Consider the following 72089-nt stretch of genomic DNA (forward strand, 5'->3'; position numbering starts at 1 on the left):
CCCTCGCATGATGAGTTGGACTACGGGATGGTATCCCGGGATATTTACTGGATATTTATATTTGGGGACTATGGGACGGTATCTTGGGAGATCCCCGGTTGTTATCCTTGTGTTGAGCTGTATTTCTTTCTGTGTTTACTTAGTCTCTGTGGTAGATGTTGCTGTCCTTATATCCTGTGTTACTTTCACTGTTGTACTTATTTATATTGTTTTGTTCTACACTATTAAACCTTATCTTTTATTTAACTTCAGTATGGCCCTCATCTTTCTCATCACTACCCGGCCGAGGTTAGGCTTGGCACTTACTGAGTACCGTTGTGGTGTACTCATGCCCTTTCTGCGCATGTTTTTCATATGCAGATCCAGGTACTTCTACTCAGACTTATCACGCTTGAGACGAGGTGCTCATAGAGACTCCGAGGTATATCTGCTGCGTCCGCAGATCGAAGAGTCCCTTTCTACTCTTTTATTTTGTATTAGCCCTTCTGTACTTTCGTTTATTTATTAGATATTCTGGAGTTAGATGTTGGTAGACATTCAAAGGCTTGTGATAATGAGATTCCGGGTTTTAGGAAAAGTTAGTAGTTTCGAGAGTTGATATTGTGTATGCCAAGCGACACTTTTCAACACTATTTTTTTCACTGTTTCAGTTTTTAATTATTTCTTCCGCAAATTTTGTTATTTTTCGCATTGTTAGGCTTACCTAGTTGTAGCGACTAGGTGTCGTCACGATGGTTCATGGAAGGTGAACCGGGGTCGTGACACAGTCAATGATCCTTTTGAGATTCATGTCGTTGATGGGTTGCCAACGCAAGATAACACGTAAATTATTATTGAATATTTCTGATTCTTATTCATTTTTTGTACATGAATTCCTATTTGGATATTATCCTAACTTATTCAACGTTTTTGTTCCACCTTGTATGTAGTGATTGTGGTTTTTATGTTGTTGCATTTGCTGAGTAAATCATTCAAGACAGCAGTATTCCTAAGCTATTGATATTGATGGGATACGGAATCGATATGATATATTGCTATGAGATTATGGAGTAAAGAAACAAAGAGGACATGCAGCTAGTGATGATGAGTCTACTGGTAGATTGAAGGATCAGACAAAAAAGGATAACAAGAAAAAGAGCAAGTCACATTCCATTGTTGATGACAAGTATTTGAAGGATACCAAGAAAAAGGGCAAGACGCATGCCGTTTGTGATGACAAGACTTTGAAGGATATCAAGAAAAAGAGCAAGTTGCATGATGTTGGTGATGACGAGACTTTGAAGGATATTAAGAAAAAGGATAAGTTGAAGGGCAACATGAAGTAGTTTGGGATAGTTTAATAGAAAATTCACATGTAGTTTTAAGATAGAAGTAGTTTGGTTATGATATTGTCTATGATTAGATACAGTTGCATACTTATATCACGTTTTATGCTTTTTGTTTGGGATGTTTTTGAACAATATGTTTGAAATGCTAATGTTGAATATTGCATTTAATTGCGACTTGTTGTGTTGTTTTCAGTTAATAGTGAAATTATGAAAATTTCAGATTTTATGTAGTTTTGACTTTTCTACAGTTTTAGTTTTGTAATTTATATAGTTTAATCTGTTTCGACAGGTTTTGCATTTTCGACAGATTTTGCAAATTTAGCTGGTGTTGCTAAGTTGCTATAGGAAGTTTTGTGAATGAAGTTTTGGGGGCAGCTAACTGTATATAAACTGTATAGCGACAGTCTATTTTGTATAATTTTTATATAGTAACAGTCCTTTGTATATGTTTTGTATAGTGACATCTGTTTTGTATATTTTTTGTATAGCATCAGTTTATTTTGTATATATTTTGTATTGTGATATCTATCTGTATTTTTTTTTGTATAGTCACAGTCTATTGTATGTAAATTGCATATACAATAGTGACGGTCTTTTTTTTGTGTATAAATATACATTTCTATTTTGTATATTTTTGTATAGTGACAGTCCTTTTTGTATATATTTTGTATAGTGATAGTCTATTTTGTATATATTTTGTATAGATATAGTTTATTTTGTATTTTTTTTGTATACGAAAAAAATATTACATATAAATTATATAGTGATAGTCTATTTTGTATATTTTTTATATAGTGACAGTCTTTTTTGTATATATTTTATATATTGTCATCTATTTTGTATATTTTTTTGTATAATAACATCCGTAATAGTATTTGGAATAAAATAATTTCATTATGACAAAAAGTAGCATCTTAATTCATACATCAGAGAGAATCTGATTGCAAATCTCATTATTTTTCGAATATTCTAATTGTAACATTCAGAAGCAAAAATATTACAAAATACTAAATTACTGTAGCAACATCTACTAGTTGTCTTGAGCATTCCTGCATGTTCTTTTGTTGTGTCTTTGTTTTCCACACAGTCCACATGTAACAGTTTCAGTATACAGATATTCATAAAGTCCCTTTGCGTCGTGACTTCGTTGGTCTTCCTGGTTTTCCCTTCACTATCGGTGGTAGGACCACATTATCTAATACCTCCATTGGAAGGTCCCATGTAGTTTCATCTGGAAGTGAATTAACTAGAACTTCATATGTCTTCTTGAAGTATTCCTTGGTATAATAGGCAGAACAATATTTGGGTGCTTCCATGTATATGTAGTCCAGTACTGCCATAGCATGTGGACAAGGAATCTCATCCACTTGAAATCGTTTGCACGAGCATTCTCTTTTTTTGCATGCAGACTATGTTCCACCTTTGTTCAGCATCCATTACTACATATACATAATCAGTTGAAAGCCTCACCTAAATTTAAATAGATATCATTAGTAAAACTAAAACAAGGATATGACAAGTATTAATGCATTTTTGTCGAAGTATGTTACTCAGGCATATGAAGTAAGACATGATAAAAGAATATTTACCGTTATCTTCTGCGATAAATAGCTATTTTCCTTCAGTGCTTCATGATATTTTTTCCTAGGCCAGTAAATGTACTCATTGCAGTCATTCTATTTGTATTATTTCATTCCATAACCAAATTCATCATGTAATCTAGCAAACTCATGATTGGTAGCTCTCTTGTCTCTCTATTTCTTGCATTGAGTGACTCGGCAATATTTGAAGTCATTACCATGGATCTATTAACAGTGAAATGTACTATGGACCACTTTTCATAACCAACTTGGAACAGGTAACCCCTTACCCTCTTATCAATGTTGTCCATATCTTGTATGAGGCAATTAAAATTTTCAATTTTGTATGCTCTGGCCATTGCAAAAAATACTTCTCTCAGCCGGTCATGGTTCTTCTTGAACTGCTTCTTTATGTTATTCCAAAGATGAAAGATGCATACACAGTGAGATACCTCCGGATACACAATCGAAGAACCCCCCAATATTCTTGCCTGACGATCTGATACGATGCACATCCTTTCCCTTTCCCCAAAAGTCTGTCTAAACATTTCAATAAAACATTCCCAGGAAGCATCATTTTCAGAATCTACAACAGTGTATGCCAGTGGAAAAATTTTACCTGGTTAAGCAAATAAGAAAGCATCCACATGTTATTTTTGTTATACACAGATAAGAACTATCTATACCATACATAATTATTATACCAGTCTGCAACATATTTACCTACCGCATCATGTGCGCTAGCTGTTAATATTATTCCTCTGTGTGATGATTTGAGGAATGTCCCATCAACCACTACAATATGGTAAAAGTATTTCCATCCTATGATTGATGCATTTAGTGCGACAAAAACATACATGAAGCGCCCTTCCTCTGATTTATGTAACATTGTGACAGAACCAGGATTTGTCATATTTATCATATACGAGTGACCCGACAGTTTTCTATAAGATTCGCATGGTATCCCTCTTAGTAGTTCAAGAGCCTTTTCTTTTGTTCTATAAGCTTTTACGTAACTCATATTAATCCCATACTGTTGTTTCATGTCGCTCATGATGTCTGCCAGAGTGTATATCTTTTTTTGGGTTGGCATATTTGTTGCAAATTATTTTTGCAATGGTTGACGAAGTAACATGACGTTGTGAAAACAGTCTACTCATCTCTGGGCAAGTGTGAACATCATTGAACCGTCTAACCTTGAAGACATTTGATTTGTGTAGACTTGAAGATCTAAGACTCCATTTGCAACTTTCATCCACGCATGTAAGACAATACCTATTTAAAATATAGTGTTATGATAATGCATTTCTTCAGATTTTAACTCTTGTGTCTCAAATAAACAAGCAGTATACATATGCAACTCACTATACAATAATTATACATTATTTATACATATCTGTATACATAAAATTACAGAGAAGTGCAATCTCACTATACAATAATTATACATTTTTTTATACAGATTTGCATACATAAAATTACGAGAAGTACAATCTCACTATAGAATAATTATACATTTTTTATACAGATCTGTATGCATAAAATTGCAGAGAAGTGCGATCTCATAAGTAGAAACCATACCTTGTTGTAGATGATCTATCCACTATAAATTGATATTTTTCTCGTATTGCGTAGTGCTTTATTACACTAATGAGTGTATCTTTATCCCAATACAACTGACCTTTTGCAATTTCTTCATGTTGTGGATTGTCTATTATACAATTTCCCTTAAATATCTCAACTTTGTCTTCTTTTACATGATTATCCATCATCTCAACAATATTAGTTCCATGTACTTCTTCTACGTTCTGACATTGTAAACCAGCTGAAGTTATTGCGAGTAAGTTGCCACCCAAGTATAAACTTGAATATGAGCATTCAGCACTTGAATACATAGTTTTCAATGTTATGTATAATGGATATTCAGTGATATCTAGGTTTTTCTTTTTCATCTCCATATACAAGCGCACACTTATATCATTGTATATTGGAATTGCTATATAGCCATCCTTCACTGTATATTTTATCTTCATCGCACTTGTAATTGAATCTCTACCCAATTGCTTGTATATCTCATCAATAAAATAATCATAGCTACAGTCCGAATTGATCAACACGTCATTAATAAGGAAATTAACAAAGTTACTCTCACTTACTCATTCACCACTGTGTTAAAGTAAAATCAGAATCAAAATTGAAACAGTAGGTCCAACATTCATAGTATCCATAGACGTTAGTTGAGTTTGTCGATTTTATATCAATTTCACAATTTAAGAATGGAATTTCAACTCTATTAAGCTAATTGTAGGCAACAATTGTGCAAAAACTTTGAATTTCAACGTGAATTTTTTGGAGCTCTTCTTTGGGTTTAATCTCCAGAAATCCTAGAATTATTTTCACAATGTGAATAACTGGGCGACATTTATAATCATTGGGGGGAGTGGATGTCCCCCAAGGGGCAAATGATAAAACGCACCAAAGTTTCTTCACAAGGGAAAAAAGCACCCGGACTATGTCCCCGAAGGGCCCATCTCGCTCAGCGACGAAGACGATGAGGGCATCATCCATCCTCACAATGATGCACTAGTAATATTCGTACTTATTAATAAATCTCGAGTTAAAAGTGTATTAATTGATCCAAGTTGCTTAGCAAACATCATCTGATGGAGGGTCGTAGAACAACTGGGATTATTGGACCAAATCATACCAGCGGTCCGAGTGTTGAACGGGTACAACATGGATTACAAGACAATGAAGGATGAGATAACTTTACCGGTAAACACAGTCGGGACAACCTAGGAAATAAATTTCTACGTGATCGAGGGGTATATGAGGTACAATGCCTTGTTCGGAAGGCCATTGGTTCACAGCATGAGAGCGGTGCCTTCAACCTTACATCAGACATTGAAAATTTCCACTCCGGGATGAGTCAAAATAGTCTACGAGGAGCAGTCGGCCGCAAAGAAAATGTTTGTTGTCGATAAAGTATTCCCAGTACCCGTTGTGAGCACGTAATTTTTGTCCAAATGCATATTACTCCAATAAATCTTTTAGGAATGGCTTCTAATCAATTTATAGAATTTTAAGAGTTTTTTTTTGTATTTTATTTGATTAGATCATACAATGAAAAAAATATTTTATATATAATCCTCACATTTCTAGATCTTAATCACATTTTAAATGCATTACCAAAATACAAAATCACACAAATGCATTTAGTCACTTTGCATTTTAGGTTTAATTGATTAGTTTCTTTTTCTTTTAATTTGTAAAACTAATTAATTAGGTAGTTAGTTATTAAAAAAAATAGGCCATCGGGTTAGATTTGCAAAATAGACTATAATTAGGATTTTTAAACTAAGTAGCTAATTTTGAAGATCAAACAAAGGAAGAAGAAAGTAAAAGAGGTTGCCCACTCTATGTCAACTGGGCTAAACAATTAGAACAACCCAGTTGTTTTCAATACCTGTCCAAGCCCAATAACTAACCTGACCCAGCCCCTTCCTTAACATCAAACGGCGACGTCTCTCTCTCTCTCTTCCCTCATTGAAACAACCCCACCTCATTTCACTCCAAAAGAAAGAGAAGGAAGCTCCCCTCACACGGATTGACCCACACTTCCACGAATAGACCTTCACTCTCATCTTCATTCACAGATACCTCTAGAAATACACACCCACTCACGAACACATACAAAAAAGCTAGGAAATTTTTCTTGAATTAACAAGTTTTCACACAGATCTGTGGTTCTTAAAACATCAAGTTGCATTAGTTTATCACATGATTTCTGGAATTTTGAAGGCAGATTGAGCTTCTGAAATTGTTGTTGCTTTGCATTCCTTCGCTGAAAATTAGTGGTCTAAACTCCATTCTCACATCCCAGCTTTTATTTGGTTGTTTGCTCTTGTATCTCCTGCTGAGAGGTAAATACATCAATTACTCTGTAATTCTATCTCATCTATGTTAATGAACTATCTGCTCTTGTTTGAGTTTTGATTTTCATGTGCTTATTAAATATTCAAGTGTTTAAATGTAAAAAAAATTCTGATTTTCGTAGATTCATACAAGTTATTAAAAGCTTGTTTGAATTCATGGAGACATTCGTGCTCAGAATTGTGAAGATCTAGATTTATTTCAAATTGAATCATTTGTTCAGTTAATTTTCACCCACACGCGCTTATGGAATTCATCGAAAATCATTATAATAGCTAAATCGGAGGACATAAGGATAATTGGGAGAAAAAAGAGAAAAAACGGGGAAAACGGGAAAGGAAAATGTGATTGCTTCTCCTTACTCATAGCAGTAGCGAAAATGCACTGCTTCACCAAAAATAGTGAAATCCTCTACAAATCTCAGCTTGAAACTAACTTAAAACACTCCCTAAATTCACCCCAAACCCAGCTCTATTTCCCCCGTAACACAGTCCTAAAACCAGTCCAAAAACATAGCAAAACCTCCATTAAAATAGTCCGAAAACCAACTTCTTACATCACTAAAAGAGCTGCAGTTTAAGCTCCATTTCAGCCGTGTAAAGTCATTGGATTTTAGTGAGTTTCCTGAGTCAGCTTTGAGTTTTCGGCGATTTGGTCGATTTTCTGTTGAGGTCTTGTACACGATTTTGTTGGTGTTTAAGCTTCAATAGTTGTCAAAGAATTGAAGCTCAGATGCATCTATGAAAGGTCCTTTTTGTTCTTATCTCATCTTATTACAATAGCTTGATGAATTTTGTTGATGGATCCTCTCTTCTCTCTTAGCATGCTTTCACATGTGATTTCATTTTGTTTATCAATTGTTATGGTGTTATTGGATCATTGACGCTGAGTTGTTAAGAGGGATTGATCAGATTTTCTATGGCTGGCCACTAAGGTGGATCTTGTGTAAATATTCTAATTGTTTCTCTCGTTCTTGAAGTCAGCTAGAGATTTGGTTCCCTATTCTGTTTCTTAAATTCTTTGAAAATTAAGTGTCTTCTTGGTAGTTCAGAATTCTTAGGAACGCACGTATGGATTCTTATTTTGCTCTTTGAGTGATTTAAACATTTTGCTTGCTCTGTTCGAGATAGGTGAGGACGTTTCATGAGTTTTATTTATTTGCTAACAGGTAGGTTTGTTCATTTAAATTTGCTTGCTTGCTTTGTTTTAGATTAGTTTTGCCGTTTACCATGTTAGCTGTCCATCTTAGTGTTTGGTATTTCTCAATCTTATTCATCTTTATTTTGGATTAATTTAATGAGTACTTATAATGTTGGTTTCTTAAGTTAGGATACTATATTGTTCATAGAATCTAAGAATGAGTTTTGATAAAGTAGATAAATATAATAGCAAAAGGATTTGTGTGTAAGGGAATTTTTTAGTATCTCCAAATTGGTTTACATTGAGGTCATCACGTAGTTGTGCCCAATAGGGAAGTCTGCCAAGGCTAACCCACATTTTCATAACCAATTTACTTCTCTTCTTTCACAAATAATTTCCATAAACTCTTGACCTCAAAATAATCCCAAGCTAGTTTTAGGGAAATTAATTCATGAACATCGCTAGTTGCTTTAGGCGTGCATTGAATAATTTAATTGTCATGGTTATGGGTACAACTCTCATGGCATAACTACAATACGTAATCCCAAATTTAAATGCAAGTACCCTACGACTTCAAATAATTAATAATTAATATATTATAAATCATGGGTGCATTTCACGTAGTGTGGCTTGCAGTGTGTACAAACAACAATTGTGCGATATTGTAGCTTGTTTTAAATAAAATCCATAACTACTTAAAATATACAATAAAGCAGTAAAAGGTACGAATGCACATAGGTTAAAAACATGTAATGATCAGATAATTAAGTCGAGTTTAATTGTAAGCGACCATACTAAAATCACGGAATTTGGAAGTGCCTCACATCTTCTCCCAGGTTAATAAAATTCCTTACTCGGTCTTCTATGTTTCACAGACTTTAACAGAGTCAAAATTTCCTTCAATTGGGATTTTAAAATAAATCGGTGACTTGGGACACCTCAATAATTATTCCAAGCGGCGACTCTATAATTAAAATAAGTAATCACATTTCAAATATGTCACTTAAAGTGACAAAACTCATTTTCCTGTAAAAAGACGGTGTGACAGCTTTAGCGACTCTGCTGGGGAAACGAACCTAGAGCTTCTGGTTCAGGGTTCATAATTCGAGCTTAGAATACTGTTATGCTTGGATTTCTTGTGATTGTTTGATGTTTCATTTTTGGGTCTAATGTGCTAAATGTCGCTGTATGCGGCGAAATCAGAGGGCCTAATTTCTTGCTATCAAGTCACTTCGGAAGAATATCCCGAGACCCCGAGGACATGGAGTTGCGACCGAGTCTCCTCCCTCGGGGCTCGTCGAGGCCTGACTCAAAGAAGACGAAGATCGAGGCTAGAGGAAAGGGGAATTCCCGAGGCACGCGGCTAAGCCTGATAGAGCCGGCCTACCCAGAGCCCATGTCTAGGCGTCACGTCTAGCCGTCCCATATCCATACTTTTATAATTAATATATGTTGTACTATAACCAGATTTCACTCCTATATAAAGGGAATCCGCACCACTTTGTAAAGGGTCGCTGTTGCTCTATCCCCTCTACACAAGATCAATAATATCTCTCTCTCCCTTTTCTCTCTAACTCACTTGCTCGAGGCTACTCTTTCCATTTATTGCTTTCATACTTGTTCTTCATTTATCGATTGGTATTGGCCATAAAGAGTCTTCTTTAATCATTTAACTATTATCCCTTTCCCGATTACTCCCGATAGCTTGAGCTCGAGCCGGATATCGACCCCGAGGTCTTTCATCGACCAAACCGAAGCTCGGGTAGCAAGCCCCTCGGTTCGATCACTGCCTCGTTTTAACTCGTATTTCATAATTAAACTTCATATGCCTAACATCAACTGCTCTAACAACTAACATAAAAATAGATCACGTATTTTTAGAGTCCCATTTACAAATTTAATTGTTGTTACCATTTTCACAGTAAACAGTTTGGCGCCTACCGTGAGGCTAAAAATAATAGTGATTATTTTCTTACTGGTTTCATTACACAAATGCAAGTTATCTTTCACGTTTTTTGTTGTTCGAGATATTTTGATTACAGGTCAAAATGTCTGGCTCGGTAAACAGAGTTGAGAACGACAACCTCGAAATCCACAGGGAAAACGACGTGGCTGTTCCGGCTGTCGGCGCACCACCACAGAATCTTGATAGCGCGCTCAGACCGATTTTAGCGGACGCTAATTCACAGGACGCACAACAGGTCAACAAAACCTTACACACCGACAATAGCATACGGCATGACGGCCAACATGAAGCCCAAAAAATCCCAGCCCAGGAAGAACAAGAAGTTAGTCTTCATGTTATTTTTGAAATGTTGCACGCACAACAGTTGGCCATTGCTCAATTACAAAGCCAGCCAAAGACTCCCAGCACAGCAACGCCAGAAACAGCTCCCCCAGCCGAACAGGTACCCGAGAGATCGAGCAATAACGGGTCGATAGCCAACCCTGCCATAGTAAAAATGCTTGAGGATCTCACCAAAAGGATCGAATTGGGCGAGAAAATGATAGCAGCCAACGATAAGAAGGTCAAGACCTACAACTCTAGGGTCGAAGAAGCAGCGTGGATTCGAAGAGGTTCATACAAAGGCCGTTCCCCGAGGAAGCGGCCCCGAAACCCATCCCAAAGAAGTTCGGAATGCCGGAACTCCCTAAGTACAACGGAACCACCGACCCTAATGAACACATTACTGCCTGCACATATGCGGTAAAAGGCAACAATATAAAGAATGATAAGATCGAGTCTGTATTGCTGAAAAAATTCGGGAAACGCTCTCGAAGGAGGCCATGATGTGGTATCATAACTTGGATCCTAATTCCATATATTCATTTGCCATGCTAGCAGACTCATTCGTAAAGGCACATGCCGGTGCCATCAAGGTACCGACGAGAAAGTCCGACGTTTTCAAAATCAAGCAAAGAGAACGAGATGCTGTGGGAATTTGTGTCTCGCTTTCAGATGGAATGGATGGAGCTACCGCCATTCTCCGATGACTGGGCAGTGCAGGCCTTCACCCAAGGTCTGAACGAACGAAGCTCGGTGGCTTCAAAATAGCTGAAACAAAACCTGATCGAGTATCCAACCGTGACCTGGTCGGACGTCCACAACTGGTACCAGTTGAAGATCAGGGTCGAGGATGACCAGTTGGGAGCCCCTTCAGGCTCAGTATACCCAAGCAGGCTCCTGGCAAAGGAACCGAAACCAAACAAAGAAAGGTATCAGCCATACCTTAAAGATAGGAGGAACACCCCCGAGGCGCAACTTACCTCGCAATGATCGGAGAGTGGAACAAGGACAGGACCCTCGAGGGCTCATCAACAGAACCAGGTTTGATCGAAATGTAGTGACAATGGGTGCGCCCCACTTGTTAGAATACAACTTCAACGTCGATGTGTCAGACATCGTGTTCGCCATAAGTAAAATCAGAGACGCCAAGTGGCCCAAACCTATACAGTCAGATCCTTCACAAAGGAATTACAACTTAGTATGCGAGTTTCACAACATGTACGGCCACAGGACCGAGGATTGTCATCAGCTACGAGATGAGGTAGCTCGACTGCTTAACAAAGGACATCTCCGGGAACTCCTTAGCGATCGAGCCAAAAATCAGTTCAGAGAAAGGGAGACAACCAAGAAGAGGCAAATGAGCTACAACATGTCATCCACATGATCATGGGAGGCGCCGATGCCCCGCAGGAACCCGTAATGAGAAGAACAAAAATATCCATCACCAGAGAAAAGCGGATCCGGGATATATCCCCGAGGACACCCTCACATTCAGTGAAGAGGATACCGAGACCCTATCTTAACCCCACAATGACGCACTGATAATCTCCTTCCTTGTAAATTCTTTTCAAATAAAATGTGTACTCGTGGATCCAGGTAGCTCGGCTAATATTGTCAGGTCGAGGGTGATAGAGCAGCTTGGATTGCTCAACCAAATCGTGCCCGCCACTAGGGTCCTTAACGGATTCAACATGGCAAGTGAAACAATGAGGGTGAGCAGCGGTGTATAATCCGAGCCCCCTCTTGAGCAGCGGTGCATAACCCAAGTACCTTCTCGGGTCAGAGAAAATCGGTCCCCTGCTTCATCACCTTGAGCTAACGGAGACAACAACAACAACAACAATAACAACAACAACAATAACAATAGCATCACAACAGCACAACATCGGCCGATCGGAGAAGGTCCAAGAGTCGAGCCGTAGCATGCATGATGTCGACATAAGATCTTGAGGCCATGGGCCACAACATGGTGAGACAACAAAGAACAAAAATAGCAAGGAAGGAGGAAATGATAGATATTGAAGGATGCTTGGATGAAAGACTGATCATAAGAATCCCCATTTATAGGGCAGGAGGGCAAAGTAGTCGACGATGCCATTATCGCACTCAAAAGGTTGACCGGCGGGCGCAATTACTGCGTTCTTGAAGAACCGAATCGACGGCGGTACTTTCACCTTGGAGAACGGGAAGCGACAATGCATTGAATGATGACGAAAACACAAGTCTATGTGATGTACCGGTTATCACAAAAACTTGCCCCATAGGTTGAGTCATCAGTATGATGTCGCCATAAGAAGCTCGAGGAACCGGGTGTCAGAGTCGTTTCCCATCGCTTCGTTCTGAGAAACGCGGAGACTATCTGTATTCGGCGAAATCAGAGGGCCTAATTTCTCCTATCAAGTCACTTCGGAAGAATATCCCGAGACCCCGAGGGCGTGGAGTTGCGACCGAGTCCCCTCCCTCGGGGCTCGTCGAGGCCCGACTCAAAGAAGACAAAGATCGAGGCTAGAGCAAAAAGGGGAATTCCCAAGGCACGTGGCTAAGCCTGACAGAGCCGACCTACCTAGAGCTTGTGTCTAGGCGTCACGTCTAGCCGTCCCATATCCATGCTTTTATAATTAATATATGTTGTACTATAACCGGATTCCCCTCCTATATGAAGGGAATCCACACCACTTTGTAAAGGGCCGCTGTTGCTCTATCCCCTCTACACAAGATCAATAATATCTCTCTTTTTTTTTTCTCTCTAACTCACTTGCTCGAGGCTACTCTTTCCATTTATTGCTTTCATACTTGTTCTTCATTTATCGCTTGGTATTGGCCATAAAGAGCCTTCTTTAATCATATCTTAACTGTTACCCTTTCCCGATTACTCCCGATAGCTTGAACTCGAGCCGAATATCGACCCCGAGGTCTTTCATCGACCAGTCCAGATTGAAGCCTGGGTAGCAATGGAATAGTGAGATTTTGATATCGGGGTCGGAATGGAATTCCGAAAGTTGGAGTAGGTCCGTCGTGTCATTTGGGACGTTTGTGCAAAATTTTAGGTAATTCGGACGAGGTTTGATAGACTTTTTGATCGAATGCGGAATTTGGAGGTTTTGGAATCCTTAGGCTTGAACCTGAGGATGATTTGGTGTTTCGGCGTTGTTTTGAGTGTTCCAAGGGTTGGTAAAAGTTTAAATAGTGTTAGGTGACTTGTTGGCATGTTTGGTTGAGATCCTGGGGGTCTCGACAAGTTTCGGGTGCTTACCGGAAGTAGAATTGAACTTAGGAGAAATTTGAAGGTTGCTGAAGTTCTGTCATAACCGCACCTGCGGTTAGGGGACCACAAGTGCGTGATCGCAGAAGCTATTGAGGAGACGCAGATGCGGTAGTTCGAGCGCACCTGCGAGACCGCATGTGCGGTAGAAGAAGCATAGGTGCAGCCCAGGGCAATTAATGAAATCTCGCAGATGCGCACCTGGGACCGCATGTGCGGGTTCGCAGGTGCGAGGAAATGTCCGCAGGTGCAGAAATCCTGGGCCAGAACCTATATAAAGGTTCAGTTGCGATTTTACCCATTTTCTTCACCATTTTCATCCGAATTTTTGAGCTTTTGGGAGGTTTATGAGAAAGGATTCAAGAGAGTTTCGAGGAGGTAAGATTTTTGGAACCCAAACTCATTATTATTATTATTATTATATTTTATACTTATTTGGGCAAGGAATATAGGGGAAATAAGGGTTAAATTTGGGGGTTTAGGGTTTGAAATTGGAGACTTGGAATTGGGGATTTGAGGGGTTTTTTGTGGTCCGATTCTCGTATTTTTGGTGTGTATGAACTCGTGAGAGTGTTAGAATTCTGAATTTGTAAATTTTACCAGATTGACGTGGGCCCGAGGGACTTTTTGGGCGATTTTCCTAATTTCACGTATTAGCTTCGAATTAACTAGTTGAATTAGTTGGTTGAAGTTATATTTACATTATGCAATTGCTTTGAATTGATTTGGGCCATTTGGAGTTGGGTACTCGTGGCAAAAAACGTGATATCGAGTTGATTGAGCTGGTTCGAGGTAAGTGACTTGCCTAACTTGTGTGGGGGAACTCCCCTTAGGATTTGGTATTGTTGATATATGAAATGCCTTGTACGTGTGGTGACGAGTACGTACATGTGCTAATTGTTGAAAATCCTAATTTCATTAAGTAACTATAACTATGTATCCTTTCGTGTTTATTGTATATTACTTGCAATTTAAGCCTAATGTTAGTGTAGGGAAGCATGTCTAAGTGACTTAATTGCTTTACTTGTTCAAACTGCCGTTGATACCCAATTTTTCCTATATATTTTTAATATGCAAAATACTTTTAGAATAACATTTGTATGCATATATAAGTATGTCCAAATGTCTTATTATTTTTCCTTAATTTTTTGAAGATTTTTAAACGAATTTATTCCCCTATTTTATTCATAAAAATCCAATAATATTTTCTACAATTATCATTTTTGGTGATTTATTTATTGGATTCTCATATTTATGTTAAAATATAGCCAAGATGATTTTTTCATATTTTTATAAATTTATTTAGTATTTTTAAAGCTAAATTGCATATAATTGCAATATTAGCCTCTTTTAGGATTTAATTGCGTTTACATTTATAAAAATTAAGTCCAGTATTTTTAAATTGATAATTATATGTTATAAATCATTTTATTACTTTCAATTTATTTCCAGAATTTGATTTACTATTTTTTATAAAATAAATGGGAAAAATGACTATTTAAAATCTAGCCAGATGTCATTTCAATTTAGCCTACTTCTACCCCAATTTAAGCCCAATTTACCCCGATCCAATTCCTACTCATACCCGACCCTCAACCCAATTAAATGACCCACTCGATTCATTTCTCACATACCACCGCCCTTGAATCCTTTTCTCTCTCAATTCTCTCTGCAACACCACCTAGACCATAGCCACCGCCACCCTAATCCACCTTGATATCTACTTAATCTATGGCCTTCCGAGGTCATTGGAGACCTGTACTAGCCTTCCATGGCTCCTATGTGTTTGTCCTTATGGTTTAAAGGCCAAACTATGAAGAACTCTGATCTAGCCTTCGTTCGATTTTAGTTCATGATCCTTCTCCGGTCATCTTTGACCTTTCTCCGGCCAGCCATGGCCATTCGAGTCAGACCATTGACTCTCCCGGTTAGATCGGTAACTTTCATGACCTTTCTCGTTGCTTTTGGATTCTTCTGAAACCCTAATCTCTAAGACGTTTTGATTTCTTTTAGATCTATTTTAGATCTATGCTTGCTTTGAACTTTTAAGCATTTTTCTCGAAGTTTCTTCAACTTTGCTTTCAAAACTCTTTATCTTTCCCGATTAGGGTTTTCCTGTTAAGTTATTTCAAATCTCTTCTCTGATTTTTGGCATGTTTTGCTTTGTTTTGCTCGTGTTCTTCTCTCTGAGTTAGCATGCTAAAAACCCTAATTTCTTTTGGCTGTTTGTCAGGCGAGTGCTTGTTTAGTTAAGTTTTTGTCTGATTTGTTTATTTATCATCTTTTAAGCTTTGCTATTGTTGAGAAAAACTATGTCTTTAGGTTTGAAACTGTTCGCTTGAATACATGACTCGATTTGAAGTTCTTTGTTCTCTTTTTCCTTTATGTGATTTCCCTAACTTTTCAAAAGGTTTCTCATATGTTACTGTGGGACCTTTGCATGCTTCTGATACACTATTTTTTCTCCACTATCGATTCAATTGGACTTGACCTATTTGACTATTATGCTTCGAATGTTTGCTATCTACTGAACTTTGTGCTACTACTGTATGCTGTCTCTTTTGCCAATGAATTTGGCCTCGCATGTCTGGTGTCCCTGCTCACCCTGTTTAAATACTGAAGTGCAGCAACATGTTACTTTTTTAATTGATCTTCAATCTCGTAAATGATTTCAAAACCTTTCTTTTACAAATTCTAATTTCACTCGTCTGTCAAGGTTAATTGATTCCTTTCCTTATTTTGCCTTGCTGAATCCTTTCCCAAAATAAGTATATTTCTGTACTTAGACTCAATTGCTTACTTAATGTTTTACCATTGCTTTTATGGCAATAATCAGTCCGCCTACAAACTGATGTTCTTTCCTTATTTTGAATCTGTTAGCCAAGTGATTCCTCAATTATAGGGAAATCACTTGGTTGATTGATTCTGGATGTTGATTATTTCTATATTTGTATTGAACTTTACTTATTACCTTATTTCTCACATGTTTTAAAGGCTATAAATACCCTACACCCCTTTTCTTTCAAAGACACGAACACAAGGGACACGAACACAAGGAATACGAACACTTGAGTTCAGAACACACTTCACTAAAAGCTCTCTCTTTCTCTTTTCTTTGTTACTGCTTGTGTTGCTGCCTTATCTAGTTGGCTCTGAGGCAAGGCTAGACTGAGGAAATTTGCCTGCTTTTCTTTAGCATTTGCTTTTTTACTGGTATGTTCTGATTAATCTTCAGCATCAACATAAACATGTTTATTTACTATTTCCTGCACTCTTGCCTGTTTCCTGCTTGTGTTTAATCGAGTTTCATTCCTAAGCATGCTATAATCTGCCCTTTCCTTTTCTGAATTAATATTTCCCTTATAAATGAAATCTGTCAGTTACTTATGAATCCCAAACCCCCATCCCCTATGTGTTTGTATTCTTTGGTTGGTTGAGGGCATGTCAGCATCAGACATTGCTGTGCATGACCTAAACCTGACCCTCCCTGGGTCATATGCTTCATATCCTCTTTATGTGTTATGCTTTTGGCTGGTTTATGGGCATGCCAGCTTCACTTATTGCTGTGCATGTCCAGACTTAACCCCTTTTCAGGGTCGCATGCCATCTACAATGTATTCCCAAACCCCTGCCCCTTTGTGCAATTGCTGATATTGTGCTTCACTACTAGTGTTTTTTTAAACTACCCTTATCCCTTACTATTCTCAATCCTGTCTTTTGTAAACAAATCTCTGCTTCTGCACTTCCACCATATTCTTAGACTTAGTTCTGCCCCTCTTATGTGAGCCTTGCCTTGGGACCCATGAGCTCCCTCTGAACTTGGACACATAAGGGCTGACCCTTCCCACTGCACTCATTTATCTAGTTATGCAACTTGGGTGTGAACACTGCCTGGGGTCCTATTGAGACCCTTAGGGAACTTTGACACACTCAAGTCTAAGAAGGGCTTTGAAACAATGACATTTGAGGTGGTTTATTCCATAACTCAGAGAGGAAGTCAAGAATCAAACTTCCTCTAATTGTAACTCTTTCTTTTATACTTCCTTGATGTAATTCATTATTTAGTTTTGTAATACTTTGTAATAAACATTTGGGGCTTGGCCAGTGAAAAGGGGCTGAAGGGTAGATATCATATTTATAGGACCTAAAATTCTGCATGTTTAACTCTGCATCTAGATATCATGCCTATAAAATCTGTTGTTCTGCATGTTTAACTCTGCATCTAGATACCATGCCTATAAGATCTACTTTCATCAAAATTCTGTATGTTCTACATCTAGAGAATATGCCTATAGGACTTAAAATCTGCATATCGAACTCTGCATTTAGAGGACCTGTCTATAGGACTTGTTTTAATTTCTGCATTACCACACTTAAAAACCATGCTTAGGAACTAACTGGTTAAAAATCAGATATCATGTCATTGTTTAAAATCAATACCCCCTTTCGTAGAAATCATGCCTATAGGAATATTGCATGCCTTCAATTCACGTTCGACTAGATATTATGTCTATATGAATTAAATTAGTAATAATCAGTGTTTATAGAATTCGAAATCAGACTAATCTAAAATCAGTTGTCCTCAACTAGTTTTTAAACAACTCTCTCACCGCCTATTAGTACGGTTTATAAAGCATGCCTGTAAGATTTCAAATCATTCGTCTTCAATTGTTACTGCTTTGCCTCATTCTGTATAGATACCATGTCTATAGGATCTCACCTAAACACTTAGGCAAGCCTTAAATGATAATAACCATAAAATTGAATCCGCCTTTGTTTAATCAATAACTGCTACAACCAGCAGGCATGCCTGATTCGAATTTCTTATCTGAGTTATGTAATAAACTGGTTTGCCTCAACAAATTGGAATTCCCTTACCTTAGTATTCAGACCCTAAAGGTATGTTTAAGTCATGCTATTTATGTGTTTCACTTGAGGAGATATACATGAGCCTTTATTTGTTTACATGTTTCCCCCTAATGTGCAGTATTATGTGTTTTGTATGTCGCCTTAGATTTTTTCACTTTTTTGAAATCAAAAGTCAGCCTAATATCCCTTCCCTTTAGGAATAGTAGTCCTAAGTTCCTCCGGGACTGATAGGATTGGGATGGGTAATAGCATGCAATAGAGATCGAGACCAATCCGCGCTTTAATACCTTAACGGTGTGGGAAGAGTAGATATGGATATGATGACCGGTGGGATAATGCCACGTGTATCCCCTTTTCTGAGGAGTGTCATACCGGGTATCGCATTGATGTGATCTATATTATATTTAAACCTAGGTCTCCCTTTCCCTTTTTATTTGCAAACTTCTTTTCAGAACTCTACTTTTAGTTGTTCTTTCTAACTCTTATGTGTTCAAATTTAAATCCCCTTTTATTTGAGCCTTATTTGATTACTTGCTAATTGCACAAATTCACAATAAACCGTCTGGTCGGGAACTACACTAATGGATCCTGAGGGGTGTCTAACACCTTCCCCTTAGGATAATTTCATGCCCTTACCCTATCTCTGGTTATCAACAAACTTAGAAGTGAACCCTTATAGGTGTCCTAATGCACCTTAAAATCATTAGGTGACGACTCTTTAAATGCAAAACCCAGTTTCCAAAAGGAATGAGTTGTCCCATACCAAATGTCACAAATCCGACCTCTTGATTGCACCAAGAGGGGAAAAAGGGGGCGCGACAGCATGTTGACTCTGCTGGGGACATTTAGGCTTTTACCATTCCAGACTGTTATTGTGAATTTATACCTCTTTATATGCAACTACTTGTTTAATTCCTTTAAGCATTCAATTTCCTTTTCAACTGCAAAACTGACTTGTCTTCTTTGTTTCTTTCTTTTACTATTGCTTTAAATTATGAAACTACTGTATTTACTGCTTTCTTAATCTGCAAATACATGTCAACATGCTTTTAATTATTGCATAATCATGCTCAACATCATACTCCACTCGTGCTAAATAAAATATCATAGCAGCGCTTATAATGATTGGTTGCGCTCTTCCTATATTATTATCCTCTAAATTCGGAAAAAGCATATTTGCGGTTAAATCAGTCGATCAGCGGTGCAGTTGATTGTTCTGTGCCTTTTCCCCTTGAGTTGTCCGCTCAAGGGTACCAGTCTAAAACCCTATAGAAACCTTACTTTGTTTAAACTGTGCATGCATCATGGTCAAACCTAGTCGGGTCAGTTATGTTGTCCACATAATGACATTTTAAGACAGCCTTGACAAAAGTCCACTGGGTTTTCCTGAGCCTAAACGGACGTCACCACGTTCTGTATATTTATTTGGAGAACTAAATGCTTCATGCTAATTGTTGGTATTAAATAGTTGAGTCTGGTGGGGGTAAGGGCATAACCTTATTTTTCTTGCAGAAATGAGGCACGAAATCCCTAGATTCGGCATGGCCACCAATATCCACCCAAGACTGCTAAGCTGGTGGGAGGATCTTCACTCTAGTGATCAACCTCTTGTCCGAAAATATTTGGGGAATCTACCTTCTCTCCTAGAGATCCAACCCAACAACAAGATCATAGAAGCTACTACTTTGTTCTGGGATTGTGAGAGGACCGTATTCCGCTTCGGGGACATTGAAATGACACCCTTGCTAGAACAGATAGGAGGATTGGCCGGTATAGCGTGGGAAACTCTGGGTTTGTTAATGCATGAGAACCGCAATGGCAGGGACTTCCTCAAAATGATGGGTTTGAAGAAGAATCCAAAGCTGACATATTTGAAAGAATCCTACATCCCCTTTGACTATTTGTATGAGAGGTACGGTCACAACAAATCCTATCGTACCTATCTTGACGAGTTTGCCATCACATCATTAGGGCACATTCACCGAAGAGTCTTTGTATTCATGTTTTGTTTCCTGGGGCTTATCGTGTTTTCGATGAAGAAAGCAAGAATCCACACCAGGTTGGCTATGGTAACTAAGACTTTAATGGAAGGGATCGGTGGGCAGCCATTCAGCATTGTGCCCATGATCGTTGCCGACATATATCGAACCTTGGAGAAGTGTCAATGAGGAGCAAAACATTTCGAAGGCTGCAATTTATTACTTCAACTCTAGCTCGTGGAACATCTCCAAGGGGGTGAATACCGACAAGAGATTCAGCGAAGGGACTAGGATGATCATATCGCTTTCCATCATCCGAGGCGAGTGAATTACATGCCCAATATGTTTGCTCAGCCAGAAGATGCCAGAGGATGGGTAGAGCTATTTGATAATCTAACTGAGGACCAGGTATAATGGATGTTCGAATGGTTTCCGACCGAGAAGCTCATCGCCCAATCTCGAATTGATTGGGCTGAGAGGAACATACCCTTACGTCCCTCTCTGAGTTATGAGACAAGCTAGTAGGAAGCAGGTTATACCCAGGGTCGACAAGATAAGTCATTTCCGGGCTGATTTCCAGAATGATGATAGTCCTTACAAGTGCCAAGCTCAGCATATGTGGCACTACAAGATCATAATGGTGAGGGATACCATCGAGTCAGAGAGGTATCATGCTGGCTGCGCTCCTTTCTACTCAGGTTAGTTAGAAGATAATCATGATGGTCTGGGCCAGCCAGGGTTTGCTCGAGGTCACATGATCATAGATGAAAGGGCCGAGGTACAGGTTAAATACAATCAACTGCGCAAAAGAATTCGTGAGTGCGAAAGTGAACACCACGAAATACAAGAGTCCAACCAGAAACTAATTGAGGAATGGAAGGGCATAGCTGCCAGTGCCAACAAGCGACTGGGATACCTGGAACGAGGCACAGTGGAATTGGAAAGAAAGTTTCTCAAGAGGGTTGAAGACTGCCAAAATGCTGAAGGAATCGAAGGCGGACATCTAGACAGGGCCTACCTATTGCTGGGACTTCGCGAGTTGGGAAAGCTGTTCGACGGAGCCAAGGATGCCGAATCTTGGGAGGGTCTTTCTAGGACCAAGTAGATAGGAGTTTTTCTTTTCGCTTTATAAAATGTAATAAGGTCAATGTCCATTAATGATTCTCATTTCCTGTTTATTTAGTGTCAATTTGGGATTCATCTACTTTTTATCAATGAAATGAGGTATTTAGCATTCTAAGTTCTCCAAATCAATCTGTCGCTAGGCCTACCTCGGGTACAAAGAGGTTCCCAAATCAGGACACGATTTACATTCTTGCATTATGTGTTTAAATATTGCAACACTTATTATAATCCCCACTAACTTGGTTACCTTTTTGTTTTTACTTTTTGTTTTATTATTTCCCTCCCCAAAGGTTAGTTCGTGCACTCTGGCAACATCATCTTATTCCACGAGATCCAGGGGCCCTCCACCCACTCCTTCTCTTAGTCCTGTCAAAAACAAGAACAAAAGGCAAAATGGAAGATTTGAACAACGTTAGAAGGGAGAATGTAACTGAACAGGTAGAGGCCGCCAATGGTCATGGTACTCAGGAAAATGTATCCCAACTTGAACAGAAATTGCTGAAATTTCAGGAAGAACTCGATTAGGTTGGAATCTGGCAAGCTTGTCATTTTCCCTCAGCACCCCGGATATCACCTTTCCCAATACTCAAAACCTTACACCACACAAAGCAACAGAATCATCCCGCTCCCCACACTGTTCCACTGAAGACCCAATGTAATACTTGCCATACCCAAATAACACTCCGCTACTCATCTCAGAACTCCAAAACTCTAAAAATGACCACTTTCATACCCACCATAACACTCCCATCTACGTGGAGACCATGTCACACTCCACCCAACCCATCTCAAGGACACCCAAATCTGACGATAAAGACTTGCTCATCAGGAACCTGGCTGGGGAACTTAAGAAATTGACTAGCCGGATTCAAGGCGTTGAAGGAAGCAAGAGAATTGAGGGGCTGAACTATGAAGATCTTTGCATGCAACCCAATGTCGAACTGCCCGAGGGGTACAAACCTCCTAAGTTTGAGATGTTTGATGGTACAGGGGATCCAAGGGTCTATTTGAGGGCGTACTACGACAAGCTGGTTGGAGTAGGGAAAGGCGAAAAGATCCGTATGAAGCTTTTCATGAGGAGTTTGAAAGGAGATGCTTTGTCTTGAAAGGAGATGCTTTGTCTTGGTACATCAGCCAAGATCCAAAGAAGTGGTCAAATTGGGTAAGCATGACAACTGACTTTATGGACATGTTCAGTTTTAACACCGAGAATGCGCCGGATATGTTCTATATTCAGAATCTAAAGAAGAAGCCTACAGAAACATTTCGCGAGTATGCTACTCGCTGGAGGTCCGAAGTTGCTAAGGTCATACCTGCTCTAGAGGAGGAACAGATGAACAAATTCTTTGTCCGGGCTCAGGACCCGTAGTATTATGAACGATTGATGATGATTGAAAGCCACAAATTTTCCGACATCATCAAACTGGGTGAAAGAATTGAAGAAGGTATCAAAAGCGGTATGGTTACAAACTTCGAGGCCTTGCCAGCTATAAATAAGGCCTTGCAGTCTGGTGGTGTGTCCAAGAAAAGGGACGTAGGAGCCGTGATGGTTGCACAAAGGACCAAATCTCCTATGAAATACCAAACTTACCCAACACCTCTACTCACATATCAGCCTACTCCGAACTACCAAGCACCCTCACCCTCTTACCATGCTCCACCATCACTTATCAATCACCACCACCCCACCTCCTATATATCAGCCTACTTTTCCCGGATATTCCCAACCCGCACATGTCTACCAAACTTACAATGCTCAACCATACCATTATCAGTCACCTCCCGCCCGTCAAAACTTCCCTAGACCCCGACCAAACTTTGATCGAAGACCTCCGAAACAATATACAGCCATTGCTGAACCTATTGACCAATTGTACGAGAGACTCAAAGTTGCTGGTAATCTTACCCCCATCCCTGCTGCAACTCTTGAGAACCCTTCTCAGTGGGTTAACCCAAACAAATCCTGTGCATACCACTCCGGCATGAAAGAGCACACCATCGACGGATATCATTCCTTGAAAGACAAGATCCAGACTTTAATTGATAAAAAGATTATTATGGCAAAGGAACCCGCTCCAAATATCCACAACAATCCTCTACCCGATCATAAGGGCAGAGGCATTCACATGATTGAAATAGAGGATGATTGGGATCCCGAGGGATCAATCGGGTTGATCGCAGAAGGCGATGACCCAAAGAAGCCGATAGTTACTCTTATTCCAATCATAGTCTAGATTCAACCATCTGGGGACACCGAGGTAAATATGTCTCTGCCACTTGAGTTTGAAGCAACGTCATCTGCAAAAACACCAGCGACAATTGAGGTCGAATTCATGTCTCCGGCAAATGCACCTGCACCGTTTGAAGTTGCAATTTTACCACTCAAGGGGCATGCTCCATTCGGAGTAAGGACAACCACGCCAATCCCAGTGGCAATGTCGACCACGACACCATTCCATACAAAGGCTATACCATGAGACTATACAGCCGAGGCAATAAGGAAAGGTAAGGTTGGGTTCGAAAAAACTATTGCGGCACAAGGTATGGCAAGAACTGGTAGAGTTTATACCCCGGAATATCTGGCTGAGTCAAGCAAGCAAGCTTCCAATTGGTCACCCATCATTGAGACAGGGTCAGACGATCTTTGGAGAAAGATACAGGCCAAGGAATACTCGGTCATCGACCAGTTGAACAAAACACCGACGCAAATTGTTACATCCCATATTTTCGTACATGAAAATACGCCATAAATAAATTAATAAGAGCCCCGAAGTGAGATGTCACATTTCGCAGTACTACATTACCACGATGTTGCACCCTGCAGTATTGTTCGTTGAATTTGTCGTAAGATAATTGACATCAGTCCAAGGAAAAGATTATTCGGAGATTATAAGGATTATGCTATTTCAAACAAGTACTAAGTAAATTCGTGAAGGTGAGAGGGGAAGCAATTCAAAGGAAACGAATTTTCGTCCAAGTTTGGCATTTGGGATAAAATACGAGTCCAACGGAATTTCGAGCGATAATACCCGATAATTATAAACTAGTACCATGTAAGGTACCATATGATCACGGTAGTATAAGGTATAAATTACATATAAAGTATATTAAAAATAAGTAGAATTTTAAGTAATTTGATACAATTTTTAAATTATGCGGGTAATTGGTTAATTACCGGGTAGCGGGATATTTCTAATTAAATTAATTAATTTTTTTTTGATAATTATCGAGGTGAGAACGTGGAAGCTCCCCATTCCAAGAATTTGTGACTCCTACATTAGAATTGAAAGGTGGCAAACAAATATGTTAGTTACATAACACTTCATTTTTAACATATTCAAATACCTTACAACCACTGTTAGAAATTCCTCCAAGCTTGAATAATTTCTACAGAATGTCTCCAAAGGAGTAAGATAAAGTGAATAAGGTTCATACATGAAACAAGACAAGATCTTAATGACAAACTCATATTCAAAGAATATTGCACATGTCCCTTTTGACCAATTTGGTGACAAAAATCGGTGGAGTCATCATATTATTTTATTATTGTTCAACTTGAGGGAGCACCATTTCCTTCTACTCCTACTTCAATGGATCTTGTTGGTATTAGATACTTTGAGGATGATTTTTCCAAATCATCAAGGAAGTTTGATAGTAATACAATTAAGAATGTGCCAAACACTAGTATAAATGATGGAAGGAACGGCAGAATAGAGAATAAAATGGCTTTATCGTTCCTGTAGCTATTGATGTGTCCATACAGAGTTACACGAAGCTGGTGTGGTTGTACTCAACTATAGTAGTATCAAATGGAACTTCTGTGCCTCTTGGAGTACGGTACAATCTTTCTCAAGAATATCACATGTATTTGTTTTTCACTACTTCGATCCGCCGTAACATGTTTTATCGCAATTGACATGTGTTAGAGGCATTGTCAAGAGAATCGGCTCAGGTATGTTAATGATATCCCTTCTTTCTTTTGACATGATCCATACGATACGAACGAGACGTGCAAATGCACAAATTCCATGAATGACTCTATTCATAGAAGTATTAGAGATATCTATGTTCTTGAATTTCCGTGTGTCATAATATTTTATCTTCTTCTCGTGAGTCTCATAATAATACGCAGTTGGAAAAATTTATCCGGAAGGAGTATTGAGATTATTACGTATTTTTCATGCATTTCATACATGTGCATTGACCCATGACCAGATGACGTTATATACGCGTATATATGTAAATATATGTATATGGCATATGAGAAAAGGTTACGGCGTTATATACGCACCAACACCTGATCAGCTGGTATATGAGGATGATGTTGCCCACAGTGGCTGAAATATGATTCAAATGGCGTTATATATGCGTATATATGTAAATATGATTCAAACGGCGTTATATACACGTATATATGTATGTATATATATGTATATAGGATATGGGAAAGGTTATGGCATTATATACGCACCACTACCTGATCAGCTGGTATACGATGATGATTTTGCCCACAGTGGCCGATATGATATGATAGGATGCCCTCAGAGGTTGATGATGTTATGAAACATGTACCTATGCACGACATGACATTCATACGCATATGCATGGCGCTAAAAGTAATTTATGATTTACAAAGTTATTCAGACTTACAAGTTGAGTCATATACTCTATATTTCTTCCATGTCTCTTATATACTTATTTATGTGCCTTACATACTCGGTACATTATTCGTACTGACGTCCCTTTTGGCTGGTGACGCTGCGTTTCATGCCCGCAGGTCCCGATAGATGGGTTGAGAGCCCTCCAAGTAGGCTATCAGCTCAGCGGAAGATGTTGGTGCACTCCATTTGCTTCAAATTTGCTTGTTTGGTTAGTATGATTTAGACGTGTATTGTTTGGTATGGCAGGACTCTATCCCGACCTTTATGACATTTATGTAGTCTTAGATGCTTGTAGACATATGTCATATACGTGAAAGATTGTACGACATTGTCGGCCTATATTTTGAGTTTATAAATGATTATGTTGGCCTGTTAGGCCCGTATGTCACGTGTATATGATGATGTAATAAAAAAGATATGTTATGTTGGTACTTGGTCGAGTAAGGTACCGGGTGCCCATCGCAGCCCATCGTGTTGGGTCGTGACAAAAGTGGTATCAAAGCAGTACTTTTTTAGGGGTGCCTACAAGTCGTGTCTAGTAGAGTCTTGTTTATGGGTGTGTCATGCACCACACTTATAAGCAGTAGGCTACAGGGCATTTAGGATTGCCACTCTTTCTTCTTATTCTAGATTATGTGGTAGAGCTCATTTATAAGAATTCAAATTCTGAAATTCTATTTTATTCGTAATAAAATGATATCTACATTCGGAAAGAAGGTTGGAAAGGGATATAGCTGTGAATGTGTTGAGTTAGAGGAACTCGACTTTGTATCATGCTTATGATAAGTAAATATGAGGTCTTCAGCAGATCATGTGCATACTGAAAGGTGTAAGCCTCTTTTTAAGGAGCCTTAAGGCAAGAATGCATATCCACCTTTATGGTAAAAGACAATGAGGGATTAAGAAGATAAATACAAGTTTCAACAAGCAAAAGAAGCAAGTTGAAGAAGGATACGGGGCACCCAGTTAATGAAGATTATCAATATTACAGTTTTGACAGAAAAATATAAGCATTAAGAGTTACCATCAATAGTAACAGAGATATGTACAATTGGCCGTAACCATCTCAGTTATGCCCTATGGGGGCTAACAAATATAGTTAAGAGAAGGATGTGATATCAAGATCCGACTGGGGTTAGAGTAACCCAAATTGGTAAATGGATTACTTTCATTTGTTGGCATTTTCAAAGGGTATTACAAATGTGCCAATAGATATTCTTGTGAGACACCGAGATGGTGCACCCTAGAATATTACGATTAGATGTGAATACTAGCATTCAGAAGATAGGCAGTGAAAGCCTAGATGGGATAAATATTACCTTAAGTGCGGCTCTCATCCCTAGTAGAGCGAGGATGTTGAGCAACCCAAAGAGCCATTGGATGGAGCAAAGGGAAGCTAAAAGTGAGAGAATGTCGTGTTGAAGTTTTCACAAGAAAAGGGATATGCAGAAATAATAGCAGAGTAATGAGAAGAGTGATAAGAAAGCATTATGAATAAGGTGTGATACATGAATGATAACGGTAGAGTATTACAGAACCTATAGTCAAATGAAGAAAGAGACAAAAGGTGATGGGCCTTAAGATAACAAAATAGTGTAGGCTATATAATCACATTCTCATTTCGGGGAATAAACTCGTGACTCTAACGTGATTACCAGAAGGGAAAATTAAATCCCAGAATAATAGAAATCGGTATGGATTGGTGAACAAGATAAATTAAATATGAATAAGGAATTGAGTGATTTGATGATAGTCAGCATCATGAGAATTGCAGATTGCATTCCGGCAATAACAGAATGGACAACAGAAGAAGATCCATGATGAGTTCAGAAAATGGTCATTCAGGGAGATGCTTCCCTAAAGGAAGAAATGTGAGCAAAGTTAAGCTTAAGAGACTGTATGTGCCAGTTACACTAAGTGTCACCTTCACGAGCGAGAGATTTTGTTATCCTTGGTACAAAAGGATTACCGCAAGGTGAGTAAGGGTCATTGATAATGTGAGAGGACGCCAAAGATGAAGAGGAAAAACATCTATAGGCAGGTCGTCATAGCTCCAAGTCTTGATACACCCATAAAGGGAGGAATATGGAGTGATGTGACATTAAGTCAAAATTAAGTGGTTCTAGTGACTATAGAATGGTAAAGGAAGAATGCGATAAATGAAAGAGGAATGAGATGACACTTATCCAAATCTTACAGATACGCTACGATTCAAGAATATTGTGCAAGAACGATGTCAAGGAAAGGAAGTGAAGGTTCCTGCTCGAGCTGTTATTAATAAATAAGGAGTCAGTGTGAGACGTAAGTTAAGACAAAGGAAATAACCCAAGAAAGATTACGAGGAATGTTGACATGATAATGGGCCAACGAGTAGTTAGTAATTGGTCAGGAAGATCCCAGTTATGACTAAACATGGGGTTACAGACGAGTCATCAGATCATGTAACATAAACATAGTAGAACCTAACATAGAGATTTCAGCCTCAAAGAATATCATTATAATACTTGAGATATATTCAAATAGGAGTCGGGGTAGTTAAAAGTACTGTATGAGTGTTACGGGGATAAAAGAAAGTGCCACTGAGAAGGCAATCAAAACGTCAGTTTAGAAGCAACCATACAAGCTCAAGGGCATGAGAGTAAGCAACTACGAATGATTAGAGGCAAGTAAGGACATCAAAAAGGGTCCGTAATAAGCTCATAGCTTTAGGAGAGTCAAGGGTTCTCCCTAAGTACTACAACGAAAGACTAGCTGAGGAAATAAGGAAGAAGACTTCAACTTAAGCACAATGACCTAAAGAGGAAATGGTTGTGTAACAACAATCTCGCAATAACATTGTAAGCATTCCAAAGGAAAATGGCACCTACCGTGGCTAATGAACGGGAAGTAAGAATTAAAAGTAATATTCGAGATCATATGAGTTGTATGAAAACTATGGCAAGTGTAGGCACTATGATAAGCTAGGTATGCACGCAACAAGGGGCAGAACGACCAGAAAAAATAATTGCATACGTTTTAAGAGAGCTGAGATGGAACGAAAGGAATTATTCGATCAATGATCCAGAGTTAGTACGTTATAGACATACTCAAGATTTTGGAGCATTATATTTGTTGGCAATCATACAGCCATAGAAGACTCTGGTATAAGTTAAAAAGAAGAATTGAGCCCAGGGCATAGACAAATGATTGAATTGTTAAAAGATTGCATCATGGATATTCCATAACGCCCATGAAAGGCTAAGGTAATAACTGATACCAAGAGTCACAAATCGGAAGGTAGCTTAAACCTACATAAAGGCTGATCGGAAGGAAGATGAAGCTAAAGAATCACATCACCCAAGTAAATCAAGAGTCTGATTATTGGGCCTAGAAAAATTATAGAAGTTGTGCTTGAGAACATGAAAGAATCACTCTTAATATCAGATGTTCAAGGAAAATAACATAACAACCATAATCTATAATGGCTTTACAAGAAAGCCAGTTAGAAGAAGTACCAACCTCATAAGAAGTCAGTACGAAGCTCTCATCAGATAGTGTATGTAGCAGAGGTGCGAGTATTATAATAGAGCTTCAAGTTATGGACGTGAATTATACCTATGTGGAGGGAAGGTCATGAAAGAGATAGAAGATACGATGCAAAATTTTAAGGTAAGTAAGGTAAAGGTGAACAACGTACGAGATACTCAAAGGCAGAAGATTGTGAATAATCCATACTTCAGATAGAAGTCTCTAAGTGCGGGGATTCAATATCCGGGAATGATAGCAACGACGTCAGTAGCATATCTTCCAGCCTATGGTCTAGGTATTGAGAAGACTGATTATGAGAGTAAAGGATAGTTAGAGACGATGTGATGTCTCGCTTGATGCTCCAGAACAACATAAGGAAATCTAGGGTGCAAGCAAGTAGAAGGAAGGTCGCAGATAGAATAAATAGATATTTATAGGTCCCAAGCTAAAGTATAGTAGAGCGACAAAGTTTTAACGAAACATGAGTAAGGATGAGGAAAGGCAAGTGAAAGGGTGACGAGAACGGATAAGTCCTCGGGATTGAAAACCATAAAAATAAGAAAGCTAATGGTTTCTCTAAGTTATAGAAAGTCAGTATAGCCTGAATGAACTCAAAAGGAGTCTAATACTAATAACATTAAGAAGAGATGGAATGCAGCCCTGTTAATAGAATGAGGGTGTAATTATTATAGAAAAAAATGAAAAAATGATGTTTGGGCCTTCGATTGAGTAATGTTCTGACGAATAAAAGAAAGGGATCTCATGAATTGGACAGGATTAAAATACCCACACAAGGTAAATCACATTGGGATGCCGTGAGATACGGTTATGAAAGCAGGGTATCGCCCCCGGTGGATCAATCTAATCATTTCAGACGTTCCCCGATAAAACGTGTATCCTAGCAGCAATATTACATAAAAGGTTAAGTTATCTGGAGTGGATTATGGATCAAAATTGAGGTGAATCAACAATGGATAGATAAAAGTTATAAAGTATGAGAGGAGATTAGGTCGTCCTTCTTAAGATGAACAGTAATGTGGAAGCATTAGAGAACATAGATTTATACGTATGAGATAAGCAATGAAAGTAACTTGGGAATTGGTAGCAGACCTCAATAACGAGAAGTCGAGGTAAGAGTTATGGTATAGTATGACCAATGTAGATGCAGTAAAGTTATACGAATAGATAACCAGGTCTATAAAATAAGATAGAGCAATATTTGTAATTTCGATAAAATACCAAGCGAAGAACTTCAGGATTGGCTAAAACTGGAGGAAAAAGGAGAGGAGATTCACATTGGCACACTTACAAGGTCAATATCATAGAAGTTGCATGATGGAAGGTAGCAATAGTTACGAGATTGGAAGGAATTCGATCACAAGTCATGGCGTGGGGAAGAGGCCTAAAGGGGGGGGGGGATGCCCTGGCCTATGGACTTATTCACAGAATATTTTCCTAGATGGCAAGAGGACTACTAAAGTATTCTAAAGAGCTATGAGATATGAGAACGATAAGCGCATCAGTCAACATTCGAGGACGAATGTTCCAAAGGGGGGAAATGATATTACACCCCATATTTTCGTACATGAAAATACGCCATAAATAAATTAATAAGAGCCCCGAAGTGAGATGTCAGATTTCGCAGTACTACATTACTACGATGTTGCACCTTGTAGTATTGTACGTGGAATTTGTCGTAAGGTAATTGACATCAGTCCAAGGAAAAGATTCTTCGGAGATTAGAAGGATTATGCTATTTCGAACAAGTAATAAGTAAATTTGTGAAGGTGAGAGGGGAAGCAATTCAAAGGAAACGAATTTTCGTCCAAGTTTGGCATTTGGGATAAAATGCAGGTCCACCGATATTTTGAGCGATAATACCCGATAATTATAAACTAGTACCATGTAAGGTACCATATGATCACGGTAGTATAAGGTATAAATTACATATAAAGTATATTAAAAATAAGTAGAATTTAAGTAATTTGATACAATTTTTAAATTATGCGGGTAATTGTTTAATTACCGGGTAGCGGGATATTTTCTAATTAAATTAATTAAAAAATTTGGATAATTATCGAGGTGAAAACGTGGAAGCTCCCCATTCCAAGAATTTGTGACTCTTACATTAGAATTGAAAGGTGGCAAACAAATATGTTAGTTACATAACACTTCATCTTTAACATCTTCAAATACCTTACAACCACCGTTAGAAATTCCTCCAAGCTTGAATAATTTATGCAAAATGTCTCCAAAGGAGTAAGATAAAGTGAATAAGGTTCATACATGAAATAACACAAGATCTTAATGACAAACTCATATTCAAAGAATATTGCACATGTCCCTTTTGACCAATTTGGTGACAAAAATCGGTGGAGCCATCATATTATTTTATTATTGTTCAACTTGAGGGAACACCATTTCCTTCTACTCCTACTTCAACGGATCTTGTTGGTATTAGATACTTTGAGGATGATTTTTCCAAATCATCAAGGAAGTTTGATAGTAATACAACTAAGAATGTGTCAAACATTAGTATAAATGATGGAAGGAACGACAAAATAGAGAATAAAATGGCTTTATCGTTCTTGTAGTTATTGATGTGTCCACACAGAGTTACACGAAGCTGGTGTGGTTGTACTCAACTATAGTAGTATCAAATGGAACTTCTGTGCCTCTTGGAGTACGGTACAATCTTTCTCAAGAATATCACATGGATTTGTTTTTCATTACTTCGATCCGCCGTAACGTGTTTTATCGCAATTGACATGTGTTAGAGGCATTGTCAAGAGAATCAGCTCAGGTATGTTAAGGCTACCCCTTCTTCTTTTGGCATGATCCATACGATACGAACGAGACGTGCAAATGCACAAATTCCATGAATGACTCTATTCATAGAAGTATTAGAGATATCCATGTTCTTGAATTTCCGTGTGTCATAATATTTTATCTTCTGCTCGTGAGTCTCAGAATAATACGCAGTTGGAAAAATTTATCCGGAAAGAGTATTGAGATTATTACGTATTTTTCGTGCATTTCATACATGTGCATTGACCCATGACCAGATGACGTTATATACGTGTATATATGTAAATATATGTATATGGGATATGGGAAATGAGAAAAGGTTACGGTGTTATATACGCACCAACACCTGATCAGCTGGTATATGAGGATGATATTGCCCGCAGTGGCTGAAATATGATTCAAATGGCGTTATATACGCGAATATATGTAAATATAATTCAAACGGTGTTATATACGCGTATATATGTATGTATATATATGTATATATGATATGAGAAAGGTTATGGCATTATATACGCACCACCACCTGATCAGCTGATATACGATGATGATTTTGCCCACAGTGGCCGTTATGATATGATGGGATGCCGTCAAAGGTTGACGATGTTATGAAACATGTACCTATGCACGACATGACATTCATACGCATATGCATGACGCTAAAAGTAATTTATGATTTACAAAATTATTCAAACTTACAAGTTAAGTCATGTATTCTATATTTCTTCCATGTCTCTTATGTACTTATTTATGTGTCTTACATACTCGGTAAAATATTCGTACTGACGTCCCTTTTGCCTGGTGACGCTGTGTTTCATGCCCGCAGGTCCCGATAGATGGGTCGAGAGCCCTCCAAGTAGGCTATTAGCTCAGCGGAAGATGTTGATGCGCTCCATTTGCTTCAGAGTTGCTTGTTTGGTTAGTATGATTTAGACGTGTATTGTTTGGTATGGTGGGACTCTATCCCGACCTTTATGACATTTATCTAGTCTTAGAGGCTTGTAGACTTATATCGTATACGTGAAAGATTGTACGGCCTTGTCAGCCTATGTTTTGAGTTTATAAATGATTATGTTGGCCTGTTAGGCCCGTATGTCACGTGTATATGATGATGTAATTAGAAAGATACATTATGTTGGTACTTGGTCGAGTAAGGTACCGGGTGCCCATCGCGGCCCATCGGTTTGGGTCGTGACACAAATCTCCATTCTTGCTTTGTTACAAAATTCTGAGGCACATAAGAATGCTCTGTTAAGAGTACTGAGTGAGGCATACGTTCCAAGCAACATCACTTGCGGAGAAATGGCTAACATGGTAGGACAAGTGCTGGAGAGTCATAAGATCACATTTCATGAGGACGAGCTACCTCTTGAAGGGTTGGGACACAACAAAGCATTGCACATCACTGTGCAATGCGAGGACTACTTCATCACCAGGATCCTGATCGACGGGGGTTCCAGTCTTAACATTTGTCCACTGGTAACACTTAAGAAGCTGGGTAAAGGACTACACGAGATAAAGGACGGAGCCATCAACGTGAAAGACTTTGATAGTTCCCAAAGGTCTACCATTAGGTAGATTAGTCTATGCTTGCAAATGGGGCCAACTTGGTTCGATGTTGATTTCTAGGTGATAGATGTGCCAGCATCCTATAATCTGCTGTTGGGACGACCATGGATTCATGCTACTGGGGCCGTAGCATCAACACTGCATCAGGCCGTAAAGTTCGAATGGAATCATCAAGAGGTGATCATTCACGGCAACGGTAGCAACCCTATATACAGTTGCCAGACCATTCCGTCAATCGAAGGAAGAAGGAAGCTAGGTGGAGAGACTTACCACCACATTGAACGGGAAATATTATTGACAAAGACAAATGGTGGGATAACAAAATAGAGAGCATACTGAATTGGAGTGGGTACAAACTTGGTAAAGGGCTCAGCAAGAACCTCCAAGGAATCGCTAAGCCCATAAAGCTCAAGAAATATGACACTACTTTCGGTCTGGGATATAATTACACCTGGGAAGAATTCAACAACTGGTCGCCACCATGGCGCGGACCTTACTATCCACTGGAGCAGCCAATACCGCATTTGGAGCATACCTTCCAACCGGCTGATATTATTTATGGGTTAGATGAAGAAGAAGCACTGGCATTGATGAAGAACTTTTTCCTAGAAGACAATGATATGGACTGCTGTGTTGTTCTCGAGGAGGAGGGGGAGGAAGGTCCTTCCATACATGCTGTAAGTAGAGGGGCACGCCTCAATAACTGGACTATCAACACAACCAGAGCCCGACGAGTCTCGGGGTAGCAAGACTAAAACAAGCATCATGTATTGTTTTATTTACTAAATGATTTTCTTCTCGCATTTTTATTCCCGCAATAAGCATTACTATTACTTATCTTGATGAACCAATGACTATGACATGCAACGAGATAACACAACAAACAGACATTGATTCAGAGGAAGATGACATACCAGAAGAGATTGTTAATGAAGTGGAGAATTTTGGAAACATACCTAAGTCCAACCTGGACGAGACCGAAATTATCAACTTGGGAGATGTAGAGAACATCAAGGAAACACGAATCAACGTTCACCTATCACCATCAGAAAAGAAAGAATACATAGAATTCATGAAGGAGTATGAGGACATATTCGCCTGGTCGTATGATGACACGACTGGTCTGAGTACATCTATTGTGGCTCACAAACTGCCAACTGATCCAACATATCCGCCGGTAAAGCAAAAACTCAGAAAGTTCAAGCCTGATATGAGTTTGAAAATCAAGGAATAAGTCACTAAGCAAGTCAAAGCTAAGGTTCTCAGGATAGTAGAATACCCGACATGGTTAGCCAACATCATGCCAGTGCCAAAGAAGGATAGGAAGGTCAAAGTCTATGTCGACTACCAGGATCTCAACCGGGCTAGTCCGAAAGACGACTTCCCTTTGCCGAATATACACATCCTGATTGACAATTGCGCCAAGCATGAGCTGCAGTCATTTGTAGATTGTTTCGCTGGTTATCATCAGATCTGGATAGATGAAGAAGATGTTGAGAAAATAGCTTTCATTACGCCGTGGGGAATATACTGTTACAAGATGATGTCGTTTGGCCTGAAGAATGCAGGGGCGACCTACATGGGGGCCATGGCTACCATTTTTCATGATATGATACACAAGGAGATTGAGGTATATGTAGATGATGTCATTATCAAGTCCAAGAAGGCCACTGATCACATGGAAGATTTGAGGAAGTTCTTCAATAGATTGCGAAGGTACAACCTGAAACCAAATCTCGCAAAGTGCGCATTGGGGTTCCTATTGGAAAATTGCTTGGGTTTACTGTGAGTCGCCGAGGAATAGAACTAGATCCATCAAAAGTCAAAGCCATCCAAGAACTACCACCGCCAAAGAACAAGAAGGATGTGATGAGTTTTTTGGGAAGACTTACTACATCAGCTAGTTCATAGCACAGTCCACAGTTATTTGTGAGCCAATCTTTAAGATGTTGAAGAAGGACGCCGCTACCAAATGGACCGATGACTGCCAAAACGCCTTCGACAGAATCAAGGAGTACTTGTCAACACCACCAGTCTTGGTCCCGCCTGAGCCAGGTAGACCCTTATTACTCTACCTTGCAGTGTTGGATGGAGCTTTCGGTTGCGTTCTGGGGTAGCATGATGAAACAGGGAAGGAAGGAGCAGGCTATTTATTACTTCAGTAAGAAGTTTACCTCGTACAAGGCTCGGTATTCTCTGTTAGAACACACCTGTTGTGCTTTGACTTGAGTAGGTCAGAAGCTGAGACATTACTTCTGTGCCTATACCACATATCTCATATCAAGGATGGATTTATTGAAGTACATCTTTCAGAAGCCCATGCCCACTGACAAGCTAGCCAAGTGTCAAATCCTGTTGAGTGAGTTCGACATTGTGTACATAACTCAGAAAGCGGTCAAGGGACAAGCACTGGCAACACCTTGCCGAGAATTCCATGGATGGAGAATACGAACCCCTGAAAACCTATTTTCTTGACGAAAATGTATCCTTCATATGAGAAGACATTGCAGAATCCTATGACGGTTGGAGAATGTTTTCGATGGAGCGACAAACTTCAAAGGAGTTGGCGTAGGAGCAGTCCTAGTATCAAAAACCGGTCAGCATTATCCGGTGTCTGCCAAACTCAGGTTCCCCTGCACTAACAACATGGCCGAGTACGAAGCCTGCATCTTAGGGCTTAAGATGGCCATCGACATGAACGTTCAAGAGTTGCTAGTGATTGGAGATTCAGACCTACTCATACATCAGGTGCGTGAAGAATGGGCAACCAATAACCCCAAGATACTTCCGTATTTGCATCATGTACAGGAATTAAGAAAGAGGTTCACGAGGACGGAGTTCTAGCATGTTCCCAGAGTCTAGAATGAGTTCGCCGATGCATTGGCTACCCTATCATCTATAATACAACATCCAGACAAGAATTTCATTGACCCCATTCCAGTAAAGATCCATGATCAGCCAGCTTATTGTTCCCACGTTGAAGAAGAAGCAGACGGAAAGCCCTGGTTTCATGATATCAAGGAATATTTGGCAAAAGGAGAGTACCCAGAACTTCCAAACCCTACTCAGAAACGCACACTTCGGAGAGTGTCCAACAACTTCTTCCATTGCGGAGGAATCCTGTATAGGAGGACTCCTGATTTGGGATTATTAAGGTGTGTCGACGCAAAGGAAGCATCCAGGCTACTAGAAGAAATTCATGATGGGACCTACGGTCCGCATATGAATGGTTTTGTCTTAGCAAAGAAGATACTCCGAGCTGGTTACTTTTGAATGACTATAAAAATGGACTGCATCCAGTATGTCCGAAAATGCCACCGCTGTCAGATACATGCAGACATGATAAAGGTACCTCCGAATAAGCTTAATACAACAAGCTCGCCATGGCCATTCGCCGCCTGGGGAATGGATGTTATTGGACCAATCGAGCCTGCCGCTTCTAACGGGCACAGGTTTATCCTAGTAGCAATCGACTATTTCACCAAATGGGTTGAAGCAACATCTTACAAAGCAGTAACTAAGAAAGTCGTGGCAGACTTTGTCTGCGACTGCATTGTTTGTCGATTAAGGGTTCCAGAGTCGATCTTCATTGATAATGGCTCCAACCTCAACACTGACTTGATGAAAGCTATGTGTGAAACCTTCAAGATCAAACACAAGAATTCCACAGCCTATAGGCCGCAGATGAATGGAGCTGTAGGGGCCGCCAACAAGAATATCAAGAAGATATTGAGGAAAATGATAGAGAAGCATAAACAGTGGCATGAGAAGTTATCATTTGATCTATTGGGGTATCACACCACAGTCCGCACATCAACCGGGGGGACCCCCTATATGCTGGTTTATGGTATAGAAGCAGCCATTTCTGCTGAGGTAGAAATTCCTTCCCTAAGGATCATACATGAAGCTGAGCTCGACGACGTAGAGTGGGTAAAAAGTCGTTATGAGCAACTAGCCCTTATAGACGGAAAGAGAATGAATGCAGTCTGTCATGGTCAACTCTATCAGAACAGAATGTCCAAAGCCTTCAACAAAAGAGTCAAGCCGAGACAGTTCACACCGGGGCAGCTAGTGTTAAAGAAATTTTTCCCACATCAAGATGAAGCCAAAAGGACGTTCTCTCCCAACTGGCAGGGTCCATACATGGTTCACCAGGTTCTGACAGGATGAGCCCTCATACTTTCAGAAATGGACGGAGAAGTCTGGCCCAAACTAATCAATTCAGATGCAGTCAAGCGTTACTATGTGTAATCTTATGCTTTCCTTGTTGATGTAAATTGAACTACGCCTGACCTGATTCTCGTTTAAGAGGGGATACATAGGCAGCCCTATGGGTTCGGTCATAACATAATTCGTTTTTCATTTCCCCTGCAATTGGAAACTGGGGTAGAATTTTGAGGAGGACTCTAAAAATTCCGAAGTAATTTCAGTCGATCGTCACGAACAATAGTCAGAAGCATCGACCCATTAAACTGGAGCAGAATTTTGAGGAGGACCCTCAAAATTCCGTAGCAAGAGAGGTTGCAATGTCCCGAACCGCGTCATAGTCATCGGTTCATCTAAAAGTTATTCTTAATTATATACTTATGTCATATTTTTACGAAATCATGCATGTTTATTACTGAAACTGCCTTGTTTAGCAACGCTACCCCAATGATACATGCAGTAACACCAGATCAAAGCCGAGCATGTCAAGCAGAGCCAGCGGGGATACGAACTAACCTCCCCCCTTTACAAAAACACGATTTGTCTTTGGATGCAGGCACTTGGATTGCGAAATCATCAAACATACTATACACTCACGAGACAAACATTGTTTAGGAATACAACTCTCTGAACCGTTGCATTTACCCACATTTGCTATCCAGTGACATTCCGTGAGTCACAATGTTCCCAGAAGTCACAATATCGCAATCTGCTATCAGCTAAGCAAGTTCTTTCACCATCTGTCATTTTATTTATTGCATAAGGCTACCATTCTGCCTTCCGAGACTAAACGATGTCTCCATCTGCATTTTTGCATTGCATAAGGCTACTATTCTTCCTTCCGAGACTAAATGTTGTCTCTATCTGCATTTCTGGATTGCATAAAGCTACCATTCTACCTTCCGAGATTAAACGTTGTCTCCGTCTGCATTTCTGCATTGGATAAGGCTACTATTCTGCCTTCCGAGGTTAAGCTCTACCTCCATCTGCATCTGCATGGCTGAATGATCGCCATATCTACATCTGCATGGCTGAAAGATCGCCACATCGACATCTGCATGGCAGAAAGATCGCCACATCTACATCTGCATAGCTGAAAGATCGCCACCTACTGCATTGCATGGCTGAAAGATCGCCACATCTACATCTACATGGCTGAAGGATCGCCACCTACTACATTACATGGCTGAAAGATCGCTACATCTACATCTGCATGGCTAAAAGATCGCCATTTACTGCATTGCATGGCCGAAAGATCGCCTCATACTACATCTGCATGGCTGAAAGATCGCCACATATTGCATCTGCATGGCTGAAAGATCGCCTCATACTACATCTGCATGGCTGAAAGATCGCCACATACTGCATCTACATGGGCTGAAAGATCGCCTTATACTGCATCTCATGGGCTGAAAAATCGCCAAATACTGCATCTCATGGGCTGAAAGATCGCCAAATAGTGCATCTCATAGGCTGAAAGATCACCAAATACTGCATCTCATAGGCTGAAAGATCACCAAATACTGCATCTCATGGGCTGAAAGATCGCCAAATTATCCAAAGGCGTCATCGCTCGGAGGCACCATTTTCATAACCCGAGAACACCATGCCATGGCCTGAGGATCCCTTTTAATTTTGCATATCATTATTCAAAGGCATTATGGTTCGGATGCACCATCCTCATAGCCCGAAAGCATCATTTCATGGCCTGCGAATCCTTTATTGCACGCTTCATGGCCCAGGACATCATGGTCTAAGGACATCATCCTAACCGTCCAAAGACAACATTCATGGTCCGATGGGAATTTGCATCATGTTTAAATTTACGCACAATATATGCTTGTATTGCTTATTTGCAGGTAAACCGGTGAGCAATGGCCATCTCGGCATGAGTGATCCCGCTCCAGTTCCTGCAGCCATATTAGACCTTAACCATTCACCCCGTCCTGGATATTGCGTCCGTTTTTGGAAAGTCTCCATCGCAATCCTCCACCGACGGATGCTGAACTACATGTGGCCTGATTCCTATAAAGCCAGGGATATGTAGGCAACTCAAAAGCTAGGGCGCGACCTGAACCTCTTCTAACCGTTCTGCTCGGTTAAAATTGGCCATCATATCTTTACCCGACAACTCTTTCATCCTTCCAGGGTAAAGAGGGGCAGTTGTTGATACCTAATTTTTCCCTATATATTTTTAATATGCAAAATAATTTCAAAGTAGCATATGTATGCATATATAAGTTGTCATGGGCTGCTTTCCAGACACGCCCCATGACCCCTTGGTCGCGCCCCATGGCGACCTAGCAAGCCTCACAATGCCTAGCGCTATGGTCGGCCCCGTGGTCTTGGCTCCGCCAAGTGACAAGCGCACATGCGCCTCTGTCGCCCCACCGATGCCTCTTGCCAGCGCCCAGTGGCTGGCCAATGACAACAGCGTCGCGCGCCCTGACAATGCCGCGCGCGCAGATCCTGATGCCTTGCCAACACCCAGCTGCAGGCCCATTCCAGCAGCGCCTCGCGCACAGACCCTGATGCCAAGCACCAGCGCCCAACCTCAGGCCAACACAGCAAGTGTTGCGCGCGCCCACAGCAACGCGCGTGCAAAATCCTAACCCGCAAGACAAAGTTGCTGCTATCGGACTTAGTTCTACATTGTAATAAACTAAGTCCTTTTCATTGTAATTATAGGCTAGTTTACATCATTTTCATTCAGTGTGCTTCTACAGCTTTATTAGGACTAGTCATGTAATGTTGGTTTATTTTTTTGAAGCATTATTAAGGGGGACCAAACAATCAAACATTTTCAAGCAAGCAATTTTCTGGTGTCTCTCCCCCTCGACACCGCATCTTTTGTAATCAGCATTTCAGTCATCAATAAAATCATCATCATCATTGAAAACCCAATTCTCTCTCAGCTTCCGTAATTGCCCGTGACATTGGTTTTCCCGCACGACACTGACAATCTAGTCTAGCGTGCGGAGGGGACCTCATTGGCGGACAACAACCGCACTGACATCGGTTGCTTAGCCTTATGTTGCCCTTCCAAAGAACATCAGGAAGGCCTTGCGTAATAGTTGGTATCAGAGCCTAGGCTCGACATCGGACGAGGGAACACATTTACCATCATCACCATTTCTGACCATGGTGACTCATGGCGAGCGTCTAGCATCCCTAGAAGAGATGATTGACCGATTACGACCCATCGTGGATACGTTGCCTGATCAAAACAACAACCTAGTGCAAAGGTTGGACGACCTGGACCGCCGAATGCGGCAGGCAGAAAATGACATTGCAAACATCAGTCGTGACTTTGACGATGATCGACAAACGACAGCCATCGAAACTGCCAATATTCATGGAAAATTTGAGGACCTCCAATAGGAGCGTGCCGACGATTTAGCCCATCGGCAACAAAAGGCAGACAGACTAACTGCCATGCAGCAAACCATAGACGACTTGACAGGCAAGCTCAATGTTGTCAATGCTACCCTACAGAGCCTACTTCGAGGAGGCAACAACCACATCAGGGGTGCATCAAACCTCACCCCCATTCCACAAAAGCTTAAGATACCGGATCCAAAGCCATACGACGGATCCCGGGATGCTAAAGAAGTGGAAAACTTCATCTTCGACATCGAACAATACTTCGATGCCGTGGGCCATTTGGAAGAATCCAAAAAGGTAGCGACTGCTGCCATGTATCTTCAGGGCGATGCCAAACTGTGGTGGCGGGTAAAATACGAAGCCATCAAGGCCGGTGAAGATACTCTCCAGATATGGGATGAATTGAAGGTAGCCATACGCCTGCAGTTCTTCCCCAAAAATGTGGACTACAATGCAAGGAGAAAGCTACGGGAACTCCGCCACACCAAATCAGTGCGGGAGTACGTGTGCGAATTCTCCGCACTCATGCTAAACATACGCGACATGGGGGACAAAGACAAACTCTTCGCATTCATAGAAGGTTTGAAACCTCATGCCCGTATGGAACTACAGAGACAACGGGTAGACACCCTGCCCAAGGCCATTCAAGCTACAAAATGCCTTGGCGATTATCATTTGGGAACTCAGAATGATAGGCCTCAGCCATCTGTCCGAGGGGGATTCAACGGGAACCATCCCAGCAATGGTGGCCCAAGCAAAAGTGGAGGAGATCGGAGTGCATCCAAAATTAAGACTCCTGCCTCCAACAGCAACAATGCTGCATCCATCAACAACAATCAGGGGAGAAAGCCTCTCTCAGAATGCCGTCATTGCGGCGGGACACATTGGAACAATGAATGCCCAAACATAAAGGTCAATGCTCATCAGATCGTCGAGGATGAGTCAGACGCATCAGACACATCAGAAGAAGACCAGGTAGGCGCCTTCAATGCAATTGTTGGCTCTATCCCGCATGCCTTAGCGGGGACCAGTGCATGTCCTCCTAAGAAAATCTCAGTCCCAATCACCAAGAAAGGGAAGGAAAAGATGGACCACAGACCTCCTAAACAAGCGAGGACCCTAATGTTCGTCGAATTGAAAGTGAATGGCAAGCCCCTTCACGCATTGATAGACACGGGTGCCACCCACAACTACTTGTCATCAACTCAAGTAGAGCGCCTGAGTCTTGTTGTGCAAAAGAGCAAAGGCCGCGTCAAGGCTATCAACTCACCACCCCAGACATTGGGTGGAACAGCTACAAATGTCCCAGTGAAACTTGACCCATACAAATGAAGCATCGACTTGCGCATCACAATCATAGATGACTTCGACATCATCGTGAGTTTGGAGTTCATGAGGAAAACAAACACCATACCAGTACCATATGCCAACATGCTCCTGATGATGGGAGAAAACGGGGCCAAGCCCTGCACCATACCATGCTTTCCCATAAAGATGGCCGCTGAAAACATCTCGGCCATGCAATGGGAGAAGGTAGTCAACAGACATGAACCCCTGGTTCTGGCTACCCTTCTCAGCAAATATCAGCCATCATGCCATCGGCCTCAAAAGACTGGTGACGCTCCTCAGCGTGTGAAGACTTGTCAGTCATGCCACAAGGACAAGTCGGATCACTCATCACAGATGGGAACCTTGCAGCCATTACATGTCTCTCAAAGACCCATGGGAAAGTATTTCCCTCAGATTTATCACGGGATTGCCCCAAGTCGGTAATCTTGCGTCCATCATGGTTGTCATAGATCAATTTTCAAACTATGCAACCTTCACAGCAGCCCCACAAAACGCATCAGCAGAAGATACAGCTCGACTCTTCTTCTCGCACATTGTCAAACATTGGGGCCTGCCCAAAGACATTGTTAGTAGGCGCGACTCACGCTTCACTAGCAACTTTTGGACCCATCTTTTCAGGTGCTTTGGGTCGACATTGAGTCACAACTCAGACATCCGTCCACCATCAGATGGCCAGACAGACCGGTTCGATAACATGCTGGAGGAATATCTCCGCAACTTTGCAACTGGATCACAGAAGCATTGGGTGAAGCTCCTGGATGCTGCTCAACTATGTTTCAATTCTTAAAAGAGCCATCATACAAACAAAATCCCTTTTGAAATTGTTACCGGGCAGCAACCGCTTCTCCCGCAAACGGTGAATGCATCAACCATGCCGAAATCTCCTCGAGCTGCCAACTTCTCGAGCGAATGGGAGCGCAACATGGGGATAGTGCGAAGCTATCTCTTCAAAGCCCAAGAGCGGGCAAAAAGATTCACCGAACATAATCTTTTCTTTGCCTAACATCAAACATGGGACAAAGTAATGCTATGCATCCCAAAGCGATACTTGTTTGCAGAGAGGATCCATGACCCTCGCCTACAACAAAAATACATCGAGCCTCTGCCCATCAAAAAACGCATTGGGAAGTCCACATACCAGGTGAAAACTCCATCCTGGTGGAAGATCCATCCAGTCTTCCATGTCAGACGCATGAAATCATTGCGTCGCTATAATAGCAAGCTCACAGAACAGAGGGGCGCAGACCTCCCATCCAACAACCACCAGAAGCATCATCATCATCATCATCATCATCATAAGGCCCCGAGGACGGCGCCAACTCAGGTGGGGGAGAATGTCATGGGCTGCTTTCCAGACACGCCCCATGACCCCTTGACCGCGCCCCATGGCTGCCTAGCAAGCCTCACAATGCCTAACGCCATGGTCGGCCCCGTGGTCTTGGCTGCGCCAAGTGACAAGCGCACATGCGCCTCTGTCGCCCCACCGATGCCTCTCGCCAGCGCCCAGTGGCTGGCCAATGACAACAGCGCCGCACGCCTTGACAATGCCGCGCGCGCAGATCCTGATGCCTTGCAAGCGCCCAGCTGCAGGCCCATTCCAGCAGCGCCTCGCGCACAGACTCTGATGCCAAGCACCAGCGCCCAGCCTCAGGCCAACACAGCAAGTGTCGCGCGCATCCACAGCAACGCACGCGCAGATCCTGACCCGCAAGACAAAGTTGCTGCCATCGGACTTAGTTCTACATTGTAATAAACTAAGTCCTTTTCATTGTAATTATAGGCTAATTTACATCATTTTCATTCAGTGTGCTTCTACAGCTTTATTAGGACTAGTCATGTAATGTTGGTTTTTTTAAGCATTATTAATGGGGACCAAACAATCAAACATTTTCAAGCAAGCAATTTTCTCGTGTCTCTCCCCCTCGACACCGCATCTTTTGTAATCAGCATTTCAGTCATCAATAAAATCATCATCATCATTCAAAACTCAATTCTCTCTCAGCTTCCGCAATTGCTCGTGACATTGGTTTTCCCGCACGACACTGATAATCTAGTCTAGCGTGCGTATGGGATCTCATTGGCGGACAACAACCGCACTGACATCGGTTGCTTAGCCTTACGTTGCCCTTCCAAAGAACATCAGGAAGGCGTTGCGTAACAATAAGTATGTCCAAATGTTTTATTATTTTCCTTAATTTTTAAAGATTTTTAAATCAATTTATTCCCCTATTTTGTTTTTATAAAAAAACCAATATAATTTTCAGAATTATCATTTTTTGTGATTCATTTATTGGATTCTCATATTTATGTTAAAATATAGCCAAGATCATTGTTGCATATTTTTACAAATTTATTTTGTATTTTTAAATCAAAATTGCATATAATTGCAATATTAGCCTCTTTTAGGATTTAATTGCGTTTACATTTATAAAAATTAACTCCGGTATTTTTAAATTGATAATTATATGTTATAAATCATTTTAGTACTTTCATTTTAGTACTTTCAATTATATGATTTACTATTTTTTATAAAATAAATGGGAAAAATGGCTATTTAAAATCTAGTCAGATTTCATTTCAATTGTAGCCTAATTTTACCCCAGTTTAAGCCCAATTTACCCCGATACAATTCCTACTCATACTCGACCCTCAACCAGATTAAATGACTCACTCGAACTCCCACCTAATCCCATCCGTTGATCGTTTAGATCAACGGCTCCCATGACCCCCTTCCTTTTTTAACCCAAACGACCCCTTCACCCTAATTCATTTCTCACATACCGCCACCCCTGAATCCCCTTCTCTTTCAATTCTCTCTGCAACACCACCTAAACCCTAGCCTTCGCCACCCTAATCCACCTTGATATCTACCTAATCCATGGCCTTCCGAGGTCATCGGAGACCTGTACCAACCTTCCATGGCTCCTATGTGTTTGTCCTTATGGTTTCAAGGCCAGACTATAAAGAACTCTGGTCCAACCTTCGTTCGATTTTAGTTCATGGCCCTTCTCCGGTCATCTTTGACCTTTCTCCGGCCAGCCATGGCCATTTGAGTCAGACCTTTGACCCTCCTGGTTAGATCAGTAACTTTCAAAGCCTTTCTCATTGCTTTTGGGTTCTTCTGAAACCCTAATCTCTAAGACCTTTCGATTTCTTTCAGATCTATTTTAGATCTATGCTTGCTTTGAACTTTTAAGCATTTTTCTCGAAGTTTCTTTAACTTTGCTTCCAAAAATCTTTATCTTTCCCGATTAGGGTTTTCCTGTTAAGTTATTTCAAATCTCTTCTCTGATTTTTGACATGTTTTGCTTGTGTTGTTCTTCTATCTGAGTTAGCATGCTGAAAACCCTAATTTCTTTTGGCTGTTTGTCAGGCGAGTGCTTGTTTAGTTAAAGTTTTGTCTGATTTGTTTATTTATCATCTTTTAAGCTCTGCTATTGTTGAGAAAAACTATGTCTTTGAGTTTGAAACTGTTCGCTTGAATACATGACTCAATTTGAAGTTCTTTGTTCTATTTTTCCTTTATGTGATTCTTCTTACTCTGGGTTTCTACTATCTCTAAAACTCAACTATGCTTGAAACCCTAACTTTTCAAAAGGTTTCTCATATGTTATTGTGGGACCTTTGCATGCTTCTGATACACTATCTTTTCTCCACTATCGATTCAACTGGACTTGACCTATTTGACTATCATGCTTCGAATGTTTGGTATCAAATGAACTTTGTGCTACTACTGTGTGCTGTCTCTTTTGCCAATGAATTTGGCCTCGCATGTCTGGTGTCCCTGCTCACCCTGTTTAAATACTGAAGTGCAGAAGCATGTTACTTCTTTGATTGATCTTCAATCTCGTAACTGATTTCAGAACCTTTCTTTTATGAGTTCTAATTTCACTCGCCTGTCAAGGTTAATTGATTCCTTTCCTTATTTTGCTTTGCTGAATCCTTTCCCAAAATAAGTATATTTCTGTACTTAGACTCGATTGCTTACTTAATGTTTTACCATTGCTTTTATGGCAATAATCAGTCCGCCTACAAACAGATTTTCTTTCCTTATTTTGTATCTGTTAGCCAAGTGATTCCTCAATTAAAGGGAAATCACTTGGTTTATTGATTCTGACTGTTGATTATTTCCATATTTGTATTGAACTTTACTTATTACCTTATTTCTCACATGTTTTAAAGGCTATAAATACCCTGCACCCATCTTCTTTCAAAGACACGAACACAAGGGACACGAACACAAGGAATACGAACACTTGAGTTCAGAACACACACTTCACTAAAAGCTCTTTCTCTCTTTTCTCTGTTACTGCTTGTGTTGCTGCCTTATCTAGCCGGCTGAAAGCCAAGGTTAGGCTGAGGAAATTTTCCTGCCTTTCTTTTGCATTTGCTTCTTTACTGGTATGTTCTTATTAATCTTCAGCATCAACAAAAATATGTTTATTTACTATTTCCTGCACTCTTTCCTGTTTCCTACTTGTGTTTAATCGAGTTTCATTCCTAAGCATGCTATAATCTGCCCTTTCCTTTTCTGAATTAATATTTCCCTTATAAATGAACTCTGTCAGTTACTTATGAATCCCAAACCCCCATCCCCTATGTGTTTGTATTCTTTGGTTGGTTGAGGGCATGTCAGCATCAGACATTGCTGTGCATGACCTAAACCTGACCCTCCCTGTGTAATATGCTTCATATCCTCTCTATATGTTATGTCTTTTGGATGGTTTATGGGCATGCCAGCTTCACTTATTGCTGTGCATGTCCAGACTTAACCCCTTTTCACGGTCGTATGCCATCTACAATGTATTCCCAAACCCCTGCCCTTTTGTGCAATTGTTGATAATGTGCTTTACTACTACTGTTTTTTTAAAACTACCCTTATCCCTTACTATTCACAATCCTATCTTTTTTAAACAAATCTCTGCTTCTACACTTCCACCGTATTCTTACACTTAAGTTCTGCCCCTCTTATGTAAGCCTTGCCTTGGGACCCATGAGCTCCCTCTGAACTTGGACACATAAGGGCTGACCCTTCCCCACTGCACTCATCTATCTGGTTATGCAACTTGGGTGTGAGGACTGCCCGGGGTCCTCTTGAGACCCTTAGGGAACTTTGACACACTCAAGTCTAAGAAGGGCTTTGAAACAATGACATTTGAGGTGGTTTATTCCATAACTCAGAGAGGAAGTCAAGAACCAGCCTTCCTCTGGTTGTAACTCTTTCTTTTATACTTCCTTGATGTAATTCATTATTCAGTTTTATAATAATTTGTAATAAACATTTGGGCTTGGCTAGTGAAAAGGGGCTGAAAGGTAGATATCATGTCTATAGGACCTAAAATTATGCATGTTTAGCTCTGCATCTAGATATCATGCCTATAAGATCTGTTGTTCTGCATGTTTAACTCTGCATCTAGATACCATGCCTATAAGATCTACTTTCATTGAAATTATGTATGTTCAATATCTAGAGAATATGCCTATATGACTTAAAATCTGCATATTGAACTCTGCATTTAGAGGACCTGTCTATAGGACTTGTTTTAATTTCTGCATTACCACACTTAAAAACCATGCTTAGGAACTAACTGGTTAAAAATCAGATATCATGTCATTGTTTAAAATTGGTACCCCCTTTCGTAGAAATCATGCTTATAGGAATACTGCATGCCTTCAATTCACGTTCGACTAGATATTATGTCTATATGAATTAAATTAGTAATAATCAGTGTTTATAGAATTCGAAATCAGACTAATCTAAAATCAGCTGTCCTCAACTAGTTTTTAAACAACTCTCTCACCTCCTATTAGACGGTTTTATAAAGCATGCCTGTAAGATTTCAAATCGTTCGTCTTCAATTGTTACTACTTTGCCTCATTCTGGATAGATGCCATGTCTATAGGATCTCACCTAAACTCTTAGGCAAGCCTCAGGTGATAATAACCATAAAATTGAATCCGCCTTTGTTTAATCAATAACTGCTACAACCAGCAGGCAAACCTGATTCGGACTTCTTATCTGAGTTATGTAATAAACTGGTTTGCCTCAACAAATTGGAATTCCCTTACCTTAGTATTCAGACCCTAAATGTATGTTTAAGTCATGCTATTATGTGTTTAACTTGAGGAGGTATACATGAGCCTTTATTTGTTTACATGCTTCCCCCTAATGTGCAATATTATGTGTTTTGTATATCGTCTTAGATTTTTTCACCTTTTTGAAATCAAAAGTCAGCCTAATATCCCTTCTCTTTAGGAATAGTAGTCCGCGCTTTAATACCTTAACGGGGTGGGAAGGGTAGATATGGATATGATGACCGGTGCGCTAATATTAGGTATATCCCCTCTTCTGATAAGTGTCACACCGAGTATCGCATTGATGTGATCCATATTATATTTAAACCTAGGACCCCCTTTCCCTTTTTATTTGCAAACTTCTTTTCAGAACTCTTCTTTTAGTTGTTCTTTCTAACTCTTATGTGTTCAAATTTAAAACCCCTCTTATTTGAGCCTTATTTGATTACTTGCTAATTGCACAAATTCATAATAAACCGTCTGGCCGGGAACCACACTAGTGGATCCTGAGGGGTGCCTAACATCTTTCCCTTATGATAATTTAAAGTCCTTACCCTATCTCTGGTTATCAACAAACTTAGAAGTGAACCCTTATAGGTGTCCTAATGCACCTTAAAATCATTCGGTGGCGACTCTTCAAATGCAAAACCCAGTTCCCAAAAGGAATGAGTTATCCCATACCAAATGTCACAAACCTGACCTCCTGATTGCACCAAGAGGGAAAAAGGGGGCGCGACAACTGCTTTATTTGAATTCTGTGCAGCGTGCTAGGTTAGAAATACCTGTTTTACCTTGGTACAGAATTGGATTGAATCGAATATTCTTCGTGTTGATGCTATGTGTTTACTTTGGGACTACGGGAGATATCCTGGTAGATCCCCCTTGCTTGTTTATTTGGGACTACAGAATTGTATTCCGGTAGATCCCTCTGCACAGTTATATTAGAACTATGGGACTGCACCCAGTAGATTTCTCTAGTACTGGGTATTTACATTTGGGACTTTAGATTGGTATTCCGGTAGATCCCCTGCGCACTACGAGTTGGACTACGGGACGACACCCGAGAGATCTACTGAATATTTATATTTGGAGACTATAGGACCGTATCCTTGTAGTTCCACGATTGCTATCTCTGTGTAGAGTTATGTTCTATCTGTGATTTACTCTCTATTGTATTTGTTGATATTTCTTATTATCCTGTATTACTTCATGTTGTTTTATTTCTTTATATATATGTATATGACCTGTAGGGCCCTGACCTTCCTCGTCACTACTCGACCGAGGTTTGGCTTGGCACTTACTGGGTACCGCTGTGGTGTACTCATACCCTTTCCTGCACATATTTTTCGTATGAGATCTAGGTTCTTCGACTAGGCGAGGCGATTCTTCAAAGACTTCGAGGTATATTTGTTGCGTCTGTAGACCGAGGAGTCCCTTTCCATTCTCTCTTGTAGTTATAGCCCTTCTGTATTTATTTTGATTTAGATATTCTGGAGTTAGAGCACTATGTAGTATCCATACTTGTGATTTCAGGAGATTCCGAGTTTTGGGAGATATTTTTTTTGATAGTGTGTATTTGTATATGCCGAGCGACATCTTAAACATTTTCATTATGTTTATCCGCAGTTTCTACTAGTTTTATCTGTTGTTTTCCTTTTCTGCAAATTTGTTAGACTTACCTAGTTTTAGAGACTATGTGCCATCACGATAGTTCACGGAGGGTGAACTGGGGTCGTGACAGGCCCCGAATCGGTCGAACCCGGAGTCCCCCTCGCACCGAGCCAATGCTCGATGAGAATACCACCCCAGAGCAGTGGGGTACAATACTGAAGATTCTTGGATTCTAAAAATAACAGTGGAGTACCTCATTAAGGTCAAGGCAATAGTTATTAGGGAAAAAGAGACCCCTAATGTGACGAACAATCCTTTGTCTACTCACAACAATGGGCCAGACGTTGGAATGATTTGTGATGATGGGGAGTTTGATTCGGTACTAAAAGTCATTGTAGCCATTGCCACGACAGAAGAGAAACCTAAACAGTCACCAAACCATGAAAAGTTCCTTATTAGATGGGAGTCTCGGTAGCCGGCCTTGCTATCTTTTCCGGGTCCAGATTATTTCAGGGTGTGATCTGGATGTTTTACTTTATTGTCTTACTTTCTGATGCAAACCTTTCTATCTTTTAAAACTCTAATAAATGAAATCAATTTTTCATCGTCCATGAATACTTTTTCTTTTTGTTTTCCTAAATTTTGTCACTTTTCTTATTCTCTTTTCATTTTTGTTAATACAGATTTTAATAATATGACATGCTTGCGGACTTCATACCCAGATCCTAAAATGCTGTCAAGCTTCAAAATAATGAATAAAGAAGCAGAATGCAATGAAGATAAGACTTTTAAAGGAAATAAACAGAGAATTGGAATAGTATGAGAGTAATCCTAAGCCAAATTCAAATAAAATCGAGCGCACATCAATGGGTGCAAATTTCCTCTCTTCGGATCATTGGTTAAGCCGAGATCGAGGATGAAGAATGGGTCAAAACCCGGCTAGAACAACTTATTTGATTGATGAAAAACAATTGGATGCAGTTTGTCATGGGCACTTATACCAACAAAGAATGGCCCGCGTATACAACAAGAAAGTGCGACCCAAAAAGCTTGAAGTTGGGCAACTCGTTCTAAACGTATCCTCCCGCACCATGAAGAAGCTAAAGGAAAATTTGCTCCAAATTGGAAAGGTCCATACATTGCAACAAGAATGTTGCCAAAAAGGCATAGTACTTGAGAGACATCAAAGGAAATAACCCTTAGACAACCGGCAACGCAGATGCAACCGAAAGGTACTATGTTTGACTCTTTACTCGATGTCAATATTCTCTGATTGGAATGATGAAGGCTTTTATTCTTGCCACCAAATACTATCAAACCTTTGCAAACCCTTTGAGTTGGATACTTTTTCCTTGATCACCGTCTTTGGAAATTTGTATGTAAAAGAAATAAAAGAAAAATTAAAGAAGAGAAAAAGAAAGAAAAAAAAAGAAGAGAAAAGAAAAAGATAAAACAAAACAAAAATGATACATATGCAGCCTCACTCTGGGGTTCAGTCACACCAAAACAAAAATCCACATTTTTCCAAAAGCGAAATCTGGGGTAGATATTATAATGGTTCGACGATGATTTTGCCCGAAAGTTTTTAAAGTTGTAATTCAATTTAAATTCTTTTCAACCAAATCATTCCGATCAATCGACAAGAATATTCAAGAATTAGAGGATACAGTTACTTTGATCTGATGCAACCAAATAAGAGAAATAAAATGAGTGAGTCATATTGGTGAAAACACTTACGAGCACTGTAAGGCGATGATGAGTAAAGAAAATAAAAAATGAGAGATTCTTGTTAGTGAAAACCCGCAAATGACACTATATGGCGATGTCGAGAAGAGAAAGGAGAGAGGCCAACTAGTAAAAATCCGCAAAGGAAACTATTGATCGAAAAGAGGATCCACGCAGCATGGCATCAACACATTACTGGGCAAGGTTTCTCGGTTTCAGGGCAAAAGTTGTAATGAGTTCCTGAGAGTCGGATTGTTTACAAGGATTATGCATCCAGTCCAAAAGGCATGCCATGTTTATTGAAGTCCGCATATACTCCTAGATAAGTCTGTCTTTCTGTTCCCCAAAATGGATATCTCTTGTTTTAAACTCATTCTCTATTCCATTATTTGTTTTCTTTGAATCCATTTTGGTCTAACTTTGTTGCAACATAAGGCAAAGAGGATACGGCAAGACTAATTACAGGGCTCACATTTGATGCGATCTAATATATTCAAAAGGTACTCAGCCTCGGCAAAGGCATCTAGTCGATCCCGACTAGCCATGATTGACCGATGCTCTGAAATTCAAAACTTTGGAAGAAAGAAGTCAAAAGTGAAATGCCCATAAAGGTAAAATAAAGTTAAAAAAGGCTAAGTCTCACACGACCAACCATCATGGCAAAGTTTGGAAAAGCCAAAGGTTTTCCGGGGTCAGAAATGCAGTTGGTATTCAGGAAACAACCAGTTGCAGTTTGGAAGCATCCTCGAAAGATAATAAGCCGAGATCAAGTGACTGAAGCACTCAAAGCTACAAAATCGACCACCGTTTTAAACTGATAATTGTTCTTTGTTGAAAAACAGGAAACACACAATGTAGGAAAAATAACCTGCAAAAAGCAGGTTCAAATGAAAGAAAATTGCGCGAAGACTAAAAACTAGCTCTACAACAACAAAAACTCCCAAAAAGGAAAGTCTTCTCCAAAATTGTTTCCCACAATTTACTCATTCTCTAAACAAAAAATAAAAACAATAAAAAATTCTAAATCATGGTAGTATATGGTACACCAATACCTAGCTGTATTTTCCAACATAGGGTATATCATTCCCTAGTTGATGCTTTAGACATAAAGTACACCACTCTATAGTCTCATTACCAGTATAGGGTACACCAATCCTGGTACACCATTCTCTAGTTGATTGATCTTAAAAGTAGGGTACACCACTCCTTGATATCATTACTAATTGATCTTAAAATCAGGGTACACCATTCCCTAATATCATTATTTATTGAGCTTAAATGTAGGGTATACCACTCCTTGATATTATTTTTGGACATAGGGTACACCACTCCCTAGTTTCCTTACCAGTATAGGGTACACCAATCCCTAGCTGTGTGTTCCAACATAGGGTGTAAAACTCCCTAGTTGATGATAGTTTAGACATAGGGTACACCACTCCCTAGTCTCATTACTAGTATAGGTTGCACCAATCCCTAGCTGTATTTTCCAACATGGGTATATCACTCCTAGTTGATTGATCTTAAATGTAGGGTACACCACTCCCTGATATCATTACTAATTGATCTTAAATGCAGGATACACCACTCCCTGATATCATTGTTAATATGAAGGGTACACCACTCCATAGTCTCCTTACTAGTATAAGGTACACCAATCCCTAGATGTATTTTTTAATATAGGGTACACCACTCCCTAGATGATGATATTTTAGACATAGGGTACACCACTCCCTAATCTCCTTTCCAGTATAAGGTACACCAATCCCTAGCTGTGTTTTCCAAGATAGGGTACACCACTCCCTAGTTGATGATATCTTAGACATAGGGTACACCACTTTCTAGTCTCCTTATTAGTATAAGGTACACCAATTCCTAACTGTATTTTTCAATATAGGGTATACTATTCCCGAGTTGATTTGATCTTAAATGCACGGTACACCACTCCGTGATATCATTACCAATTGATCTTAAATGCAAGGTACACCACTCCTTGATATCCTTTCCAGTATAGGGTACACCAATCCCTAGCTGTATTTTACAATATAGGGTACACCACTCCCTAGTTTATTGAGCTTATATGTAGGGTACACAACTCTCATATATCATTACCAATTGATCTTAAATGCAGGATACACCATTTTCTGATACTCATTCCAGTATATTGTACACCAATCCCTAGCTGCGTTTTCCAATATAGGGTACACCACTCCCTAGCTGATTAATCTTAAATGCAGGGTGCACCACTCCCTAGTTGATTGATCTTAAATGCAGGGTGCACCACTCCTGATATTTTTGATAATAAATGGTACAACATTTTCTAGTGTTTTACCAGTATAGTGTAAACCAATCCCTAGATGTGTTTTCCAACATAGGGTACACCACTCCCTAATTGATTGATCTTAAATGCAGGGTACACTACTCCCTGATATCATTGTTAATATAGGGTACGCTATTCCCCCGTCGCGTTTCTCCAACATAAGGTACACCAATCCTTAGTTAAGACATCATTTTGACAATAAGGGAACACCATCCCGGAGAAAGAAAAAAAATCATGGTGTTTTCAAGGTACACCATTCCCGACACTTTATTGTTTTTAATAAAGAAATAGTTTAAAATTATATCACAATAACTCACGAAATTTTCCTACTGAAAATTGGGGGCAGAAAAATTTGTTCGTTTGTTTGTTTTGGTGTCTAATCATGTCTTGCCTCAAAGCACAGGGTTTGAGATGATCAAAAGAAGAAGTTTCAACCAGGGATAAAGAAAATAAAAGAAAATAAGTGAATTCAAGGTGCAAAGCAGATAGAAAAGAACATGAATTTCTCAAGACATGACTGAAGTCATGAGCATTATGCCCTCCAGCTTTGATCAAAGAAGAAGTCACAGAGGAATGAACCAGTGCCTAAAGCTAGCAGGCATCAAGGTCCAGATGAAAATCCACATGAAGAACCAGTCAAGACTCAAGATCAAGCTTTAGAAGACTTATAGATAGTGTGAGCACGTGATTTTTGCCCTATATGTATTACTCCAACAAATTCAAAACAAAATAATTTCTTTCATTATTTGCCATTTTTGTGAATTTTGTGGCATTTTTTGTTAATTGTTTGCATTTGTCTGCACATTTTTATTTTTTGTTTAATTAATGAAAAATACAAAATATGTTGCATTTGCATTTAGGATTTAATTTTTACATTTTTGAATTAAATAGTAATTTAGTATTTTATAAAAATGGAAAAATCACAAAAATAGTTTAAATTTGCACTTTTAATTTTAGCTTTGATCTTGAATAGTTTTCTTTTGTTAATTTGTTTTTAATTAATTGAGTTAATTATCATTTTAGGGTTAATTAGTTTTTTTTAGTTCTAGGAATTGATTTTGATTTTCATTAAGTTTCGAAAAAAAAGGGAAAAAGGGAAAAAAGAGTTTTTGAATTAAAAGGGTGGGCCAGTTTTCAAATTAATTTTCCAGGCCCAAATCCCCCAATCCGCCAAAACTAGCCCAAACCTTTCCCCTTTAAAAATTCGGGCATGCTCAGCCCAAAATTTGTCCAAACCCGGCCTCCCTACCACTTAACCAAACGACCCCGTTCCTGATCCAAACGTCCCCGTTTTGAAGCCTTTTGATCTGGCCGTTGTTTTTTGGTTAATCAGACGGCTGGGAACTAGGGTATTATTGGTATATATCTGTCTGAACGCCATTACCCCCCACGCCCCCCCATCTCGTCTCTTTCAGAGGCTAATCCCCAACTAACCCTAACTGAGCCGCCCCTAATTCCCACCACCTCAGACCAGCGACGCCACCTCCGATGACCACCATATTCACACCTTAAACTCCTCATCCCTTCCACAATCCCAATCCACAACCAACTTCGTTCGAACATACTCAGAATCCCTCGAATCTGAGGTTGAAGTCACAAACCCTAGCACCGCACTCATTTCCTCTGGTGGCGCCGCCGCCTCTGTTCACCACCAAATTGACACCATAGAACCGCCATGACCCCCTTGTACCAAATCCACACTCCGTTCCCCTCGAATTTTGCTAGAACATCTCGAATCTTAAGTCTAAGGTTTGAGCCCCAGAAGCCAAAGCCAAAGCTGCGCATGCAACAGTGTTTTCCCAGTTTTTATGAGTGTTCTGGGACAATTCTACCACGGAATAGCATTATTCGACAAAGAACAAGTAGTTGACGATATTCGGGGTTTAAATCGAAAAGTCAGTCGAAGGGTCGAGCCCGAGTTGGTGAGTTTCTTTCTTTCCTTTTGTTTACGCTTTTGATAACTTCATCTTTCTTTCCTCTTCTCTTCTTCTCTTTCCCTCCGGTTAATTAAAATAAAATTGAACGAGTTTTCTAGCTGAGATCGAGTACTGTCCGTTTTGTTCCGTCTCAGTTTTCCGTTCCAAGTTGGTTCTGTGATTTTTGTTTGGTCGGTCTAGTTCTTTTGTTGACAGCACGATTAATTTCTGATTTCATTTTGTTTGTTTAGACCTGTTAGTTTAATTAGAATTATATGACAATTAGTCCCTTAGCTTAGGTTTTAAGTTTTCTGAAAGTTGTTTTAGTCATTTTCCTGATGTTTGCCATAGTCTGCTCAACCTGGGTTCATTTCATTTGGGTTTTGAATTTATTTCTTAAACCATTCTAAAGATTTCGAATGGATTTTTCGAGCCCAAGTCTGTTTTGATCATTGGGTCATTTGACCCATGACCCATTTGAGGTCCCAGGGGTAATAAACAGGGTTGTTAAGTGTAATATGGGTAGTATAGGTAAGGGAATCTTTTGTAACAACCAAAGGAAACTTCTAGGAAGCTAGGGTAGGGGCTAATATGAAAATCTGAGTTTTAAGCTAAGGGTATTTGAGCAGAAACGAAAATATCAAAAGGTTAAAAACGCAAATCTGAATTCCTTTTATTCTACCCTAATAGTTTGCCTATAAAGGTATCCTAACTTGACACTCAAGGCAGATTTTGGAGGAAGGGATAAAAAATATAGAAAAGAAATGGCTAAAAGAGAAAAACTACTGCTCCATTGAAATTCATCGGGGGACTTTGAAGCTTTCCCAGTTCTGAATCAAAATATCTGGTTTATATTGAGTTGGAAATGGTTTAAGTATTCATGTGGTTAGCGTATGGAGTTATTTTAAAGTTCCTGGGGTTGTATTTTGGGTTTTAAACTTGGCATTCAAGCTTGGTTTGAGCTGATTTCTGCTGTTGGATACTGTTTTGCTGTTGCTGATTCCCTGCTTTCTGCTTAATTTTTTTCCCCAGGTATTTCTTCATACCATTTGCTAACAAATGAGGTGCTACAAGTTAGAACCGGTCTGAATTACTACATAAAGTTGGAGATCTAAGCTGGAATTTGAATAGAAATCATGTTTAAATGTTAAATTCTATTAGCTTTTGCATTTTACACCTTTAATTTCCCTGTTATAAAGTATATTATCATCTTCTCTTTCGAATATGTTAAGTCGTTCATCCATGCTCAATGACTTGGGTTTGTTTTTGGCCATTTAGAAAGAACATTTGGATTCTGGCTATGTAAATAGACTGTTAAACATTTTACAAGGATTGAATGCTTGAATATCTTAGTTTGTTTGTTTCTCTGTAGTTTGGAACTAGGATCTAGTATGAAGAAGTTTTGGTACTGAATCTGGTATAGCATGTTTTGAATCTGGATTTTCGAAATTGTGATGTTAGAGGGTTTATTTAAATGCATGTTCATATTTGTTTCAGTCAAACTCGAAGCTAGTTTGTTCTTTGGTATTCATTATTGTCCAGCTTGCTGAAATAACAAGTATAGGACGAGGTACCATATCTCAATTGGAATTCATGTTAGGGATTGTTTCGTTAGGCCTGAAATCCAAACCATACAATACTGTTTGTTTAAAAGTCAAGGGAGAGTATTAATTTCTGGGTAACAAGGTGATAATGAATAAGTCTCATAGGATAATATCCTCATTACAAGTTTGGTTTTGACATCAAAATGCATTTTGATCATGCTTAAGGATAATCAGTTCTAGTCTAGCATTTCTGGAATATTTTGAAGCAATATGGTTGTGATTGTGACGGGAATAATTTGGATCCCTAAATTGGACTATAGCGTGTGGCTCAATAACTCTAAGGGGTACATTGATGCGTCTGGTTCTATGATTTGGGCCTTTATGGATTTTGGATCATAAGTCCACTTGAGTTGAAGTTGCCAGCTCCATCAATCAGTCCAGTGCAAGTGGCCACAAGAATTTAAGTTGGGATAGCTCCCTTCGTGCTGTTGGGCTTGCCCTAGGCCCAAACGAAGCAGGTTTTTCCCTTTTAAAACGTTAGTTCGCTTAAGAGCTGAATTGAACCCCACTTGTTTTAAAATTAGCATTCTCTTGTAAGCTATGTAGGGAATTTCTAATTGGCTTAGAGACCTTTCAAGTAGAATAAATTGAGGTGCGTTGTGCCAAACAAAATTAAAATGCACGACCCTCTACTAATTTCTTATGATTTAGATGTAAAAATGACAAGTTATCGTAGTTTGCTTTGGGCATGTTTAACATATTATCATGGTCATGGACACATTCGCGTGCCATGATTATGATTGTAAAAACAAAACCGGAGTATGCGTTCGCGCAACTTTGGTCAAACTTTCCTAATAATAATAATGCATTATTAATTGTGGACACGTTCACATGACATGATTTTCGATGCGCCAAACAAATGGGTACACGTGCGCATGACCTGTTTCAACATAATCTTCTTAATTAAAAAGCGGTGAAAGGTAAAAGCACATAGGTTCTGAAATCAGTAATTAGACAATTTAGTCAAGCCATGTATAATCAAAGCGACCGTGCTAGACCCACGGAGCTCGGGAGTGCCTAACACCTTCTCCCGGGTTAACATGATTCCTTACCTGGATTTTTGGTTCGCGGACTGTTAAACAGAGTCAAGCTTTTCCTCGATTCAGGATTCAACCGGTGACTTGGGACACCATAAATCTCCCAAGTGGCGACTCTGAATCTTTTGACAATAAATCCCGTTTCGATTGTCCTATAATTGGAAAAAATCCCTTTATACACCCCTCTTGGGGGTGTAGTGAAAAAGGAGGTGTGACAGCTCTGGCGACTCTGCTGGGGATCAAACCCAGAATCTCTGGTTCAGGGTTCAAGAATTCGAGCTTGTTAGTATGATTTTGCTTGGTTTTATTTATTGTTGATATTACTATATTCAGTGAACTTTTTGTGTTAAATGTTATATGTTTACCGCTTTAATATTGTTTGAATTGTATATAACTGTCTTCTTACGCCACCCATATGAGTCTTCTAGAAATGGTGCATATGTTCGCGTAGCCCGCTTTTTCTGTAGAAATTATACCAAATAGAACGAGGCTGGGCAAGCGACAAGGCCGGGTAGACTTCAGTGCTCCCGGTACGTCGCCCCCTCCTCAACCCCAGTTGTCCGCTCGGGTACCCCAAGTCTAGACCAAAACCCCAGGATTTAAACCTAGAAAAACACAGCCCCATGCTGGATCCCTAGTAAGAACGTTTGTTTGCATCATGTGAATTTGACTTAGGGGACTCAATACAGGGGTTGGGTCCATCTAGGACAGGTATGCCCGAAAGAACAGACCATCCTGATGCATTCTACGTGCTATGTGAACATTTATTTTGGCTTGCATGCTGACCGGCAAGGGAAAATAAAGCCAAAAAATGGGGAGGGGGAACCAAGAGTGATATAGGGAAGGAAATAAAACCCGGTTCTAAACATCCTGGTATTTGAAAAGTGTCTTGAAACTCTGCCCAAAATATTTCAAATAAGAGTTATTTTAAAAGAGTCAAACACTGTGTTCTTTCAAATGTGTCAAAACTAACCGAACTACGCAGGTCTGATTCTCACCGGATGTGGGATACGTAGGCAACCTACATAAGGTTCGGCCTTATTTTGAAAAAAAAAAGAAGAAAAACAAGAAAAGAGAGTCAGTGGTCAAGTGAATGCAATCTTGATTTTGGTCAAAATAAGCCGATCCAGCTTCGCTATGTCTTAAACCGTTCTTGCCGAGGTAGCCTCAGAGTATTTTTCAGTTGTCGAAAGGCTATTTTTGTAAAAGGATGGACAAGTTTGTGAGGGGTCATAAAATAATTCCCTCGGCCTCAAAATTCGCGTGAAAGTGGAAAGGGGGTGCATTTGCAGAAATACCCATTTGCCTAAAGTTGGCATACAGGGGAAGAGATTATGGTTCTTTTCTCTTTTTTTTCTTTTTTTTCTTTTCTTCTTAAAAAAACTGTTTACAAAAGGGTCAACTCGAGTCAACCCTAACCTTAATCTTCCACATGAACAAATGAATACCATCCAGGAACCACCAGAAGTGGTCAGGGAATAGGCTCGGCTACACTTGCGTATATGGTGGAATGATCTAGACGAAGATGGTCAGAAATGGGTGAAAAAGCACTTGGGTGCTCTTATAGACATCTTTGAAATCAAACCGTGGGAAGATCTGGTCAAAGCTTTGGTAAATTTCTAGGATCTTGTCCACAATGTCTTCTGTTTCTCGGATTTTGAGATCACTCCTACTTTGGAGGAGATAGCCGGGTACATTGAATTCCGACGGGACTTGAGGAAGCAACACCTTATATTTGCAAGGGCTCCATCGGTGCACAAGTTCTTTGACCTCTTGAATATTAGTAAACATACAAATAAGGAACATGTGAGCAATGGGTGTTGTGCTTTCCATTTCTTATACTTCAGGTTCGGGCATTCTACTGGTTTTGAAATGCATGAAAAGTGTCTAAGCAATAAACAAAATAAGGGCCTTTGGCAAGTTCATCACCGGTTCACATTTATTGTGGCATTCTTGGGGATCATGGTTTTTCCAAATGAGAAAGGGATGGTGGATATTCGTACGGCTAGAATTGCACAAATCCTTACTACCAAGAAAAATCATACACTTGCTCCGTTGGTGCTGGCAGATATCTATCGAGCATTGACTTTGTGCAAAGCAGGGGCTCAATTCTTTAAAGGTTGCAGTATCATTCTGCAAATGTGGTTGATCGTGCATCTTCGCCATCATCCCAGATTCATGAGTTACGGTTTGAGCCCAAACAACTTTATCATTAGTTATGAGGAGAGGATAAAAGATTACAACGCACCAGAAGGATTTGAAACATAGGTTTCTCATTTGAAAGTTCTTGATGAAGGTCAGGTCGAGCGGACTATAGGATGACTCCCAAGGATAGAAGCCATCTATATGACTGCTACCAAAGGATACCTGAGGATAATGGGTGTAAGGAGTATTCAGCCATATGCACCGTAGAGGGTCTTGATGCAATTGGGAAGGTATCAGATTGTGCCTGAAGATCAAGATCTAAGCACCCAGGTCAAAGAATTGCATCCAGAAGCTGCATTGCCTGAGGCTGCAGATCAACAGGATTGGAATAGCTTTCGGTATCTAAAAAATGGCACCTAGGTACCAGACATCGCCAAGGGGGAAATAGATCCAAATTATGCTGCTTGGTTTGAGAAAATGTCTTATGTAAACAACGAGCCAGAGCCCGAGAGGCCTGCCAAAAGGCCTCATGTTCAAGCCTTTGATGATAAAATTCAAGAGAGGTTAGCTTGGGGGGAGAAGGAAAAGGAATATAAGGCCATTATCCATGGTCTGCGAGAAGAATTGAGAAATGTCACCTTCAACAATGATTTGCAGGCACAAGAGGCCAAAAGTGAAAGGAGAAGATTGGTGTGAGAAAATGAGGCCCTCAGAGCTCAGGTTCGACAGTTGAAAATTGAAGCCGAGAACCCAGGTCGAAGCAGGAAAGATGATAGGCTCATTTACAACCTCACTCAAAAGGTACGTGACTACGAAGATGACTTGCAGAAAGTTGAGTCTGAACTAGCAAAAGCACGGGCAAGGTTGGCTAAAAGCGCCAAAGGACGTGCAAATTTCATTCAACAGATGAAACAAAAATATGAAATAGGGGTCACAGGTTGGGAAAAGGCAATTGGAAACCTCGAGGGTGAAATGGCTAAACAGGCCAAAAATTTTAAGGCTGAAAGAGAACATTGTTACGCCTTAATGGCACGGCTAGAAAGGGACTTGCAACAACTCCAAGAGCAGAACCAGGTAGCCGAACGAACTTTGGAAGCCAGAACTGAACAAATTGGGCGTTTGTTGTAAGAGAAGGGCGTCATAAGAGAGCGAGTCAAAAGGGTCGCCAACTATATCGCAATGAAGTGCAGTAGCTTTGAGGATATGACGAGATCTATGTTCTTCGATACTATGATGATTTTTGTTCGCCGGGTATTGGAAGATCTCTACCACCTTCCGGGGGATTTAGCGAGTCGGCCCGCAGCAAGGCCGAATAATGCCCCGCGGGTCCCAGGGACAATTGAGGCATTGATGTATTCGTGATTTCTTGAGTCTGTGTTTTCTTTCCATTAAAGTCTGCCATGTTGTTTTGGAGTCTGTATTTCTATTATCAGAGTATGTGGGTTGTTTGTTTTTGAGTCTGTATCTCGAGTCTGTTAGTTTCTTTCGAGTCTGTTAGTTTCAGTCTTTGTAATAGCGTTTTTTATATATATATGAAAACTAAAAATCCCAAAATCTTTTACTTCACACTTATCCCCAAGAACTACGCTTGGTCTGATTCATGCGGGGTCATAATACGTAGTCTATCTCCATAGGATTCGACCGTAACCAAATAAAAGAGAGAAAGAAATAGCGGAAAAACAAGAAAGAAAAGAGAGAAAATAAAGATCAAGAGAGAATAAAAACCAAGAGAGAACGAAAGGAAGGAAAAGAAAAGAAAGAAAAGGGGAAGTTTGCAATCGAAAGAAAGAAAAGGTCGGGATGACGCATGCAACCAATCAAATACATAATAGAGTCGGTTAACTGTTTAGGTGCATTCATGCCCAATGTGCGGTTACCAATCTATTAAAGCCTAATCGCTAACAAGGTTGTTGTTGATGTATTGAGCTCAAGCAGGTGGTTAGTTGACTGGCATTCTGACAACTCATTCCTACAACACCCGATCAAAAGACAGGCTGAATATGGTCGACCAGGAACCGGAAACAAGTATTGTCGACCCACCGAAAGAGGTGGAAGAAATGGAAGTTAATGCAATGAGGGAAGAAATGTATAAACTGAAGCAGCAGATGGCTGAAATGTACCAAGCCTGGGTGAAGGGGCACCCACCACCAGTTTATCCCGCCAACCCTGCTTATATCCCACCATCAGCCCAACCTCCGGAGCCTCCCACTGTGAACTCATCTCCAGCCTTTCCTCTTTACCAACAATGCCATGGCGCCACTTCCCACACTTCTCAAGCTCCACTACCCAAACAAGTCCCATACTCTCCTCCACCAATTACACCTGTTTTTGTGGCACCTCCACCTGCTACATTACACTGATCTTCCAGTGAACCCCTGTTCCAAACTCACGACAACCAGTACTATCCCCCTGAACTCACCTTCAAAGTTCCAGAACCATATCCTTACACCCCTCATCTTGATATCCCGACAAAGACCGAGAAGCCGTCCAAAAATCCCGAGCATGAAGAGATGATCAGAAAGGTAAAAAGCTTAGAGCAATTATTCCGAGATATGAGGGGGCTGGGAGGTCAAGTGAGTGTGACCTATAAGAATTTATGTCTGTTCCCAGATGTTCAGTTGCCAGCAAGGTTCAAAATGCCAAGTTTGATCTGTACGATGGGCATGGTGACCCAGTAGCACACTTAAGAGGATTTTGTAGCAAAATGAGAGGAGCAGGTGGAAGAGATGAATTGCTGATGGCATATTTCAGCCAAAGTTTAAGTGGATCGGCCTTGGAATGGTACACCAGACAAGATCACAACAGGTGGTACACATGGAACGACTTGGCCCAAGCCTTCGCCTGCCATTTTCAGTACAACCTCAAAATCATCCCAGATCGTCTGTCATTGACATAGCTTGAGAAGAAGCCCAGTGAGAGCTTCAGGGAATATGGATTCCGTTGGAGAGAGCAAGCAGCGAGGGTTGACCCTCCAATGAAAGAACGCGAGATGGTTGATTATTTCTTGTAGGCTTTGGAACCCACTTATTTCGGTCACTTGGTGTCAGTAGTAGGTAAGTCCTTTAATGAAGTCATGAAAATGGGAGGCATGGTTAAAGAAGGACTCAAGTCCAACAAGATCATGAGTTATTTAGCAATCAAGGCAACCACTTAGGCCATTCAAAACGGTACTGGGGGTGTGCTCGGGAAAAAGAAGAAGGAGGATGTTGCGACAATTGAGTCGAGAGCTTGGGTTGGATCCAGGAACCTTCCCCGTTACTACAACCAACTGCGAACCTATCTCTAAACTTACCCCCATACTCCATATAACCCACCACAACACTATTACCCACTGCCAGATCCCCATTTTTCTATCCATCACGGACAAACCTATACCCAGCCGCCTGCTCACTCACAATGGCGCGCGCCAGCTCCACAAAACCCATACCAAGCTCCACAAAATAACTACCCACCCCCAAAAGCCCACAGAAATCCTCCTGGAATGGGTTTTCGACCCAACCAAGCCTTTAAGAATGAGAGGTTGCAGAAGCAAAAGACTTTCACTCCATTGGGAGAATCGTATGCTAGCCTATTCCACAGACTAAGACAGTTGGGTATGTTGAATCCGATCGAGCCTAAATTGCCGAATACCCCTCCAAAAAATCTTGACCGCTCAGTGAGTTGTGAGTATTGTTCAGGGGCCCCGGGACATGACATAGAGAAATGCTGGAAATTGAAAACAGCCATTCAAGAACTCATTGACACCAATCGGATTGAGGTCCAAGCTCTGGAGGCGCCCAATATCAATCAGAATCCCTTGTCAGCCCATCATGAAACAAATGTGATTGAGATAGTGCATAAGGGAGGGGAGCCTAGGAAGCCTTCGCAAACCGTCATGATGATTCGGTCTAGTGAAGCCAGACCATTTGAAAAGTCAACAAGTGAGAAGTCTGTGATCAAGTTGAACAGGGCAAATAATGAACCATCTATGGAGGTTAAGAAGGGGTCCTCCAGTGACGTCGCAGGAAAACATGGAAGAGCAAAAGTGGTTGTGCCAAGAGTGACGAACAAGCCTGTGGTAATTGTGAAGGGCGCCCCCACAGATCCTGTTGTTATAAAACCGGTAACTCAATTACCGATAGTTGATAGCAAGGCAGTCCCGTGGAATTATGAATGAGTGACCGTGACTTACAAAGGGAAAGAGGTTAAAGAAGAAGTGTGTGAGACTCATGGTTTGACTCGATCGGGGAGATGCTTTGCCCCCGAAGAGCTGAGAAAAGCTAAGACCTCAAAAAATAATCCAGTATTGGTGAAGAAAGCGGTGATTGAGGAAGAAGCAGAAGAATTTCTGAGAAAGATGAAAGTGCAAGACTATTCCATTGTGGAACAGTTAAGGAAGACACCAACTCAGATCTCGCTCTTGTCATTATTGATCCATTCAGACGAGCACCGTCGCGCTTTGATGAAGATCTTGAACGAAGCCCACGTTCCTGACAAAATCTTAGTAAACCACTTGGAAACGATAGCTAACAAGATATTCGAGGTAAACATAGTCACCTTTTCTGATGATGAGTTGCCCGTGGAGGGTACCGAGCACAATAGAGCCCTTTATCTGATGGTGAAATGCGAAGATTCTGTGGTTACTCAGGTATTGGTTGACAATGGGTCGAGTACAAACATCTGTCCTCTCTCCACATTGACCAAGTTGAAAGTGGAGGATGAAAGAATTCACAAGAATAGTATTTGCGTTCTGGGATTCGACGGTGGAGGGAAGGATTCAGTCGGGGACATAGTGCTTGAGCTCACAATAGGGCCAGTTGAATTTACTATGGAATTCCAGGTGCTCGATATGGCTGTTTCGTACAATCTATTGTAGGGACGACCCTGGATCCATACGGCCAAAGCAGTCCCGTCTACTCTGCATCAAATGGTCAAGTTTGAATGGGATCGACAGGAAATTGTTGTACATGGCGAAGATAATTTGTGTGTGCCCAACGGTACCATTGTTCCGTTTATAGAGGTTGACGATGACAAGGGACCATGGGTTTATCAGGTTTTCGACACAGTATCGGTAGAGAAAATTCCGAAAGGAAAGTGCGTTCCAACTCCAAAGATGGCTGCGGCATCAATTATGGTAGCTGTTGAAATGTTGAAAAATGGTTTCGTACCAGGTGTCACACCTCCTTTTTTCCTACACCCCGGAAAGGGTATAAGGGAGTTTTTTCCAACTTAAAGTGACAATCGAAACGGGATTCATTTATTATTAAAAATTCAGAGTCGCCACTTGGGATAATTTATGGTGTCCCAAGTCACTGGTTCAAATCCCGAATCGAGGAAAAGATTGACTCTGTTTTACAGTTCGCGAACACAAAAATCCGGATAAGGAATTCTGTTATCCCGGGAGAAGGTGTTAGGCATTCCCGGGTTTCGTGGTTCTTGCACGGTCGCTCAACTGTTATAATTGGACTATTTTCTGATTTTAATACATGTTTTAGCCTATGGTTCAATTTTAACTTATTAACCACTCTTATTCATTTTTAGGAAGATTGCAACGTCATTTAAAATATGTCTTGAACCACGTCACATAAATGCACCCGCAGTCCATGACACATTTTATTTAACGTTGTTGGGATTTGGATTTGGGTCACATGAAATGCACACCCTAGTTTAGGAAGGTAATTTCAAATTACGCGCCTAAAGCAACTACGCATTTTTCAACTTTGCGAGGGCCATAGAAAATTCGCTAAATGACATGCCTCGAATTCTAAGGATTTAAAATTAATTAAATGAGGGTCATGAGTTTTGATGTTTTATTGTGGATGGAGTGGTATAAATTGATAAGTACAAAAGGCCTAAAGAAAGGGGTTAGCTACATGTATATCACTGAAGCCTTTTGTTATAGCATACTACAATTCAGAAAGGTGGAGTTGGCATTTATGTGAAAATAACAAAAGACAGGTGCCAACTTTGGGTTCATCTCCATATCATCTTCAAAAGACCGACTTTCGTTTTCAAATTCTAGAAAGAAACTAACAAAATTTTATAACAAAATAATGAATCTTAAATGACCATATGAGCACAAAAAAAACCATGCTGAGAACTATTCAGATGAACCAGAAGGAACAAAACAAACATGGACATACAAAAATGCATTTTAAACTTGATTATAACAAAGAACACTTAAAGTAATTAATTTATTTAACATTATGCTAAAGAGAAAGTTGTAGTATCACCACTATAACTTCTACAGTACCATTTTGAAGCAGAGGAAGTTGAATCTTCACATGGTTAATTTAAGAAAATATGCAGCCAATAACATAAACTGAAAATAAGATCCTTCCACTAACGCAATCTATTTTTTTTTACATCTTAATGTTGACAAATTGTTCAACTTCACATACTTCTTTAAATTTTAAAATATGAACATGGTGCTACATGAGTTTGAAATCTAAATGTAAACAAAACAATACCTGCTGGTTACAAGTCATTAGCAAGGAAAAATTAAAAAAAGAAAAAAAAACGAGACTTAGTCATGAACATACTAAAATAACGTTAACATTTGCACTCAATCAAAGAAACATCATTCATGCGAATAGATTAAATACGAAAGAAACTTTATCAAAAGAACCAAATCAATTTGCTTCTACTTCAATAAAGATGCTCCGACATTTTTTAACTCAAGAACTTGAATTACATACCTACAAGATAGTGAATTCAAATGAATAAAATCTGAAAGTTGTAGAGTCAATACAGCAGCAACAACAAAATCTCTATCAACTCTTCTTCAAACCCAAGATTCAAGGCCCGAAATATTGAAAGAAAAATTTAATGAAATTTTTCAACCTAAATTTCTCTCCTCCCCCTCTCTTTTTTTTCTTCTCAAATTATCTCTTCTATTTATAGCAAAATTTTCGAGATTTTTTTTAAAAATATATTTTATTATTTTTTAATTAAAATAAATCCCACTTACAAATTGCTTTTATTTTTTTATAAAAAGAAATTCCACCTTTATTTACTTTTATTTTTTAAATTCCAACTTTAATTACTTTTATCTTATTTAAAATCCCACTTTTTTTACTTTTTAAAAGACAATTCCACTTATTTAACTTTTCTTAAAAAAAAAATCCACTTTCTTTTGCTTTTCTTTTAAAAATGCTACTTTATTTTACTTTAAATTTTTTAAATTTTTAAATACCTTTATATTTGTTTTTTAATTCCAACTATCTTTTAATTTTTATTTTTTTAAGATTTCCACAATACTTTACTTTTATTTTTTTAATTTTCTACTTTCTTTTACTTTTTAAAAGAGAATTCCACCTACTTTTACTTTTATTTTTTTTATTCAACACTTCCATTTTTCTTATTTTTAAATCACTCCTGAAAATTAAAAATAATAATATTTTTTCGGAATTTTTTTATTATTTTAAAATAAAAATAAAATAATATTAATAGTAATAATTCACCTTTTAAATTTTGTATTTTTACCCTATAATAAAAAGTGTAACAAAGCTAAAAATTGTAGGTTAAAACCCCTAAAATATTTACATAGAAGAAGTGATAAAAAATTAAATATTATCAAAAATTAGGTGCTCACAGCTGCCCTCTTTGTTTGGAAACATGAAGAGTTTTCAAGCAAAGATGAGGTGAGCCATGTGACTAATTTTTTAACATATTTTTATTCAAAAGGGAAGAAATAAGGATAAGAGAAAATAGAAAGGGTGCAACCGAGTCTTAGTTTTGGACAGCCTACATATTCCGGGTTATAGGGGAATCAGGTTGCGTGTAGTTCAAGAAGTTTTGGTAGCTGGTACTACCGAAGAGCTGTGATTTTGCTGCTATTGCTGCTGTTTCTGCTTACTAAACTCCTTATTACATCGTGACAAAATAAAAGAAGCCAGACTAAACTATGATATACGAATTACAAGAATCATATCTATATCTTGAACTTGCAGTTTCTGCTGCCCTGCTGACTTGTACTCTCTGAGTGAAATTCCTTTGTTGCTGGCTTGAATTGCATTCTGAGATGCTTTCCCTTTGTTCTTCAAGTGGGCTCCTGATTGTTGTCTTCCTTTGAACCTTGCTGCTTCCCTTCGTTCTCCAGGTGGGCTCCTGATTACCAACACTTGCGCTGCTTTTCCTCGAAACTTGAACTGCTTCCCTTCGTTTTTCAGGTGGTTTCCTGATTGCTGAACTCCTTTGAACCTTGCTGCTTCCCTTCGTTCTTCAGGTGGGCTCCTGATTACCAATACTTGAATTGTATTCCCTTTCTCTCCAGGTGGGCGCCTAATTGTCAAAACTTGAATTGTATTCCCTTGCTCTCCAAGTGGGCGCCTGATTGCCAAAATGTGAATTGTATTCCCTTGCTCTCCAGGTGGGCGCCTGATTGACAAAAATGGAATTGTATTCCCTTGCTCTCCAGGTGGGCTCCTAACTACTAAAACTCGAATGTATTCCCTTGTTCTCTAGGTGGGCTCCTGACTGCTGAAACTTGAAATGTATTCTCTTGTTCTCCAGGTAGGTTCCTAATTGCTGAACTCGAAATGTATTCCTTTGCTCTCCAGGTGGGCTCCTGACTACTAAAACTCGAATGTATTCCCTTGTTCTCCAGGTGGGCTCCTGACTGCTAAAATTTCAACCGTCTTTCCTTGTTCTCCAGGTGGACGCCTGATTTCTGAAACTTGGTCCATCTTCTTCTTGAAACTGCTTTTCTTTGACTTGTTCTCCCTCGTTCCTCCAGGTGGGTGCCTGATTACCAATACTTGTGTCAATCTTCCTTGAAACCTGATTTGTTTTCCCTTGTTCTCCAGGTGGGCTCCTGATTGCCAAAACTCGAACTGTTGTTCCTTGTTCTCCCGGTGGACGCCGGATTGCTGATACTTCAACTGTTGTTCCTTGTTCTCCAGGTGGACGCCTGATTGCTAGTACTTGGTCACGCTCTTATCTTTAATATCCGTGTTGTTCTCCTTATTCTTCAGATGGGCACCTAACTTCAACAAAAATAGACAAAACAAAATAAAATTTTCTGCCCCAGTTTGGTAGTTGGGCGCATCTGTGAGTTTAAACTGAATCACATCACCAAATATTACTAAGAATTTGAAAGCTAGGTCTCATTATCCAGGGGGGTCCTGACAACTCTTGACTAAACGACGATTTGAAATCTAAGCTATATCTTGTTATCTAAGGAGGTCTTAAACTACTCCCCATTATCCAGGAGGGTCCTGACAATTCTTAATTAAACGACAATTTTAGAGCTAAATTATATCTACTGAAGGGTATGTCTTATGCTAAATCTTGTTATCCAAACCAGTTTTAAACTACGTCCTATTATCCAGGCGAGCCCTGACAACTCTTAAATCAAGTCTTATCTTAAGAGTGAAAATTCTACGGCTAAATTATATTACCCTACAACAAGAACTTATGCTAAACCTTGTTATCTAATAGAGATCTCAAAGCTAGGTCTCATTATTCAGGAGGATCCTGAAAACTCCTAATTGAATCATATCTTAAACATGCGAACTTTAAAACCATCTTATTCCTTGGGATACATTTATGCTAGATTTTACTACTCATGACTGTTTTAAATTTTAAACTAGGTCCTATTTTTCAGGAGGGTCCTGACAACTCCTAACTAAATTCTATCTCCAGAATGAAAATTTTGAAACCAACTTATATTCTTTTGGGGTACATTTATGCCAGATCTTGCTACTCAGTCGTGTATTTTGAATTTTAAACTAAGTTCCATTTTCCATGAGGGCCCTGAGAATTCTGCGATCAAACCTGCATGGTACTTGTCTTCCTTACAGGGTGTTTCCTGAAACAAATGCCATTTTTGCCCCTGTTTCAAATCAAAGAAAATCTTGTCAGTTTAACGTGGCGGTTAGTTGTGGCATTCTTGCTAGGGGTGGTTTTCTCTTTGTTAGTCTCTGCTTCGTTTCGACTGCCTTGAACATGGTCAAAGGATTGTTTTGACCTTCTGACTGATCCTTAACTGTAGGATCCCCAACTGTTGTTCTCCATTTTTGACCTTTCTGTCTGAACTCGTATATCTCCCACGACATTACTGAACCATTCCACCGATTTAACTTTTGCTTACACCATATGTCCCACTTTTCATAATATCATCTCTGGCATGTTCTAGCCGTATTTTGCTTTGTGCAATTTCGAAACTAGTAGTAAGCTTTGAAATTCCTTCTTATTTGTTGAAACAAGGCTAAACTTGGAAAAATTAACAGCAATGAAATGCAATGATTTTGGGAATTAAGAATAAAGAAGAAAATCTGAATTTGGATGACTGTTGGAGATAGGAAAAAGGAACTTATCGAGTGGAGTCACTGGCACCAATGATCATGGTATGCATTTTGGATTAATCAGCCCAATCTATTAAACCAATCTCTTTTCCAATTGTTTTACTTTGTGCTCCAAGATGTTCCACAACCCAATTTACTTTCCGCCAACTTTACGGATCTTGTTCGACTGCAGTGCCCTGAAGGGTTTTCACCGACAAACCTCTCTCATTTGTTGATTCTTCAATTCTTTGTTGCCTGATGGTGCCCGTGAAGGTTTTCACCGATAAAACTCTCTCATTTTTATTTTCTCTCAGCTTTCGTCGCCTCATGGTGCCCGTGAGGGTTTTCACCAATAAGACTCTCTTATTTTCATTACTTTCCCTGCTTGGACCAGAGTGTTACCCTG

General features: G+C 39.9%; 1 long non-coding RNA gene across 1 annotated transcript; it reads left to right on the forward strand.

Moving 5' to 3' along the window:
- The first annotated feature begins 6461 nt into the window (after positions 1–6461).
- LOC142174666 (uncharacterized) lies at positions 6462–26595 on the forward strand. The gene is made up of 2 exons (XR_012703622.1): positions 6462–6831; positions 26281–26595. It is a non-coding gene; the product is annotated as an uncharacterized LOC142174666 (long non-coding RNA).
- The last annotated feature ends 45494 nt before the right edge of the window (positions 26596–72089 follow it).

The sequence above is a fragment of the Nicotiana tabacum genome, chromosome 20 (assembly GCF_000715075.1).
Source record: "Nicotiana tabacum cultivar K326 chromosome 20, ASM71507v2, whole genome shotgun sequence".
Taxonomy (NCBI): domain Eukaryota; kingdom Viridiplantae; phylum Streptophyta; class Magnoliopsida; order Solanales; family Solanaceae; genus Nicotiana; species Nicotiana tabacum.